We start from the raw sequence: 72,089 nt of genomic DNA on the forward strand, positions 1-72,089 counted from the left end.
ATTGAAAAAAGTTAACTTCTGTCAGTAAAGCTCATTGAGAGTAAGAAATTATAATTTAGGTTACATACAGATTAGGACACCAAGGCTCAGAGAGGTTAAATAATCTCCCTAAAGTTATAGAAAACAAACTACGAAATGATTATTTCAAGAGTGTGCTAAGACTTTTCACTCTCACATAATCTTCAAATTTTATAAATTATGATAATTCAAAAGTTGATGTTAACGGAATCAACTATTACTTATGGCAATGCAGTAACATTTATAGATACTGGTATTATATACTTGAGACCATTTTTTAGAAGGTTGAGGTAGTATTGAGAAATTAGGAAGTAGTCAGGTAAAGTCCAGAAATTACCTGAACTTATTTTGCAGTTTTGTTTGCACTGGTTGTCTTATATAATGACTTTGAGAAATCTATGGTTTTAATTGGTCCTGGTGATTAACTCAGTTTTAATGAAGTTTAACTCAGTTTAAAATGAAGATCATTTAAAGAAAAGATATGATCTTTGTAAATTAATCCGATTTACGGTTTTTATCCCAATCACCACTCACAAAGGTCATCTTATATAGAGAATAATTTATGCGCACAGAAGAGACAATTTATAAAAAGGAAAATGTCAACAGTTATTTTCTTATTTATTAATGTCTTATTTTCAATATTAAACTTGTCATCACTGTACTTTAGAATAATTTTGTATTGGTAAAGTCTTTTCTTCTTCTCATCTCATAAATAAATTGTTTCTCATGAATATGTATGAAAGAAATTAACCAGGGTTCCACCAGAGAAACGGAACCAGTAGGGTAGACAATCAAACCTTGTTATTTTTTACAGGTTCCGTAGTTGCACATTTGCCTACTCATTAAAAAGAATTTGTCACCCCAAAATAAATACTCCCAGTGCTTTCCTGGCCATGCATGGACTGTCCAAATAATACATGAAAATAAATATCAGGAATTTTACAACGTTTCAACTTACTTTAATATTGAAATTTTAAAATTAATTGGTCTAGAAAGGGTTTTATCCAGGAGTAATTTTTCCCATGCTTGGGCATCTTTGACAATGTCTGGAGACATTTTTGAATGGAGTTCACGTGCTAATAACATCTAGTAACGGCTATAAAGGATGGTACTTGAAAGAGTAAACTATTGATTATGAAAACAAAATAGTGAGCCTAAGAATTTGTCACGTATGTTGGCAAGATTTGTATATTGTGAAATGATTTTACAGATAAATAGTGGGAAGAGAACTAGTCAATAAATAGCACAAAAAGGCATGTGGTTACCCTTTACAAAATAATAAAATTTGCAATTTTGCTTCTTCATACGTACCAAAAATTTCTAGGTATATAAAATGGCTAAATATGAAAAACAAAATGATAAAACCTTACAAGAAAACATGAGAAAAATTAAATAGCAATAAGATAAGGCTTTTAAAATCATTTTAAAAGAAAGAAGGTAATTAATTCCACTAAATAAAACATTAAAAAATGTCTCTATGCCTAAATAACAACATGAGAAAATGGAAAGAAAAGCAAAAAATAGGGGAATTAGTTACTTGAAGAAACATATGACTGAAAAAGGATTAGACTTCAGAATATATAAAGAGCTTTAAGGAATCCATGAGGAAAAGAAAATCCAGTAGAACAATAGCTCTTGGAAGCCATACACAAAGCTGATTAACAAAGTAAAAGAGGTTTAAACATGATCAGAGGAATGCAACTTAAAATACCGAGAGGCCATTTCATACACTTACATTGACCAAAAACAAAACAAAAAACTGGCACCAAATATGTTTATAAATTAAGAAGCATAAATGGTCTCAGTGTGGTTGCTTAGTTTATTAATTTAACTTTTCCTACTTTTTTTTTCTAATATAAGTTTGAAATTTTGCCAGTGTGAAATAAGCAGGAAAGAAGTCAATGCAGACACTTGGATTTGAGGCCTTGATACTTGGGGCACTGGCATTAAGCTAAGCTTTGCCTCCTGAATACTACCTTTGTTGATACCTCAAGTTTTGATATTTTCCTATTGAAATTATAGCTTGCTTCTAATTAAAAAAAATCTACCTGAAATTTTATCATGAGATTGTTATAAATACATTATGATATTTAGAAATGTAACAAATGTAAATAACTATTTGTTATTTTGATTTCTCACATAAGCATCTTGTTTTCAGAATAGACATATCAATTATTTAAAACATCTTGAGGGCTGTTAGTGCCTTTTCTAAAACTCTTGGCTACATCAGTGTTTATATTCATCTTTTCTCATAAAGAAGCTATAAACAAGCATACCTCTATTTCTGATAAATGTTTCCTTTATTGCACTTTGCTGTTACTGCATTGAGGAGTCTACCAGTGCCATTTTTCTATTCTTTTTTTTTAACGTTTATTTATTCTGAGAGATGGAGACAGACAGAACATGAAAGGGGGAGGGGTACTGGAGACTGAAACTGCACAGGTCATCCCTGATGGCAAGGCCCAGGGAAAAACCTGTGGGAAAAGACCGCAAGGCAGTCAGAAGAACCCCCTGAAGAATTCTTCTTCTCTACTTAGTCTGTACCTTTTACTCTCACTTCTGCTGTTAGTCTATTCTAGGGTTAATATGAAACCAGAATCGCCCAAAGTTTCCCCCCCTTCCTCCAAAATGGAATATACCTAAATATCATGCCCGCCCCCTCAATCAGATGTTGTCCAATAAATATTGGAGCAATTAGCAAAATTGGAGACAGTCCGGTATGCATGGGGTCTATAAGAGACCGAGAATTCATTTTCCTTGTATGAGTCTAATTGCCAGTAAGAACATATATTATGCCATAAGCAGAGACAAAAACAAGACTTACTAGTTGTGGAAGACTTTCTCGGAAAAGTGTTAGAGAAATATTTGCCTGCTGACCTCAAGCCTGTGAGGCAACTTGTGGATTGTTCTGGCCAAAGAATGAGATTGGTAAATGCAGAGACCAAATTCTAGTTGATCCACGTAAAACATTTCCATACGTCATCTATGATAAATGTTGACATTGTTCTTTCTTAGTAAGGGGTTGTGAGAGTCTGTTACCTACAACGGCGGATACAAGTATATCCTGTTTTTGCATGCCCACTGAATTTAAACAAAGGGCGCTGTGATCTCATGTATCCTGGCAATATTCTTCACTTATCCTTAGATACCCTGCCATACGTAGTAAAGAATATGTAAAACTTTGTTATGACTACCTGGTTAAATTTTATTGGTTGAAGTGGAAATTATGTAGTGGAAATCACTGTTGCCAAGAAAACTTAGAAATGTTAAGTCCTATGACTGTACTCAAAAAATGTAAATTGTTTAAGCATGATTGTTTGAATTTGCTATATAAAAACCCTAAGCTGAAAAATATATTTGAGCAGTCCACCTGAAGAGGCTGGCTCTGTTTCTTCTTTCGCCGACGCCAACCATCACTCTCCGGGACAACCCTGGCCTGCAGAGGCTGGACCCCTGCAGAAGGGCAGAGAGAAAGACACAGAATCTGAAGCAGATTCCAGGCTTTGAGCTGTCAGCACAGAGCCTGATGCAGGGCTTGAACCCACGAACCATGAGGTCATGACCTGAGCCAAAATTGGACGCTTAACCCACTGAGCCACCCAGGTGCCACACTGTGCCATTTTTCTAGCAACATTTGCTAACTTTGTGTCTCTATGTTACCTTTTGGTATTTCTTATAATATTTCAAAATTTTTCATTAATATTATATTTGATTACATTTCATCTCATATTTGTTTTGTGATCAGGGATTTTTGAGGTTATTATTGTAATTGTTTTAGGGCATCACAAAGCAAGACATTATAAAATGAAAAACTTAATCAGTAAATATTATATTTTCTGACTTCTCTATTAAGTGACTATTCCTCTCTCTGTCTCCTCAGGTCTCCCTAATCCCTGAGACATAATAATATAGAAACTAGGCCTAATAAGAACTCTAAAATGGCCTCTGTGTTGAAGTGAAAGGAAGAGTCAAACATCTCTTGCTTTATTTTTTTTATTTTTTATTTTTTATTTTTTTTACAAATAGTTAATTGTCAAGTTGGTTTTCATATAACAAACATCTCTTGTTTTAAGTCAAAAGATAGAAATGATTAAGCTTAATGAGAAGGTATGTCAAAAGCTGAGACAGGCCAAAAGCTAGGCCACCTGCACCAAATAGTTAGCCAAGTTGTGACTGCCAGGGAAAAGTTCTGGAAGAAAATTGTTACTCCAGTGAACACACAAATGATAAGAAATCCAAACAGTCTTATTGCTGATGGGGAGAAAGTTTCAATGTTCTGAATAGACGATAAATCAGCCACAGCATTCCCATAAACCAAAGCCTATCCAAAGCAAGGCCAACTGTCTCCAATCCTATGAAGGCTGTGAGAGGTCAGGAAACTGTAAAAGAAAAGCTGGAAGCTCGCAAAGCTTTATTCATGAGGTTTAAGGAAAGAAACCATCTCCATAACAAGAAAATGCAAGGTAAAATGGCAAGTGCTGATGGAGAAGCTACAGCAATTTCTACAGAAGACTCAGCTCAGATCATCAATGGAGGTGGCTACATTAAACAGCAGGTTTTAAACGTAGATGAAATAGTTGTATATTGGAAGAAAATGCCATGTAGGAATTTGCCAGGTACAGAGGAAAGTCAGTGCCTGCCTTCAAAGGACAGGCTGACTCTCTTGTTAGGGGCTAATGCAGCTGATGACTTCAGGTTGAAGCCAGTGCTCATCCACCATTCTGAAAATCCCAGATCTCTTAAGAATTATGCTAAATATATCCTGCCTTTGTTCTATAAATGAAACAGCAAAGGCTGAATAATAACACATAAGTTGTCAACATGGTTTACTGAATATTTTAATCCCACTACTGGGATGTACTGCTGAGAATAAAAGACACTTAAAAATATGACTGTTCATTTACAATGCACTTAGTCACCCAAGAATTCTGATGGAGATGGATAATGAGATTAATGTTGTTTATACGTTAAAACAAAATCCATCCAGCATCCTATGAATCAAGGAGTAATTTTAACTTTCACATTTTATTATATAAGAAACACATTCTGTAGGGTTACAGCTGCCATAGGCAATGATTCCTCTGATAGATTTTGACAAAATAAATTGAAAACGTCTGGAAAGGATTCACCATTCTAGACAACATGAAGAAAATTAGTGATTCATGAGAAGAAATCAAAATATGAACATTAACAAGAGTTTGGAAGTAGTTGATTCTAACCTTTGTGGATGATTTTGAGGGGTTAAAGACTTGAAGTAACTGCAGATATGATGGAAATATCAAGAGATCTCGAATTAGAGGTGGAGCCTGAAGTTGCTTGAATTACTACAAGCTCATGATAAAACTTGAACAAATAAGGAGCTGCTTCTTATGGATGAGCAAAGGAAGTGTTTTCTTGAGGTGGAATTTACTCCTGCTGAAGATATGGTGAAGATTGTTGAAATGACAACACATATTTAGAATATTCCATAAACTTAGATTGATAAAAGCAGTGGCAGGGTGTGAGACGATTGACTCCAATTTTGGAAGATGTTTCACTGTCGGTAAAAAAACTATCAAACAACATTGTAAGCTGCAGATAAATCCTCCACGAAAGGAAGAATCAGTCACTAAGGCAAACTTGATTGTTATCTTCTTTTAAGAAATTGCCGCAGTCACCCCAATCTTCAGCAACCACCATCCTAATCAGCCAGGGAAAGGCCTTCCACCAGCAAAAACAATATGACTTGCTGAAAACTCTGGTGATGGTTAGCAAATTTTCGCAATAAAGTATTTTTTAAATTTTTAATATTTTTTAAATTTATTTTTGAGAGAGAGACAGAGCACAAGAGGTGGAGGGGCAGAGAGAGGAGACACAGAATCCAAAGCAGACTCCAGGCTCCGAGCTGTCAGCACAGAGCCAGACATAGGGCTCGAACTCATGGACCAGGATCATGACACTAGCTGAAGTCGGTCGCTCAACCGACTGAGCCACCCAGGTGCCCCACAATAAAGTATTTTTTAATCAAGGTATGCACATTGCTTTAAACATAATGGTGTGGCACACTTAATAGACTACAATGTAGTCAAACATAGCTTTATTTTGTACCAGAAAAACAAAATGTTCATTTGAGTTGCTTTATTGTGATTCATTATTAACTAAATAAACCCACAATACCTCCAATGTATGCCTGTATTGTATGTATATGCATTTCCCATCTCAAATCTGCTCCTGTATAGGCCTCCTCATTGCCCTCAAAGTTATCACTATTCACCCAAATAAAAAGGCCTGAAATTCAAGTGTCATTATTAAGTCCTCTTTTTGCATACTTAACATTGACAAAATCTGTTAGAACTACATTTAAAATAAATCCAAATTCAAACATATCTTACTGCCTGTCCATATATTCCTCACCATTATCGTCTCTTTTTCTAAACTGATAACAGAATCTCCTAGTTGCTTCCATTCTTACCCCACTTTCTGAAAGGTACTTGTTTTAGCTTGCTTGTAGAAAATCCTTCAGTAGACCATCACAGATTATGGGCTCTACAGAGATAGTCTTAGCTCTTTTCCATCAATATCACTTTCTAATTTTTCTCCCCACACATTCTGCTGTATCATACTGCCCTTGTCATTCCTTCAGCAAGTCCAGTTCATTTCACAACAGAACTTTGTACTTGCCATCAGGGTATAGTCTCCCTTTTCATATTTACATGGCTCTGTTCCTTATTTTCTTAGATCTTTAAACAAATGTCACTTCCTAAGTGAATCATTCTCTCACTGGGTCTCACTGACCCATGTCACTCTTAGCCATTATTTTGTCTTCATGCAGTGCTTTATTCCAACTGAAATTATATCTTTTTAAAAAAATTTATAATCTGTGTAGCGTCTGTTTTCCTCATTAAGATATAAGCCTCTCAAGGGGTAAGACTTGATCCTCCTTGTTCACAGGCACTAGAAAATTCCCTAGTGCCTGCTAAGCATTTGTTACATTTTTTGAAATAACAAATAAATAGTGCTCAATTTACATGACAGTAATGGAGTGGCAAACAATTTACTCATACAGTGTTTAGTAAAACATTAAAAACATTTAAACTATACTTTAAAGATTCCCCAGGGGAAATTTTTAAAAAATAATCCCATTTTGAGAAGTGCCCTTTTAACTTCAGTTTGCAAATTTCAAGCTGAGTTAAACTTGGATTGGTATTACTGCTATATGTGATGGGACTTTTGACCAATTTTGAGCACCACTGATTCAGAGTGTAGTTTAACTAAATCTGAGGAAGCAAAATACAGTTACTTTGTGCATGACCAATGTATTCCTTGGCAGTAATTCATCTACACTAGGCAAAGCCACCTACTGCTTCAAGAGCACAACCATTTCATTCTATTACTGCAATCACATTATTCCAGAGCTTGGCAGTGATGGATAAGTATATCAAAAGATTGAGAATTTTGTGCAATGGTGATATTGCAGACCGGTCTGTCAAATAGCCACCTGTCTTTTTCTGACAGGAACTTGTAATTTTGGTACTGGTCAGGGAACAAATAAAGAATAAAGAGATCCATTTTTCTTTGTTTATTGATGTGTTATTTTTAAATAAGAGTAATAGCTAATACATTTACTGCAGACTTACTAAAGGAATTAATTTATAGGTGGAGTTAAGACTGCAACTCAGAATCAAACATTCTAATTAATTGCTAATCATGATGTTATTAATTAATTTTACTGTGTATTCTCTTCCTTTACAAATCTTGTGCCATAATGTCATAGGAAAAAAGCGGACACAAGTGAGTAATGGAGCACAAGAGTAGGATCATTAACTGACTCCATGGACCATCTCCAAGGCAGTGAGATGCAGAACTTGTCCTAATTCCTGGCCATACCACCCTGGCCCTTTTCATGCCTCATCTAATCTGTACATTCTTAAACAGATGAAATCAGGAAAACTGGAACAGCATTAACAATATTGAAAGAGAAAACCTCAAAAAGTCCATATATATACATTAGTGGTTTATACAGCAGATAGGTTCATTTGTTTATCTTGGTGCAGGAGGGAGATATAATCATTTAATTTGATGCAAATATCTGAGCTTCATTCACTGGGTCTTTTTTTGTTTTGTCTTTATATTTCAATTTGAATGTTTTTTTTTTTTCTTTTGAGCATTTGCGGAGAGTACATTTTCTTCTCATTTTCTGTTTTCCTCTCTAAGCTATTCCCCTCTTGTCATCACTGAAAGGTAGGAGGGCACTTGAGATACAAAGTCTATTCATTCATTCATTCATTCATTCATTCATTCATATATACTTATTTCTTCATATAACTAACATTTGATGAGCTCTATGTAATGTCATGAACTGGTCTGACATCTCAAGTTATAGCTTGAAATAGAAAGGTAAGATTTTTGTCCTGAGGATATTCTTTGCACATTTAAGCAAGCTGTTTCTTACTGTGATAAGGTTTAGATAGGAAACAGAGTGATATGATTGAGAGCAAAGTAGTTTATGTGTTTTTAGGAGGTTGCTACTTTATATAGGATGCTTGGAATCTGAAGTGATTACCTTAATTTGTCTCATTTTACAGTAGGAGCTATAAATGAGAATACTCATGGATTCATGTTTATTTTCTTTCAAGTACCATTCAATAAATATTTATTGAGTGACTACGTTTTGTGAAGCATTATTCTAAGTGATGAGAATGCAGCTACAAATAAAAAGGCAAACTTTTTTTCTCATAAGGCATAGATTTGAAAGGAGGAAAAAATATATTTATACAAGGTAAATAAAATATATAGTTTTAAAAATTGTTTTACAGTCTAATGAGAAAATTATAGCAGAGCAAGGGAATAGCAAGTACAAGGTTGAGGTCCTATAATATAAGGTAGGTAAGATCTTACTGAGAAGATGACCCAAGTAAAGACCTGAGGGAAGTGAGATACCATGTCATGTTTTCAGAAGACCAGTCCAGTCAAAGAGAATAACACGTACAAATGTCCTGTGGTGGGGCCATCCCTGTTGTGCTCAAGGAGGAACAAGGAAGACAAAATGTTCTGCTAACTGATAATGGAGATCAGTAAGAGGTGAAGTCAGAGAGTTAATATTGGCTTGGTCCCTTTGTACACAATATCAAGGACTTCGGCTTTTATTCTGAGTATGATGGGAAGTCATGGGGAGGGATGTCATGATCTGATTCATGTTTTAGTGTTTTTATTTTGACATCTTTGTGGAAAATATGTATAAAAGTAAATATGGGTAGAAGCAAAGTGACCAACCAAGAGGCTTTCCCAACCGTATAGCAAACAGTGATGATGGCTTAGACCAATGATGTGGAAGTGGTAAGAAATTTTTCAACTCTGGATAAACATTCAAGGAAGGAGTGGACAGGATATTAGGGGGGGAACAGTTGATAAGATATTTTTGTAAGACGTTTCTAATTATAAGAGGATAATAGCTATTATTGTCATGCATTATAAATGTTAAAATTTATCCTGAATTTGTTTGACCATTTAAAATCTTCACATTCCATCCCCCCATCAATTTTTAAAATAGGTAGTAAAGACGCTAAGTCTATAATTTTATAAGGAAACTGAAGCACAAAGTAGTTTTTCTTTAAAAGAGAAATAGTAGACATTGCAAGGATCGCCCATAAGAACAGGGAATTGGTTCCCTCTCCAGACATCATTTTTACCTTGGTGAAATGATCTGTCCTTAGAAGATGCTTAATAACTGAAATAACTTACTGTAGATCATGAATTTCTATTTGTATAGTTTAAATTCTCATTTTTGATTTTTAACCTTATAAATTCAGTAAGTAACTGAAATAACTTACTGTAGATCATGAATTTCTATTTGTATAGTTTAAATTCTCATTTTTGATTTTTAACCTTATAAATTCCTTTAAATCTGGAATATTTAAATTTAAACATTCTGTGTTTACCTCAATCCATTGTTAAATACAGAATATTTAAATTCACCAGCACTTGAACCAAGCAAAAATTTAGCATTAAATAATTGCAATAAAAGCAAACTAAAGTGACCAAATCTACCTCTTCTTTGAAATAAAGGTAGCACTTATACATTCTTATTCTTCTTTTGGTTCTCTTCTCACATCTACACACCTTGCTTTCCTATTCTGCTTTCCTATTCTATCCTACTGAGTACTTATGGACTGTTATTTTTCATATACTGATTATCGTTAGTATCTTTGGCCTATTTTATCAACTATATTTCAGAGACTTCCAAAAATAGACTACCACCTCTCACCTTTGGAATCATTTGGCATGTTAGAAGGTCTCGATCTTCTCATATCAAAATGGCATCTACACTGCATATGATTCTGTGAGCCTCTCATTCATAAAAACACACCTCAGTGAATTCTTGGTAGAAAGGGTGGTCAACACTAGTATTCCAGGCAGATTTGGATTGTTTTGGAATATTTAAAAAAAAACTTTTCTTAGCGTTAATAGCTTCAGATATTTGAAATAAAAATTTGTACTTAGAACATTAAAAGATGAAAATGCCACAAGAGACGAGAAAGGCAAGAAGAAAGAGGCATGCCATAAAGAGTATCAGGGAAGCCAGCACATAGAAATATATCAATACCAGCTCTGTGGGTGTCATGCTCTATCTTCTGGTTAGATTCTGTACTGAACAAATTTTACTCTTGCTTTTATAATTTGTCTTCTTTTTTTTTTTGAGTTTACTTATTTTGAGAGAGAGAAACAGCAAGAGTGGGGGAGGGGAAGAGAGAGAAGGAGAGAGAAAGAATCCCAAGCATACTCCATACTGTCCCACAGAGCCTGATGTGGGGCTGGAACTCATAAACTCTGAGATCATGACCTGAGTTGAAATCAAGAGTCTGCAAAGCAGCAAAGCTACCCAGGCGCCCTATAGTTGGTCTTCTAATGTATATTCATCATAGCATCAACAACTATCATGACAACATATTAATACTGTTAAAAGGTTTCCTCTTTTGGAGTATATATTCACAAGCATTGTGGTAGGCAAAATAATGACACCCCCCCACCCCAAAGAGAGTCATTTCCTAATCCTAGGAACCTGTGGATATAGTACTTAGATTGGAAAAGAGATCCCGAAGATAAGGAAGTTGTCCTGAATTATCAGGGTGGGCTTAATCTAATTACTTGAGCCCTTAGAAGTGTGAACTCTTTTCCAGATGAAGTAAGACAGATGAGACTAAAGAAAAGGAAGGATAGATTCAAATCATGAGAGGAACTAGCACTTTTGCTAGCAAGGAGTACAGATTAGGAGGCCACAGACAAGAAATGCAGCAGCCTCCAGAAGCTGAAAATGGCTTTCTGTTTATTTATTTTGCTGTTTATTGTCAGCAAATAAATGATAGGTTGGTCCTACAAGAAACTGAATTCTGCCAACAATCTGAAAGAAGAGGAAACAATCCCTTTTCCGAAGCACCCAGAAAGAGCCGTAACCCTGCCAACACCTTGATTTTAGCTCACTGAGATCCATTCTGAACTTTGGTTCTATAAAACTGTAAGACAATAAATTTTTGTGTTGTTTTAGCCCACTAAGTCTATGGTAACATATCATAGCAACAACAGAAAGATAGTACAGGGAGCAACTACTTTTTTCTTGCCCACTCTATCCATACCACTGATTTAAAAAATGGTGTGAGAAAGAGTCTGGAGGTGAGAATCAACTGCAGATAAATTTAGAAAATGAGACAATACTTCCATGATTGGGAATTGTGTTTAGTAGTAAATTACTAGCTCCATTAGGTAAAGGTCTTTTCACAGAGTTTAGAGACTCTGTGAAATGGAGAAATGGAGATCAGATTCTAAAATACTTTGTTTTAGCTTTCAGAAATTTGCTGTTTGCTTCAAACAGCAATTTCAGAAAATCCAGGGGGAAAAAAAACAACTTCCTATGGATTCAACAAAAGTTTCTTCACTTCCTAGGGCATTACTCCAGGGTGGCTCAGTCGTTTGAGTGTCCAACTTTGGCTCAGGTCATGATCTCATGGTTCATGAGTTTCAGCCCATATGGGTTTCTGTGTTGATGGGTCAGAGCCTGGGGCCTGCTTCGGATTCTGTGTCTCCTTCTCTCTGTTCCTCCCCCACTCACACTCTGTCTCTCTCTTTCTCTCTCAAAAATAAATAAATATATTTTAAAAATTAAGTTTCTTCACTTCCTATAATGGAGATCAAAGGCATAAAAGATTTCTCAAATGAAGATTCAAAAGAAATGCATGTATTCCCTTGAAATGAAGTTAATCTCCAACCTGTTTCTAAATAGGCAGTTAAATATCAAGAGTAAATACTGACATGAGTTTATATAACACTTCCTTAGCCATTTGAATACCTTTGTGAAATTTGGTCATTTGTTTCTCTGATTCCTGCTTGTGTCAATCTACTTCATTTTATTAGTATACATGATTTGCTTTATCCCTCTGCAACTGAGCTGAACAATTGTTTTTAATTCTTGAGCATTCATCTAAGCACAGAATCTGTCTTCCAAACCTCTTAGGACTTGAATCCAAGGGTGAATTCTTACCCCTCTATCTCTTGTCCATCACCAGACACACTATTATTTGCAATTTTTTAACCATAATTATTTAGAAGTTATTAATGAGCCACTGCTTAGGCAGATATCCAGATGGAAATAGAAATGCCATTCATCTCTTACAGTAGAATTTTTATACATTATTCTCTTGGAAGGTAAAAGATTTTCTGCTTCTTACAATAGGGAGATGTGAGGGAAGAGAACATATTTGATTCAATTACCCTGATCCTTCAGAAACTCACCCTTTCTCTTCTCAGACTTCCCAGATTTAAATTGACTATTGTGAAGATGTGGGGTAGACCAGTTCTACAAACCTGTGCTTTTTTTTTTGTTTTGTTTTGTTTTGTTTTTTTTGTTTTGTTTTGTTTTGTTTCAAATAAGTTTTACAAGATGTGATACATGTTATTCATAAGGAGAAATTTTATTTTAATGTTGGATTATTTATTATCTTTTGTTGTTAATTGTGAGAATCAGACCATTTCCGGAACGAGAGCTAAATCTCACTTGCCTCTGATTTCTGCCTCCTATAACTCTAAAAGAGCACACTGTGAGAGTGTAAATCTGACAGAGATCTTACAAGTTTTATTGGAAAATTATAGGACTTAAATGTCTTCAAAGACAGATGTGGGAGTAGGGAGCTTACAGAAGACTGGATATAGAAGAGCACAGCGTGTTTTGCAGGAACAACGAAAACAAAAGCTGTGGTTTGATACACAAAGGATATAAGGGTGGGGGAGTAGAGAAGATAAAGACTGGAAAACAGGGTGAATTGTAAAGCACTTTTATTTCTTTTTTGAGCAAAGCAACATTTAAGAGAAATAACTGATTGGTATAAAAGTTTTCTATAAAAAGATATTGGCTTATAGATTGTTGTTAACTTAAATGTTAATTAATTACCTGATTACAGGTAAAGACTCATTTAATAAATTTTTATATCATGTAAACTATTACTTATTATGATCAATCTCCATTTGGTATGAAAGTACATTGATTCTACTGCTTTGCTCAATTGATTGTGCTTGGTTAGAAAGTTCATGAAGCATGGAGACCAAGTCACTTAAATGAATATGTTGGTTCTTGTGACTTGAGATTTTAATTCTTGAGATTGATGCCCTGAGCATTAGAGAACTTATTAGTGGTTTCTGCAATGCAGCTTTGTTTTTCACAATAATAAATTACCACTAATTTAGAGTTGTGACAAACTTAATCTGCTGCAAAAGCCAGGTCATAGATTTGATGTAAATGATTATTTGCCTCATTCTTTTGTTGCTGTGCTTGACATTTGTTTTCTTTCAGAATATTTGAGTCAATTCCTCTGTTATTGATTATTATAAGTAATATTATTTTAGACCTACATTTCTTTATTACTTGAATAATAGTATGTAGTTTATTCTATAATGAATTTTAAGTGCTAATCTCAATGAAATTAGCCACAGTCATATAGTATGATTATTTTAAATAAACATATTATTTAAAGGGAAGTTAAACAAATAATATGACCTGTGGCCAGAAGAATTGTTTCACAGCCCTTTTAATATATTAAATATTAAATAAAAATACAAGACAATGTTTATCATGTATGTGGGATCATAAATAGTATTTATTATCAGTTTGATGTTTTCTATAAACCAACTAAGTTTAAAAGTTGAGAGTAAAATTATTATACTGAAGGGATTTATTCCAACATAAGAAATGTGGATTTTTATTATCTTTGCGCTTCTAAGGTTGATGTTTTAAACACTTTTGTCTAATAACCTAGCACTACTGCAGAGTGGCTTTTATAGGTAAACAAGGATTAAGGATCCTTTAACACCAAAAAATATAAGAAAAAAATCTTGTGTTAATTACATAAATAAAAAGATGACTGAAATGGAAATAACTGTTCAGTTCTCTACTCTTCACTGCATGCATCAGAAAAGGATAACTTTTTATCAGAAGGAATGTATCCTTGGGTACCTCGATGGTAATGGCTTCTGGTGGAACATGGCTCAGCTTTGTGAAAGCCAGGGAAAACAGGAAAAGTTAGTATCTAGAATTCTTCTCTGGGGTGGGTACAGTACTACCTATAGTAACCCCATCTTATATAAATAGCATTTCTGGGAAGGTAGGTACCCTCATTATCCCTAATGAATGATAAATAGTGGATTGGTTATAAAAGGAGCAAGATTGCCTATATGTTAATATTTTGGGGGCTAAATAATAGGTACATGAGAATTCCTTATACTTGTATATATCTCTAAAAACTCTACATAATAAAGTGTTTGAAATATAAGAATTTTTTAAAAATATACTTCATATTCTACTGTGCTGATGTTTCAAAAGTTATTCAAGCAAGTCTGTTAATAATTCTATGTTGTACTCAGGTAAGGGGAAAAACTGTATAATATCTGTTTTTGAGAATCTTTTGAGACTTACCTGTTTTTAATAATTCAAAGCTGTTTAAGTGATATGCATAATTTTGTTGGATAAAAAGTTATCTGTTGAGTTTTAATATTTGTCTTTGTTAATTTTATTTTGTTTTTGTTTTTTTTACATTTAAAAAATTTTTTAATTTTTTTAAAATTTATTTCTGAGAGAGACAGAGAGAGACAGCGTGATCAGGGGAGGGCCAGAGAGAGAGGGAGATACAGAATCTGAAACAAGCTCCAGGCTCTGAGCTAGTTGTCAGCATTAAAGCCCGATGCGGAGCTCGAGCCCATGAACCATGAGATCATGACTTGAGCCGAAGTAGGACACTTAACTGACTGAGCCACCCAGGCACCCCGTTAATTTATTTTGAATGATTGAGGTAGGCTGGCTGAATCTGATGACTCAGAGGAGTTCCTCCACTACCAACCTAGAAGGTCCTTGGCCTTGGGCAGAATAGAAATCAAGCATGAGCCAAGAGGAAGTGAGACAGAGTTTATTGAAGATTTAGAGTGCAGATACAGACAGTGTCTAAGAGACTCAGAAAGGAAAAGAAAGTGAGTCTCATCTTTACTTCAGGTCCGGGGTTTTACTGAAGAGTGTGGTCTGGTGCATGTTTCTCTTAGGCATCCAGAAACTGGTCAAAACAAGAATGAGTGTTCAGGTGTTCTCCATAAGTCACTTATGCCCTGGATCCAAGGGCCTTGGTGTCAAAATATCTGGAGACTGGTCTTGGAAAACATGCATGATGACCTTACCTTACCTTACCACTTCTTAGTTGTTATCTAATGTGTTGGAAGGCTCCAAAGAAGCTGTTAACTCCTTGACCCTTACAAGGAGGACAGGACATACTTATCTGTTCTATAAGGCATGTATAAGTTGGTTGCAGTTCCTAGCAGGAATGGAATCAGAAAAAGAGGGAAAAAAAAAGAAATTCTTTGTGGAGTCTCTTCAGTTTCACTCTCTCATGATCACATGAGGTATTCTGGGTCAAAACCTGATTTATTCTGAAATACTTCACTGTAAATAGTTCATTGACCCTCTACTTGCTCTAGGCCTTATCCCTAGGGCAATGGGATAAGTGCCAGTTCAATTGTTTTATATGATACTTGGATGCCCCATAAGCAAAAGCTGAAGAAAAAATATTATTCTCTGCTTATAAAAAGGAAAGGGACAGCTGTCTTTCTCCCTTCCTGGAAAGGTGTCCTTGTAAATATAAGGGACTTTAGTCTTAGCAATAATCATCTAGTTAAATAAAATCTATCCAGCAGTCATATAATCTCTTTGTGTAATCTTTTCTTACTTAAAGATGTTTTCTGTTCTAGGCCTTTCTTTTTTCTATTTTTTCTTTTCTTTTCTTTTTTTTTGGGGGGGGTTATGTCAATATGTAGAAAAATAATGTTCCAGTCTCCCTGGCACTTTAGAGTTTACCTTAAGAACTGAATCTGGGCTGTAATAATTCAGCTCTCTCTGGGAGATAAGTTTCACTATCCTTTTCAATAAAATCAGTAAACTAGACAACCAGCCACCAATCTAATGCTAATAGCATATGATGAGTGAAGTATTTCTGGGAGAAATGAAAGCAAACATTCTCTGTCTTTATATCATATACATATCAGGAGGCCAACACTTCTTGCAGAAATACTGAGAAATTCAGAAAACTTTATCTTCCTCTGTCTCTCTAATCTGTTTTGTCATCCATTAGGTCAGGCTTATTTACGTTCCTAGAATTTAAGCTTGGTCAAAGTCGAGATTTTGTCTTTATTACTTTTGTTTTTGTTTTAATGTTTTATTTATTTTTGAGAGAGAGATAGAGACAGCATGAGCAGGGGAGGGTCATAGAGAGAGGGAGACACAGAATCCGAAGCGGACTCCAGGCCCTGAGCCAGCTGTCAGCACAGAGTCCGATGTGGGGCTCGAACCCACGAACCGAGAGATCATGACCTGAGCCGAAGTCGGCCACTCAACCGACTGAACCACCCAGGCGCCCCAACTTTTAAAGTGAAGTTTTAAATGTTGTCTTCAAACTCTATAATATTTCTTTTTTGTTGATTTCTTTGCCAGGTTTTGTAGATCAAAATAGTCAAATAGGGGTGATTTCATATGTTTCAATAAAGTATTTCATGGCAGAGATGTAGTTCAAATTCTGCACTTTCATTTTGTATGTGTAAATTTCTCATTTAATTTATGGTTTTTCTAGTAAAACAATTGATAAATATGAGATGAGATACAATAATGACTATTCATTTTTAACAATGGATTAAATCTTAGCTAATGTAAAATATAATTCTTGATTTTTTTCTACTACGAAATGTGTATACCTGAAGGTATTGAGGCCTAGAGTTTTATTCTTTCTTAGACCTAATTTTTGTTTTGCTGTAGTTTATTCAGATTATTTTAGAAACAGATTGTTGATTGTAAGCCCACTGTCTCCTTAGGTTTTTTGTAGTTGACATATATTAATCTTATCTGTATATCTTATTAAAAATTTTCTCTTTGTCTTCAGAGGCTTGAATTTCCTTCCACAAAGCTATATCAAATATTGGGGTTTAATATTTAATAAGAATTAAAATCAATAGTGTTAATACTATAATTTTATGAGCATGTAAATTAATATTCAGTGCTAATACTAGTATAAAATAATAATATAATTATTAAGATAACATCATCACTGTGATTTTCATTAATTAATTAATTAATTTTACATTTGGAGAACAATCTACATTTTACATTTTCTCTTTTGACTGATCATACTTACCCGTATGTCTGAATCATATACCATTAGGTTAGTGACACTTGAAGAGATGCTTTAGATAAAACCACCTCTCTGTGCTTCAGGCTAAACCATCAACTACTTAAGTGATCTCTCCATCTTAGTACTATACATACTTCTTAAATTATGAGTAAAATTGAGCTCTTCCCTTTGCCAAAACTATTCCACTTACAGGCTTCTTGTCTTAGCAAGTAGTATAATGGCTCATGTCAGAGGTGAGAAGCCTATCATCTTTGATTCCTTCTTTTCCTTAATTCCCCTTCATCTAATTGTGTCAGCAAATTTGCCCCTTCCACCTCAAGACTGCATCTCAAATCCATCCCTTCTTTCCATATAATCTGTATCACTACTATGTAGGCCAGTATCACCACTCACTTGGACTTGTATCAAACTTGTAACTTCCCTCCCTGCTGCCACTCTTGCATACATAGAGGTGGAAGATGTTACAAGGAAAATCTTATTTTTTTCCAAGTAGTCTGTTTGGGGCTTTGTTTTTCTTAATCCAGTTCCATACAACCTCCTCTTGTGCAGCATAGACATTGTCAAAGTGAAAGAGAAATCAATAATTGGATGAGCATAGATAAACAATTTGAAGGATAACATTTACTGTTAAACCAACACAATAATAAACCAGACCCAGCTCCAGGTTTCTTATGTGTAAAACCGAGATGTTGGACTAGGCCACTTAAAACTATGTATCATTTTATTTTTTATTTTTTAAAGGTTATTTATTTATTTATTTATTTTGAGAAAGACAGAGACAGTGTGAGTGGGAGGGGCAGAGAATCTCAAGAAGGCCCTGTGCTGCCAGTGTAGGGTTAGAACTCAGGAAACCATGAAATCATGACCTGAGCCAAATCCAAGAGTCAGATGCTTAACTGACTGAGCCACCCAGATGCCCCCAAAATATGCACCATTTAAAACATCTTCTGTTTCAATCTTCAACCTTTTAAATATCTTCTTGGCTTTTTTTTTTTATTCTCCATCACTACCATATTAATGCCAGTATTGTTATGATGGTGCTCATGTGAAATGGATTTTCATAGCTCTGTACTTGATTTCTTTTCTCGTATTTTGATGGTTTTCCAAACTCAGTGTCATTTCTTGAAATATATAAAATAGATACTATACACACAACACAAAATAAGAACAGAAAAAAATATTTTTTCTCTAAAAAATTTTTTTCCCTAAAAAAATATTTTTTTCCTCTAAAGTATCTCTTCCTTCTCAAAACAAATGTAATTCAAATCTTACAATAGCTGAATAAAAACATTTTTACTTTTAAACAAGGTAATTTAACTATGACACATTAAATTAGCAATTGTCAAAATTAATATTTTGTACTGCTGATATACTAGGCTAATACAACTTCGTGAAATATTATGATGAAAGTTATATTCAATTCTAATTACCTAATTGTACATGAGGGAAACTTTTTTTTATTTTTTATTTTTTCTTACAAATAGTTTATTACATGAGAGAAAAATTTTAAGGCCCTCAAAAAGATTGCTGTGTAGATTTCCATATTTCACTGGAAATTGGTGAAAAAATAAATTTTAGGTAAGTTTAAATACTAAACGTAAGAAAAAATTGAAGATGCACCTAGGTGACTCATTTGCTTAAAGTGTCTGCCTTCAGCTCAGGTCATGATCTGACCTGGCTCATAAATTTGAACCCTACATCTGGCTCTGTGCTGACAGCTCAGAGCTTGGAAACTGCCTTGGATTCTGTGTCTCCCTCTCTCTCTTCTTATCCCCCACTTGCACTCTGGTCTCTCCCTCTCTCAAAAATAAATGGATATTAAAAATAACATTAAAATTATATATATTTGTTTTTTAAGGTCTACATAACTGTAATGAAATACAATGGTAACTTGTAGTCACTCTAGGTTCACAAGTTAGAAATAAACAAGAGAACACTATTTTTTTCAGGTAAATTGTAAAATACATGTAAAATATAATATTTTATATATATTATTCTGGATATGTCATTAAAANGTATATACATATAAATTTGTATATATAAATAGAGAAAAATAAGAAATGATTGTTTTCTTGAAATTCAGTTTTACTTGAAAATCTTAACAATTGCCTTTTTTATTATAAAGAGAATGGTTTTAAAATTTGACAATTTTTTCTACACTTCTGTTTCATTGATGGATTATATACATGTAATAATCTCCATTTGTGTTGATTTCTCAAAATTTTGTACTTTACTCCAATGTGAATGGTTGTGCTGTGTAGTATGATATGGTAATGATTTAAATTCATATATAATTATGTTTTCCTGATTTATAATTTAAATGATTTAAGATTTTAGTAAAGTTACATACAAAAGATTCAATGTGCTGCTCAAAAATATGAGCTCTGTAGCAAACAAATTCCACTTCATAATAGCTATGTGACTTTTTGTCATTACATTTTTTGTGCCTCAGTTTCCTAACCTGCACAATAGAGATAATAGCACCATAAAGAGCACTTAGAAGAACCTCTAGCATTTAATAAGCACCTAATAATTGTAACCGTTTTCTATAAAATGAGAAAAATAAAGCAATCCACTCACATTTATATCTCTATTCTTTGATCTAGATTACACTATAGAATAAAGAAAGTAAAAATACTGAAAAAACACTGTTCAGGAATATACATTCTCTGATAATGTCTTCATTTGACAAGGGTATAATTTTGAATAAAACTATTTATTCAGTGTAGGTTATATGAAAACAACCTGGCTTATATTTAAGTTTAATAACATTAATAGTTAATGTTTATTAGTAGCTGATATTTGCTGAGTGTTTTCTACATACCAGTAACTTGTCTAAGGGATTTATATATATTATCTTATTTATATATAATTATAAATCATTTGGGGGTGTTTTTATCTTCATGTTTTCAGATTAGGCAGTGAATGAAGGAAAATTTAAGGATCTTCCCCAACGTCATTCTGATAGGAGATAAATATTCTACCAAATACTTAGCCAATATGATTCAAGAACTCAAAACTTCAGTTCTGTTACTCTGGTTCCTCCTAGTAACTAGTGACTAATATAGTTGTGTAGATATCATTCTCTTTACATTATAAATTTTTAAGGATGAGTGTTCCTATAGCAAAAGATTCATAACTAGGGGCCATATAAATGTTGAGAAGGCCTTCACAAAATTGTGAATTTGTAAGTCAAAAACTCTAAAATAATTAAGTTGCTTAGAGATTTTTAGAGCAATGAGTTAATAATATTTTATAATACACAATCTAAACACTTAAATGAATGTTGTGATTCTTCTTAAGTTTATTTATTTTGAGAGAGAGAGAGAAAAAGACCAAGTTGGGGAGGGTCAGAGAGAGAGGGAGAGAGAGAATCCCAAGCAAGCTCTGCACTTTCCCGATGTGGGGCTTGAACTCATTAACTGTGAGAGCATGACCTGAGCTGAAATTAAGAGTCAGATGCTTAACCTACTGAGCCACCCAGGTGCCTCTGAATATTGTGATTCTTAAAAAAATAATTACCAAATAATACATTTTTCAAGTAATGTTGTCATATCTCAAGCCATTTTGAAAAATTCTGTATTTGATATTGCATCATAGACATGTTCCCACTTTATTCTCTGTGTCAATACATCAGATTTAAATCTGAATAACATTTTCACATACACATGCACATAGACGAGCACACACACTTGCCTGCAAATTAGCTGGATTTGGCAAGTCGGATGAAAATGATTCTAGACAACATGAACTAGTCAGACTTTTCCTTATTTCCCTAGTTAGTGGAGCTAAAAATCCTAGAAGCTATATATACAAAATAAATATGAAGATTCTGAAATGTGGAGAGGAGGCAGGCTGTTAGAAACTGGGGTAATCAAGAATGACACAGCAGTGACTTTCCTGATTTTCCTTTTTTGCCTTATTTATCCCAGACTTGATGATGAAGTCAGTAACCTGGAAATGTCAATGCCCGTAAGCCAAAATGCCCATGAAAAACTTACTTTCTCCAGCTCAATGACCAGGAAAGTGATGGCCAAGGAAGATATAAAGCTTTCAGGCAGCGACCATACTATTCCAGAAAAATACCAAAGAAAAATACTATAGTGCTACTCCCACTCCCATCAGCAAAGACTGAGTGGGGAGACTAGACTTCCGTCCTTACCAGACTATTATAAGAAACTCCTAACCACCTACTCTCTGGTAGAGTGGTGTCAGAGAAGGCTAAATGCAGTGGGAATTCAGGATATTTATCCCTTCTTGGAAGTAATGTGCTCCTCCCTTCTGGTGCCAGTGGAGAATCTGTGAGGAACCTAGTCTTTACCGCCACCGAATAGCAACAGAACATCCCTTCTCCCCATTGGAGGTGTCAGAGAAGGCTCAGAGGAGATTCAGGACTTTTATCTATTCCTTGTCATGTCAGTGGAGGCCACATGGGGAACAATGACACATTCCTCTCCCTCCTAGTTTAGATGATGTCAGTGGATATTTATTGCAAAGCCTGAAATTCCAGCAGTAATGGGAAACCCTCTATCCCCCTGTGGTATCAAAGGAGGCTGAATGAAGACTCTGGACTCTCACCTCTGCTTGTCATTTCCCTCCATGGAACACTATCCTAGGAGAATTGCTCAAACAGATTTTAATAAGACCCAATTTTTCAACCATAATACCCCAAATATCCAGAACATAGAAGAATCATTCATCAAACTATAAATCAGAAAAGTCTCTATTTGAATGAGAAAGTATGGCCAATATATGCCAACTTGGAAACAACTCAGGTGTCAGAATTATCTGAAAAGCATTTTAAATCAGCTATCATATCAAACGCTTCAATGTGCAATTATAACCATTTTTGAAATAAATATAAAATGGAAAGTCTCAGGAAAGAAATTGAAGATAGAAAAAGCAATTTTAGAACTGAAAAATACTGTAATCAAATAAAAATCTCAAGGGATAGGTTCAATAGCAGAAGAAAGAAGGCAAAGAAAATAATCTGTAAACTTGAAGAAGAACGATAGAAATTAACCAAGTCAGTGCTCACTTTGGCAGTACATATACTAAAAGTAGAATGATACAGAGAAGAATAGCCTGGCCCCTGCACAGGGATGACACACAAATTCAGGAAGCATTCCATATTTTTATGTATAGACAAACATGGTTGGACTGAAGAACTAAAGGACCACAGCGGTGTGAGTTGACAGGGTGGAAACGCCTTTGGATGAGCCACCTGAGTGATGTTTTCAAAAAGTAAACAGGATGAAGATGTAGGAGATGAAAAGTATGAAGAACGAACCAACACAGATAAACTCACTGTTAACAGTGACCATGAACTGCAATCTGTCGGTATCTGTACAGGCCAGTCTGAGGAGCCAAGGAAGGTCACAGTAAAAGCTGTCCAATGCATTAGTACCACAGAAGGGTAAATTAACAATAAATGCTAGTTGGAACTGTGAGTGACTGACACCAACGGCCCAGGCAGCAGCCAGAAACAAAATACGCATTCGTGGGTTTTCACTGGTCAAGTAGTGGAGAGGCTTACAAATGGCACCATATCTGTCAAAGGCCATGGCAATGAGCAGCACCATCTCCACACCACCAATGACGTGGATGAAGAAGATCTGGACAATGCATCCTCTAAAGGAGATGACTTAGCACTTTCTGAAAAGGTCATAAATCATCATGGGTGAAGTGGCAGAGTAGGCTCCCAAGTCAATGAAAGAGAGACTGGCCAGTAGGAAGTACTTGAGGGAATGTAAGTGAAGATCAATGGTTACTGAAAACACAATGAGGATGTCTCTAGTCATGCTTGCCATACAGACCACAGAGGAGAACACCAGGAGGAAAAGCTGGATCTCCCATGAATGAGTGAGTCCCAGAAACACAAAGTCAAGCATGCTCAAACATAATCCAGTGATTCCCTCCATCCATTGATCCAGCTAACGGAGCTGCCACTGAAATGATAAGAACTAAGAACAGGAGGAGAAAATGTGATTATAGAGATGATAGTATGTCATAGAATTACCAAAGCTTCAATATTCTTATTATGAATAAAAAGTAGAGAGTTATCTACTTCCTCACACATATAAAAAAAGAAACAAATCAACACATTATCATCACATGTATGAGTTAAGACATAATTTGAGCCTATCACTAACACTCTGACTGCAACGTTCTATTCTCAAATTAATAAATTGGCCATGAACATGGACACATGAGTATCCATGACATCACTTCTGAGGGGCACCAGAGTGGCTCAGTCAGTTGAGCATCTGACTTTGCCTCCAGTCATGGTCTCACAGTTCATGAGTTTGAGTACCACATTGGGCTTTGTGCTGACAGCTCAGAACCTGGAGCCTGCTCCTGATTCTGTGTCTCCCTCTGTGCCCCCCTCCACTCAGACCCTGTCTCTCTCTGTTGGAAATACATTTTAAAAAATAAAAAGAAATTAAAAAAAGAAATTAACCAGCCCAAATAACACAGAAAATAGACTTTATAAAAGAATAAACAGGCTTCAGTGGCCCAGAAGACTATCTCAAAAGATCTAATATTTGTATTATGGATGTCCGAGAAGGAGAAGATGAGATTAGGCTGAAAATTTCCTAAATTTACCAGCAGACATAAACTTACAGATTTGAGAGCTTATGAAACTCACATAGGATAATTCCGATGAAATCCACATCAAGATTTATCACAATTAATCTGAAAACAAATGGCACATACAAAATTTGAGAAAGCGGTGAGGAAGAAATAGTACCTTTCTGAGAGGGGAAAATGCAATTCAAATGGCAGCATATAATTTCGTCAGAAACCATGTCAATCAGAAAAAAATGACATGGAGCTGTACAAATGCTGTAATAAAATAATTACCATTCCAGTATTCATTTTTAAACATTTTTTAACATTTTATTTTATTTTTTGAGAGACAGAAGCAGAGCACAAGCAGGGGAGGGGCAGAGAAAGAGAGACAGAATCAGAAGCAGGCTCCAGGCTCTGAGCTGTCAGCAAAGGGCCCAATGTTGGGCTTGAACCCACAAATGCAAGATCATGATATGAGCCAAAGTCAGATGCTCAACTGACTGAGCCATCCAGGTGCCTTTCATTCCAGAATTCTATCTCTAGTAAAGATATTCTTTAAGAATATCCTTTAAGGATATCCTTTAAAGATATCCTTTAAGAAGAGGAAAGCAAGACATTCTCAGATAAATGAAAAGTAAGAAAATCTGTTAGTATATATACCCTAAATAAATGGCTTGGCACAGAATGCACCCATTGAAAATACAAAACAGAATACAATAAAACAAATCTGGAAAACCAGGAAAGGAGAAAAATATAGGTAAATAAAATAGATTGATCTAAAAAGAAACACATGAGTTGGCCCAGTGGTATGGTATGGGTCATATTAACTATGACTATTAGTCAATATTAACTATTAACAATGGGATCTCCATTGGTTGGAGACCCTTGATTTGCAGCATTTGACAATTTATTTCTGAGGTATATATACTCCTACAAATGCGAATTTTAAGCTCCCAATATGGAGTATTCACAAACACAGAGTTGGAAAGTGGTGAATGCAAATAACTTGAGCTAGTGCCAGCCAGCTCCCATATACCACTGGGTAGACATTAAAGGTAATACTAAAAATAATGTTTTTAGCAACTGTAGTATAAGTGGAATGGCAACAAAGTTGTTTTATAATATAAATATTTTTGATGAAGTTTTTGTTAATTTGTATTATTTCATAGTTACTTCAAACAAAAGTCCACATAATAGTGGGTCCCTTTATTTAAACAAATATACACATCATCCATGTAAATTATGTTTGGCATTATGAGTTCTTAATATACCCTACAGAAAGATCATGACATTGGCAAATAAGAGAGAAGCATGTCTTAAGGTATTCATTAGGTCTTACTTTTTCCATGAGATAATACATTCAACCAAAGGCTTTTTCCCTAGGAAAAATGAGCCAAAGTTGGGGAGCTATCTATTCTATCAAAATTAGTTATAATTTTAGTCACTGTGAATAATCAGAATAAACCTTGGTATTAGTGTCTTTCTCAATATGGAAGAGAAAAATTAAATTGACTGAAGTATTTCCCATTAACACCAAGATTATCATATAAACTGAAATTTAATGACTGTGTATGGATCATAAGGTATAATAATCACAGTGCTAAGTGTTATTACTGACTACGAATTTAACTGGGCCAATTCTCAGCTTGTGAGAGCAGCTTGACATTATTTCCAGTTGAGAAAATACAGGTACCATTATAGAAATTTACAGAACTACCAGATTTAGAATCACAGTGTTAAAAAAAAAAAAAAAGTCAGTTTATCAAAGAGAATTACATAACTCCTCTTTCTCTTTCTCCCTCTTTCTCTACATACATGAACACACAAACAAAAATACACACTATCACTAAAGAATAGATGTAGACAGTAATCCATCTATCATAGAAATTGTTTATAATTTTTTTAAAAGATGATAGTTTCTGAATGCTTTGGTTGCATTCAGAAATGACTAGTTAGGCTTTTAGAAACAAATAAAGATTTCAGATTAAATAGTTTTCTATGCTCTCTTCTAAGATAATTTTTAGAGTAATTTCCTCTGTGAAAGCTAATAATCTGGAATTATGTCCTATTTATGTGATTTATAGCACAGCTCTTTTTCCCAAATATATTATGATTATTTTTCAAAATATGTGCCAGAAACGTGTCTTTCCAAATTCAACATTTATAGAATATTTATAAAATTATTCATTCTAATATATTGCTAACACACTTCCTCTTTCTTATCAAATTTTATGTTTAAATTTATTTATATTTTACTTCAAAAATAGCACATGTGATTTTTTTGTCTTTCATTGTTAGTTTTACATATTTGGTGTAACTTTGCTTTATGCAAAAATGTATTAAGCAATAGACTCATAATACGTTCAAATTTAATGACCACTTTAAAATCTGTAAACCTATTTTATTCAGGCTTAGTAACAAAAATATGTTTCCTTTATTTTTATAATATATTTATTACTTAATATAAATTCAGTTACATAAGCAGTATAAATTCTACAATCTTAAAAGTCTTGAAATTTTGTTATTCTACTTTATGCATTATTGAAGAATAGTGTTTCCTTATTTAGAGAGATACTCAGATTTTATTCATAGTAGTGATTTCACAGTTAATTGACTTTGTGTCTTTAAAGATGAGTTCAGTTTACTGTACTATTCTGGTTTTGGAGCATAATCCTCTCTTCTGGTGTTTTCCATTGCTCATGGCTCAGCCTCCTGTGTCCTTTCATCTAAAACGCAAATAACTTTAGTAAGCATGTGCATAATGCCACATTCCCTATCTGTAAAACCAAGGTGTTGGAAGAGAGCAGGAGTCAGCAAAATATGACAGAGATGAGCAGTCAAAATATGGACCATAGAGCTTACGAAGCTTTACATACTTACATTCTGGCCCTTTAGAGAAAAAAAAGTTACCAAATGATGTTAAGCCACTCAATGTTGGATGCTTTGTCACATAGCAAAAGCTAGGTCATACACATAACAAGAAGAAAATATGAGTACATTCTCCATTGAAAGTGAAGAAAAATTGCCCATGATTAAAATTTCAGAGAATGTAAGGGAAATAAATGGTAAGTGAAAACATTAAAAAAAAAAAAGTGATTTCTCATGTATAAACAGATGGTAAAATAAGAAAACATATATGCAAATAATATCACTAATAGAGTTAATATAAACAGATTCTAAAAGTATATAAAAAGATTCTAAAAGTAAGACAAGGAAGATATTAATAGGTTCTAAAAGAAAAGAGTGAGATATAAGTAATAAATACAAATTATCCTTAAACATAAAAATAATTATCAACCTTGCATATAATAAAAGAAATACAGGTTAAAACTACACTAAGATACCATTTCTCACCTATTAGACTTTTTGCTTGTCTCTATATTTTTCTGATGGCCTGGCCAACAGCCATGGGTAAGTTTTCAACCAATAGCTACTGTCTACTAACAGCTTTATGATGATTACAGTCCTCAACATCTTGCTTTCTAGCTTAGACCTCCAATACTGTGAGAAGAAGCAAGCCATCTCCACTGTTCATTGTCAAAATTTTTGGTCCATAGAATTAAAAAGCATAACAATGATTGTTTTATATAATAAAATTTGAGTAACTTGTCAAGGATCCATCATAATTGGACATTGTATTTCAGAAAATATATTGAAAAGAGTATCTTTATGTAAAATCTTCTCAAAAATAAATTTATGTAGGAATCTATAAGTGTTCTGAATTAGTTTAATAATAGCATTTTCACAATTAAGTATTTTCTACTGGACCATAAGTTATGCAACACTGTGAGACATCCCTAGAATATGATCCTATAAACTTAATACTTAAAATATTTGAAAATAAAGTTTGAAGAAATTTTAAGGATTATTATGCTTTGAGGTTTCTTATATAAAGTACAGTTGAATAAGGAATAGTTATAAACATGAAAACTTTTTTATTTATTTTTTAAACTTTATTTCTAAAGAAAATATTCATACTTTCTCATAGAAGTAATTTTTAAATGAAAGCAATATTATTCTCTATATTTCATATTAAGATTTCTTATGGGTCTAGTCACCTTGGTAACCAAACTCTGTAAAAAAATGAATATAAACAATATGAGATGTGGCTTTTACCTTTCTTCTTAAGGATAAGCCAAGACAAATACTTTAGAATTTGAAGATACTAAGGAGGCAGTTAAAACTTTTTGCTTTTGAGAATATTGACAAAAAATAACCAATAGAAAAAAAATAAGCTTTGAATGGGTTAGAAGTGAATTTCCCTGAGCCACAGGTTTCTCATCATTAGAAGGTGAGCCTGGGCTTTCTTATACAATGGCAGTCAGAGACTGTAACATCATCAAGTTGACAAGTCCCAATATGCATGTGAAGAAGCCTAAACTAACTATATAGAGACAGATGCCATGCGTAGTAGCAACAAGTTGCCAGATACTTGAGTAAAGCCTTCTTGGACCTTCCAGGCCAGTGCAACTGCAAGTTGAATGCAGTCAAGTGAATTATCCCAATCAACCTGATAGGGAAGAGAAAAGCACCTAGATAAATCAAGTCCTAATTCTTGACTAACAAAACCATGACTGCATAAGTTTGAATAATTGACTACATCAAACTAGGTAACCCAAACAAAAGCTGAATAGCATTTCCACCTGTTTTATTATAATAGAATATTGTAAGTGCAAAAGTTTCTTTTTCCTTCTTAAAGAATTTCAATCTATTGTAGACCAAGTATGTGGTATAATCATTAGTACAATTCCTTTAAAAATGATCACATTTCTGTGAATCTGATTCAAGTGCATTTCCTGTGCTCAAAGCCACTTCTGTATTCTTTAGAAGAAAGAAAGTTTTCTAGAAAAATATATCAATCTTCAGTGGAACACCACGGAAAATACTAAGTCATTTTGTCAGACTTGTCTGACAAAGGCTGTTAGATATTAACTCAAATTCAGTAGTGATCTTTAAAAATCTTATGGCCATATCCATGAATTTGATCTTTACCCTTAGACCTTGCTTAATATTTTATTTGGTGAGATTTTTACTGACTAGAGTGTGGAGATAAGAAAACAGATTCACTTATCATATTTGCTACTGCTCTAGTATCTCTAAATTCTCCTTGCAAACTGAATATTTCATTCTTCCGTTCTAGCTCTCTTTCTGTATCTTATCAAAGACAGTTAAAACAAATGAATTGACACTTCTAGATATTTTTCTTATAAATCATCTTTCCAGGATGATAGATTTTATTAGACATTTTTCCATCTTCCCAGTTTACTGTTGATAACAGTTTGTACAATTGTTCTGCAACTACAAACACAGGTCACCATGCTTACTACTTGCCACAACAATTTATTGGCTTTTCAGTCTCCATGAATGGTTAGCTTACCTTTTTTTTTTTTAACTTTATTAACAGTTTCTTTGCTACATTCTCTGCCTCATTCAACTTTCTCATCACAAAATCAATACCACCTATTTTGTGCTAAAGTCATTACTGAGTCTTCTTGAAATTCTACATATATGGACGAGTCAGAGTTTGCAGTCTAATAATGCAATAAGTCAATCATATTTAGTCACAAAGTGAGACCACTTATCTTTCTGGCTATTGCCTTCAATTTTCTTTTGGTCAACTCTAACAAATTCATGGTGAGGAGATTCTGAAAAAAAAAAAAGTCAAAACCTCAATAACATTTTAATGTTTTCTGATGAAATATCTGTTACCTTTTGAGTTGCATTTTCCCCTCTTAGAAATTCATTATTTACATACAACACCTAGTGCTCATCACAAGGGCCCTCCTTAAGACCCATCGGCCATCTAACCCATCTCCCACCAACCTCCTTCCTTCAACACTCAGTTTGTTCTCTACTATTAAGAGTCTCTTGTGGTTGCTTTCCTTCTCTTTTCCCCCCTTTCCATATGGTCATCTGTTTTGTTTCTTAAATTCTACACATGAGCAAAATCATATGGTATTTGTCTTTCTCTGATTGACTTATTTCACTTAGCATAATACATTCTAAGCCTCTTTGAATCCAGATTTTGAATCCAGGTTACTTGTCTTTCTCTTGTGACAGAGCTCTTAACTATCAGATACACTACTTCAATTTGACCATGAAAATCTAAGCTTGAGGTAAAGTGACAAAGTAAAATTTTGTCTCTCTGTCTCAATCTCTAACAGGGTGTTCATGAGCAAAATGGAAGAAAAGAAGTGGAAATAAGACTTAACATATGATTTAGTTTAATCTCTTTTGTCAGTCATATAGGAAGCAGGAAGCAGATGTGAAGAACCTATCTGACTCTGACATTCCCCAGTCAAATAATAACTATTAACTTAATCTAAAATCTTGAGTGGCCATTTAACTCCATTGAACATAGAAAATAAGTTTGAGGAATATATTGTTGGCATGTAATTAAAAGTAGATACTGCTTATGCAGTATCATTTAGTGAATATAAATTGGACTACTTCAATTTTTATGGTGGCTTTTAGAGCATATTAATATAGTAATTACGACTTTGAGCTATATATAGTCATATACTAGGTATGAAAACTGTATGTAATATATTACCACCTAGAGACATATTTTCCTCAATATTTCTTTCTTCTGAGCCCACTGAAACAATGCCTTAGTAAACTCCAGTATGCTCCCTCTTAAATGTCTATGTTGGGATTTTATTACTGCTAAAGGTGTGGATATCTAATGCCAAGAATTCAAAAATCAAAAACAAAAACAGAACAAAACAAAAGCAAAAACAAACAAAACCAAGTAAGAAAGAATACGGAAAACAAACCCCTTTAAAACCAAGACAAATTCCAAGGTTTTCCCAAATCTTCTGTAGCTTGTATTGTTGCTTCCTTTTCTAGTACACATGGACCTTATACTACCTAATAATTAAACCATATATATGTGTGAATAGCAAATTAGCTTCCTACGTCCTGATTTTTCTTCTGACTACTGTAGAATTTTCTCAGGATGAATTTGTACCATTTTAATTTCAGAACTGTTTTCAGAGTTTCTCCAATCATGTCATGACCTCCATGTCTTAAGATCAGGGTTTGTGGAAACACCATGAACCTTATCATTAAACCTAATATTAGCAAGACTTTTTTTCTTTTTTCATCTAAGGGTTGAAGAGATATTTTCTGGCTTTATTATTAAAACCATTTAAAGTATCTGAAACTTTCCTGGATGCCCATCGTTAATACTTCTATTTTTCCCATTTCAAAATAACTAATTTCCAGATTTTGTAGGATTGTCTCATTTCTTAGTTACCTTCCTCTCTGTCTTTATTCAATCCATCCTCTTGAATCTTTGTTTGGATCAATAAAATCCAATGTTAAGTGGAAAACAACCTTATGTTTATTTTCCAACCTAATATTTGTAAGGTGTGTCTAGGATATTTATACTCTAGAAAGGATTGAATTAATTTTCCAAGCTTGTAATTCACTATTTATGAGTAATTTAAGGACCATGCAAAAACAGTTAGAAATGGGTTATTTTAATTTCCTCCATTACCTCTCCCTCTTTTTTTCATTATCCATGTAATCTGAGTTGTTTCTCATAGAACTGACAAAATATGTTATAAAAATGACTGCCTAAAACTTAGACCCTCTCAAGAATCTACACTTGGCTCAAATGCGTGGAAAGAGTGTTCAGTCATGGCTTCAACAATAGTCTCCTCCCACCTTGCCCCGAATAGAGAATATCACACTGACCATTGATTTCATATTATGGATATTTCTCTTTGTGGAGTATGTTGACTTACTCTGACTGAATCCAGTGATGTTGCTCATGTGTAAAAATATGTTGTCAACTCAGAGCCACTGTATAAGCAAGATTATTTTTTTAAGGTAATTGTATTCATTGATAGACTTAACAGGACACAGAGCCATGCTAGCTAGAAAGAAGTGTAATATTAAACATTTCCAGCAATAAAAAAATCTGTGAAAGATAAGTTGGGCTTGACTCATGAAGACCATCTTCAGGTGACGGGTTTTGGTATCCTGAGTTTAACTTTGATCTCATGGAGTCTGACTGATACTTATGACTTGCGCCAATTTTGGAATTCTTGATTAAGGTAGCCCAACAAAATATGCCACAACAATTATGTTAACATTCAATGTGTTTTGATTATAACAGATGTAGAAAATCAAAATGTCTTCAGGCATATTTATAGAAAATTTCTACATGTGACTCAGAATCCATTTTTGTGCTTGTGTGTTGCATGTACTTAACAAGTTAAACAGCTCAAATTGTGGTGCAATCATTTGTTAGAATTTAAAGTATGAGCCAAAGAGCCAAATTTATTGCATTTGGGTGATAGACACGTTGGTAAATGAAAGTTAAGTCTAAACGAACATATTGCACATATGCACAGTCAGGTTTCTGAAAAGATAAAGGTTAAAATGATTGCAGTACTAAAATGGACATAGTTTAGGAGGGGTTAGTTCTAAGTAAACTAGATGTTTTAGTACTAAGTAAATATTAAAGCAACTGATGTAATTTTCTATTAACACATTTCTATCAAAGTAATAGCTATTTCTTTAGATCAGGTGAATGTGTATTACAAATTTGTCATACATTTAAATAAAAATTTTAACCTCAGACTGAATCTAAGATTTTTTCAAACAGTTCATTTTATAAGGTCATTTAAATTTCCACATCTAATTTTGAGTATATGGCATTTTTAGAGAGCAATGGTCATACAAATTCAAAAGGCTTAAAAGATAATTACATATCTAAAGATTGTAATTGCAATTACAAATCTAGAGTTACTCCTAACATGTCTTGTACTTCATTACTTTGCCCTCAGAGAATATTATTTAACCATAAGCAAAATAATTTTAAAGAAAATTAATATATGGCTTTCTTAAACAATTACCAGTACACCTGGCCTTTTATTTCATATTTAAATTACCCCACAGACGCTACTATTTATCTTGCCCTATTTTGTTTTAAAATTTTTTATTATGTTTCTTTATTTTTGAGAGGCAGAAAGAGACAGAGTGTGAGCAGGGGCGGGGGCAGAGAGAGAGGGAGACACAGAATTTGAACCAGGCTCCGGGCTCCAGGCTGTCAGCACAGAGCTCAATGCGGGGCTCGAACTCACGAACCATGAGATCATGACCTGAGCTGAAGTCAGATGCTGAACCGAACTGAGCCACCCAGGCACCCCACCTTACCCTATTTTGTACCCATATACTATTTTTATCTAATAGTTGTCAGATTAATCATATAATAATGTGAAATAGCATCATAATGATGCCGTGAATTGAGACCAGTTAGAGGTAATTGGCAATAAAAGCTTTTTTTTTTTTTAATGTTTTATTTATTTCTAGGAGAGAGAGAGAGAGAGACAGCATGAGCAGAGCAGGGTCAGAGAGAGAGGGAGTCACAGTCTCTGAAACAGGCTCCAGGCTCTGAGCTGGCAGTCAGCACAGAGCCCAAAGCGGGGCTCAAACCCACTAACCGCGAGATCATGACCTAAGCGAAAGTCGGACGCTTAACCGACTAAGCCACCCAGGCGCCCCGTTAATAAAATCTTTACAGGGTGAAGACTTTGTCTTCAGACATGTTAAATTTGCAAAATATGCATTTTTAAATTTTTTAATGTTTATTTTTGAGAGAGAGCGCGCGCAAGTGGGGGAGGGACAGAGTGAGAGGGAAACAGAATCTGAAGCAAGTTGGATGCTTAACTGACTGAGCCACCCAGGTGCCCCTAAATCTTTGATGTCAACCAATTTCCAATAAAAACATTGATGAGATAAACCCTGCTTCTTCTCATCACTCATCTCTTTGCTTAAAATAATCTTCTCAGTGAGTTGTTCTGTCATTTTCTATACTCTTACCTTTCTCTGTTTCCATCATAGAAATTAGCACTATCTGAAATTACATTATTTTTTTACTTCTCAAAATCTAGAACAATATTTGGTACACAGTAAGCATTCAATAAATATTTGTTACATGGATAAATAAATAAATAAATTCAGATTTTACTCAACTAACATCATAAATTTGCATGCAAACTGACATTTTCCTCAAATCTAGTTTGTTCACAAGTTACAGTCAACTCTTTAGGCAAGAATATGGCTATCGTCTCTAAAGTGGACTGTTGGTTGTTTGGCATGTGGTGTGTGTGTGTGTGTGTGTGTGTGTGTGTGTGTGTGTGTATGTTGCAGAGCAGAGAAAATGGGCCATTTGTTATACACAGTTTTAATTATTTTACTCCTTTTTTGGCAGGTTTAACCAAGATTCTATATTCTAACAGCAATATTACATAGTAAACAAGCACACTCAATGGAAGGAGATGTTTATCAAGGTAAATTGGTAAGCACTAATACATTCTATTTCTGCTAAATATATATATACATATATATATATTTCTGCTATATATATATACATTTTACCAAAGAGATGCTTGCAAATTTTATTTTTGCTTTCTTAACAAGAGATAACCAAAAAAATTTGCTCATTACTCCTTAATGAGACAGAACAAACCATTAATGGCATATTGAGTTATAGGGAAGTTTTAGTGAATTTCAGGCTTACAAATAAAAAAATTGTATTATTACTGTCATATCCTTCATAATCTATATACATGTAAACAAACACATTTCCCTTTTGTAAAAATTATCCAACTCAGAAGTTACCAAACTGTCTAATCTACACAAGAAAAGAAACCTATCATGATTTTAAGAACATGGGTAGTTAAGGGGTGCCTGGGTGACTCAGCTGGTTAAGCATCTGACTTCAGGTCCGGGCATGATCTCATGGTTCATGAGTTCGAGCTCTGCATGGGGCTCCGTGCTGACAGCTCAGAGCCTGGAGCCTGCATTGGATTCTGTGTCACCCTCTCTTTCTGCCCCTCCCTTGCTCATCCTCTGTCTCTGTCTGTCAAAAATAAATTTTTTTTAATGTTTTATTTATTTCTAGGAGAGAGAGAGAGAGAGAGACAGCGTGAGCAGGGGAGGGTCAGAGAGAGAGTGAGTCACAGACTGAAACAGGCTCCAGGCTCTGAGCTGGCAGTCAGCACAGAGCCCGACGCGGGGCTCGAACCCACGAACCGCGAAATCATGACCTAAGCGAAAGTCGGACGCTTAACCGACTAAGCCACCCAGGCGCCCCTGTCTGTCAAAAATAAATAAACGTTGAAAAACAAAACAAAACAAAAAAAACTTTGGGTAGTTAATATTAACATACTTATAGTTAAAAATTAGAAAAAACAGGATTTCTTCTAAACTAAGAATTTCTTTAGGGATTAGATATTTAACCAGAGAAATAAGTATTTTTATTTCTCCTGGATAAAAAAATTACAATAGATTTCTAGATTATATGATAAATAGGCATATCTATATTAGAATTTATAAGACTGATTTTGAAATAATATTAACTTTTGCATTTTTTCACCAACAATTCTTGAGAGTCACACTTACTCTGCATCTTTACCAGCATGTAATGGTATATTGCTGTGGTTATAATTATATTTTCCTGAGTGACTAATGATGTTAAGAAACTTTTTACATACTTATTTGCTATCTCTGTTTTTTCATAAAGTACTATTAAAATCTTTATTTACTTTTATTGCATTGTTTTTCCTCTTATTATTGACGTGTGTTATAATAAAGTATTGAATATCTCATGAACTTTATGAAATATAATGCTAAAAGTGAAATAACAGAATTGTTATATGGATAAAGAATGGTTTTATCAGTTGTTCACTCTCATAATCAATGGGAGCTGCTACTCACTGACACTGCCCAGTATCATGAGAGTATAATCTGCCTATCATTAGCCTTGGAAAATATCAAAATTCAAAATACGATGTCTACTAAATATGTGTTTCTGTCACACCATTGTAAAATCAAAACATTGTTAAGCCAGACCATGAGTTGATAGTCAGTTGAGGACTGTCTGTATCTGAGATTATCTGTCTATTTATTCTGTTGTTTAATGAGAAGAGAATATTGGCTTTTCAACTATATTTCTTCTTTAGTTCCATCATTAGATATTTTAAAGCTCTGTTATTAGGTGCATGCACATTGAAAATTGTCATGTCTTCTTAATGAATGCACCACTTTATCATTATATAATGTCTGTGCCTATCCCTGGCAATATTTCTTATTCTTAAGTCTACTTTATTAGACAATATATCCATGTCAGCTTTCTTTTTTATTAGTGTTTGCATAGTGCGGCCTATGCATATTTTTACTTTTAATGTCCCTATATCTTGATATCCAGAATACTTCATTCAGACAGCATAGAGTCAGATCCCAATTTTGAATTGAATCAGACAATATCTGTGTTTTAGACCATTTATACCTGGGGGTTTTCAGCCATTTATATATAATCTAATTATTGATATGGTTATACTTATATTTGTCATTATGCTAGTTGTTTCTATTTTATCTGTCCTTTTTTTAAAATAAAAATTTGTTCTTGTACTCTGTCTGCTTTTATTGCAATTGAGCCCATTCACTTCACTACTCCTCTCTTCCAGGTTTTTGATAAAATATCACACTATACATCTTTTATTTTGTGAATCCCTTGACTGATTTTTATCTATACACTTAATTGTACTGCTTTTGTGCTTCCTACTTTCTTTACTTTTGCTTATGTTCTGTCTGTTCCACTCAGAGTCCCTTTTAACATTTCTTGTAGTTCTGGTTTAGTGGTCATGAATTCCTGTAGCTTTTGATTTTCTGGGAAACTCTTCATCTCTCCTCCTATTCTAAATGATAGTCTTGCTAGATAGAATATTCTTGGTTGCAGATTTTTTTTTTCCTTTCAGCACTTTGAATGTATTATGCCACTCACTTCTGGCCTGCCAAGTTTCTGCTGAAAAATCTACAGATAGCCTTATGGGCTTTCCCTTGTGTGTAACTGTTTTCTTTTGCTGCTTTTAAAATTCTCTATTTTTCACTATTTCTTAATTAGTATATGTACTTGTGGACTTCATTAGTTGATTTTGTTGGGGAATCTCTGTGCTTGTTAAATCTGGATATTTATTTCCTTCTCCAGATTCATGAAGTTTTTACTTATTACTTCCCCAGTAAAATTTCTTCCCCCTTTTCTCTCTCCTTCTAGAATTCCTATCATGCAAGTATTATCATGCTTGATGGAGTCACCGAGTTTTCTGAATCTGTTCTCATTTTGGATGTATTTTTCTTTCAACTGCTCAGCTTGGTTATTTTCCATTACTCTGTGCTGCACATTGCTAATTCATTCATCTGCTTTCTCTAACCAGCTATTTATACCATTAAGTATATTTTTAATTTTACTCAGTGTGTTCTTCATCTCTGATTGGTTCTTTTTTATACTTTCTATCTCTTTGTTAAGGGTCTTACTGAGGTCCTCCACTCTTCTTATGTCCATTGAGTATTTTTCTGATCATTGCTTTAGTTCTCTATCATGCATATTACTTATACCATTTCACTTAGGTCTCTTTCTGTAGTTTTGTTCTGTTCTTTCATTTAAGCAGATTTCCCTGTCTCCTTATTTTGTCTGTTTTTATACATTAGGAAAGTCGGCTATGGGGAACCTGACTGGCTCAGTTGGTTGAGCATCTGACTCTTGATTTCAGCTCAGATCATGATCCCAGAGTTGTGGGATCAAGCCCTGCATTGGACTCTGTGTTGAGTGTGGAGCTTGATTAAGATTCTCTCCCTCTCTCTCTCTCTCCCCTCCTCCATGTCCTCTGCCCCCCTCCACACACACATTCTCTTTCTCACTCTCTTTAAAATTATCAAAAGAAAGAAAGAAGAAAGAAAGAAAGAAAGAAAGAAAGAAAGAAAGAAAGAAAGAAAGAAAGAAAGAAAGAAAGAAAGAAAGAAAGTCGGCTACATCTCTTGCTCTTGAAAGTAACGGGCTCATAAAGAAGATCCTGTAGCACCCTACAGTGTAGTATCCCCTGTTCACCTGAATCTCATCCTTCAGAGATATCTTCTATGTGTGTTGTGTGTGCCCTGCTATTGAGTCATGGCCACTTTCTCAACAGTCATCTGCAGAGGCTCCCTTTGCCATTTATGGGCAGTATTTTGTCCCCATCTAGGGTATGTGCACAGTCTGCTTACAAAATGTGACCTGACCCTGCCATTGCCAGAACCAGGGCTGCATGGATGTGGTGTGTAATTTATCATGGTGTACCTCAGTATTCTACAGGACTCACCACCACTGCTGCTGGGACCAACGTCCCACAAAATGCATAAGTTGGGAAGATTTATGCTGGTCTTCTGGGGGAGGGGACCTGAAGCACTTGGACTGAGGCAAATATAATCGGGAAGGGTGGATCTGCCAAAGTGCAATGGGATGGGCTGTATTTAATGTCTTATTAAATCTTCAATATCACTTGTAGTAGAGACTTAAGTAAATTGTATATACCTGAAAATAGGCATACTTCTTCTTTCATTTAGTCACTGTGGTGGTTTTATCAGTCTAGTCTGGAGCTTAGCTGAAAGACTTTACTCTATACCTATGCTTTACATTTTGCTAGCAATATTGGCTGTCATTGCCTTCAGTTTGTGATTGAGGCTGGGATGTTGAGGTATATTTATCAGTATTCATGTTTTATAGCCAGTTTTCATTTCTATCTACATGTCTTTACCATAAAATGAGTCTCTCCTATGCCGTTGCCCCTCTGGAAAAAAAAAAAAAACTAGACATTCATTTGTTTGCCATTTGAATGATTACTAAATTTGTCATGGTTCACAGATATGGTTGTTTTACTAATCTAGCCACAGTCTTAGGGGAGATTTGAATGTCTGGATCTTTGGGGATAAAGCTTATTCATTGTTTCTGCCCTACTTCCTATGCTAGATGAATATTGCCTTTTTTTCCTGACTTTTATATTTTTTATTGTGCAGGAGAAAGTTTCTCACATCTCCCACAATAGTGGCAGATTTTTAATGGTATTGGTTTAAGATACTGTGTCTGAGACAATGTCCTTTAGTCCTCTTCCCATCCCTTTGGCAAAGTCCTCTTTATTCCCCTATTCCCGTCTACACTCTGGCAGCCAGAATCAATCTTTTCCTTTGAAAGTGAGAGGGGTTGCTGTCAGTTCCCCAATACTTTGTTTTTGCCTTGTGTGAGAGATGAGTTCAGATGTGCCTTTCAACCAGGAGCTTCTAATCATCTTCTGTACACCAGCATCATAAAGGAAAGTTCTCTCTAGTCTCTTACACTGCCTATAGTCTTTCTTCTGAGCACCTTAAGGAGTTTTGTGGAAAATAGTCCATGGCTGCGGGTGAACTATTGTTCTGTTTGAAGTTCTATTGAGTTTTAAATTTTCATCTTTATTAAATTTTCCTGAATGTGAACACGTGATGTTCTGATCAGACACCTGTTTCTTATTATCTTATAATAATAAGTGAACCAGTCCTCCGTTCTGTAGATATTACTCTTGGTGTGATGAAACAAAAGTCAGATGGGAACCCCTCCTCATGGCTCTCCAACACTCCATATGTAAAAGGTGGAGAAGGACAGACTGTCTCTATTTACATGCAGCAAGAGACAGAAGTCCCTTTTTCTCCCCAAAAGGGAAATTAAAAAAAAGTTTTTGCTTTTTCAGAATGAAATGGAAAGAATCTTGGATTCTTACTCTCATCTTATGGAATGTAAATACATTTTGTTCTGAGCCAGATAAGCTTCAGATATCTCCAGTTTTCATAATTGTAAAGTATCTCTGAGGTTTATACTACATACTATTTGAAATGTAAATAGCTAGGGAGCAAGCACTTCAGTTCTTCCGGCTCTTTGGGGCTTAACCTAGTGACCCAGTCCAGGTTGTAAACATCTGTCTTCCTGTGAAATAAGAGATATTTTATTATCCTTTTGGATGAGGACAATAAAATAGAAAAATGGCTACTGGCTTAATTTTAACAGTATATGAAGAGTAAAATGCTCCCAGGAAAAATAAAAGCAATATTTTCCTATTTTTACATCATCTACATTTCCCTGTCTCACAATAGTAGGGCTATTTACAGAACCACTGAGAAAAGCCATGAAAGTTTTGTTTCTGAGTAGGTTCCCACAGGTTCCATACTGTCATACTAGCCCATTTGGCTCTTAACATATTTTTAAATGTTTAGCTAATTTTTTCTTACATACTTGTGGAGTAGCTGGTACCTATTATTCTGTGTTCTGCCACACATGTACCAGACTACACATTTCATTTCTCATTGGACATGTCTGTCTTTCTTTTGAACTTTGGTTACTTGGTTGCTCTGAACACCTAGATCTCTGATGGTTTCACTTAAAGTTCTAATTTTGTGCTAAGATTCTTCCCATTGTTAGGTTGAGTGCTGTACTCTCCTCCTCCCCTTCCTCCTCCTTCTTTTAGTTTCTATCCTCAGTAGAAGCAGAATATGTATCTAGTATTTATTCTTTGGTGTTTGGTTTCTTTGCTCAACTTTACGTTTGTGAAATTCATGCATGTTTCATGGAATACAAGTCCGCTTTATTGCTAGTAGTGTTCCGTATTAATATCTTTAATTTATTTATGTTTTCTACAGTTGATGGATGTTTGAATAATATCCAATTTGGGGCTATTATAAATAAGGCTGCTCTGAATATTTTTATGCAGATGTTTTGTGTGTGTGTGTGTGTGTGTGTAAATACAGTCACAAATTTTGGAATGGTTACTGCCTTGACATAAGTATATATATGCTTACCTTTAATGGGTAATGCAAATAGTTTCAAAAAGTGATCATAGAAATTTGCATACTTAATGCAAAGTGACAGTTTCAGTTCTTTTAAACCCTTGCCAACATTGATATTGTTGGCCTTTCAAGAGTTAAGTTTAATTATTAACTTAACTATTAGTAATAATTGTGAATAGTCTCAGTTTGAGTTTATGCATTGATTGTAGAGTCTAACACTGGAATATAATTTTGCTCCAGTTTATAAATCTAAAACAGTTATTTGCTTTTTTGGCACCTTGTACTACCCTTTGACATAGTCAATTGAGAGAGATGAAGTGAATCTGATTTCTTGTAATGCTTATACTTTTAAAGATGAGGAAGGTTTTAGAATAACAAGTGAACATAGAAAATAAAATTTGCAGACTGCTTCTGAATTTTAAACTGTTTCTTCATTTCTATGAATATAATATAGGGATTATATTTATAAGACAATTCCAGTTCAAGTCATTCAATAATACTTCCCAAATGGGAGCTGAATTTTTATTTAAAGGAAGTTATTCAGAATATGTATATGTGCTCTGCATATAGTTGAAATAAAGTCGTTTTAAAGTCAATATGTCAAGGTTGTACCATCATGTTTTAAGAAGCAGGTATAAATTGATTAGCTTTCCCCTTTTAGTGATTTGTCATGGAACTAAACTATTGGTTTGAGCTTACATGTGGCAGTTACCTTCTTATCAGTGCAAGAATAATATGCTAATATTTGAATTTAATCACATGCAATAATTTTTCTGATTTCATATCAGAAATGGAATGTAGATACTGGACTGGGTATCAGAAATACTTTTGAAATTAAATTGACAGGATTTTTACATATATGGGTGTCATGAAATATGATATGTTTGTGCACATTTTATAGACACAAATATAAAGACATAATTGAGAGCTTAAATTCTGTTGCTTTCAGTTATATCATTTATATCATCTCCCAAGCTCTGTAGACAGAGAAAACATGTGATACAACTTGCAGGGGATTTCTCTGCATTTCTCTAAGTGTTTAGATATTACCTTTACTTCATTGTCCAAGCAATTATCTTCATTATTACATTAGAAAAGTTTGTTCTTTGTGATCATAATAAAGAAGGTTGTGTTTAGCACATGAAGTAAAAAGGAAAACAGGAGATAGAGCATTCTTAAGATTCAATGCATGATCATATTCACAAAATTAGCCACATCATTAATTTTTTGCTGATATTCCAGCCATGCATGAATATTTTAATTTTCAAAAACCAACTAGGGGGACTTATGATCGTCTGAACAGTGGCCAATGTGGCAACTCATCATTTTCTCTTTGTCATCTTACTATCTACTTCTGCTTCCTTCCTGTCTCTTTTACTCTTCTTCATGATATTTCTTCTTCCTCTTTGTGTGTGTGAGTGCGTGTATATGTATAACTCTCCCTTTATGTCTCCTCTCTCAATTTCTGTCTTTCTCTTATTTCTCCTCCCCTCTCTGTACTCCTTAACATCATTAAGTTCATGATTTTGGTCATCTGATATTCTTTTATTTCTTCATTTCTCCATCCTGCTTCCTCCAACTTCCATCTTTCATGTACTCACCCTCTATCTAGGTCATCCATGTACATGTGTATGTGTAAATCCCCCCCCCTTTTAAATGACCAATATCTTTGGCTATATTAATAAATTAAAAAATGGACATCTGACTCAATCATTGGGCAATAATTAAGCACCCCGATGTATATAGTTCCTAAAGTTTGTGCATGCATACACTTACTTAGCCAAAGAATTCTTCCTGATCCTAACTTTTGTGTGAATGTTGATTTTTCATAGTGGTTTCTACAATATCACTTGCTAACTAAAAATAATTGGAAAGTTACATACCTGAGCTACATACCTGAAATAGTCACTTAGGCACTCCTAAAATGTGAAGTCTCATTCCACTTCCAGACCCACAATCCATCCATGTGCTTATATAAAACAACTATGTGATTTTTTTTTTTATCTGAATGTGGTATACCTGTCTCTATGACCCATTCTGATGTGCTGTGCCCTTTTTTTTCTATGAAGACTATGTTTTATGTTTGTTGAACCATGCTGAATTTGCCTGAGGACTTTCATAAAGGATGTTTATATTGGGAGATAATTGCCTTAAGTCTCTTAGTAGAAACAAGCAGGGCATCAGAGATTCTGACCTGGAAAAGTCCACTGAGAGGTTCTGGACAGGGAACAGGTCCACGCTGCCCTCTGGTGGGGAGACATGGTGCTAAGGAGACTGAAAAGAATTTTCAGAAAACAAAGATAAACTTGAAAATCAAATAAAATTCAAATTAGCATCATTTCCATAGGCCAAGGAGAAAATTCAGGAGTTCATCAGAGTAGTGACCTGGCCTATCTACCTAGTAAAGCAAAGACTCTAGGAAGCAAGACTAGAGAGGTGCTAGAGGTGGAATGCAAAATCTGAATGCTCATTTATTGTGTTCAGGATCCTCAGATCCCCTTACCCATAAGTAGAAGGGGATAGGTAGACAATGAGCTTGTTTGGATGGAAGCACCATTTGCAAGGGAATAGACAGATGATAAAAATTTCCTTTATGGAACCAACAATTATGACAAAGAATATCTCACATCACATCACTGTGAGTTGCAGAGGGGTCAGGAAAGATCCTCCTAACAGAACATGGAAAGTAGCTATCAAAGGTCAAGTGAAATTTTACTGCAGCTGAAATAGAACAAGTAAATAAAAGTAGTCATCAGTCACCAGTTCAAATTCCAGACAATTTGACTATCAAATATCCAGTATCAGTGAAGGTAACGAATACACTCTTACTCATGCGGCACAGACATTTAGTACCAAATATTTGAAATGTTTATTTTGGGGGGTGCCTGGTGGGTCAGCTGGTTAAGTGTCCAACTTTGGCTCAGGTTATGATCTCACAGTTTGTGAATTCAAGCCCTGCATCAGGTTCTGTTCTGGCAGCTCAGAGCCTGAAGCTCGCTTCAGATTCTGTCTCCCTCTCTCTCTGCCCTTCCCCCACTAGCACTCTGTCTCTCACTCTCAAAAATAAATAAATAAATACATAGATAATAAATAAATGAATAAACACATGATTGAAATCTTTATTTTGGAATTAGGAGAAAAATAAATTCCATCTGAGTATACCTCATAGCAATTGCCACCTGGAAACTTTTAAACTTCAGGAAATAGAAGATAATTTGTTTGGAAATAACTGACTGCTAACTGAAATACAAAGTGTAAGTAAAATGCAGTTATAAAAATCATTTACGTGATACATACCCAGATGTTGATGAAGAATCTGTCCTAGCTTAACCATTACTTAGGTTTTGTCAGCAATTCCTATGATTAAATGTTAAAGATAGAAATTTACCTAATTTTGTTTTACATTATTTTTCATGGCATATTTTTGTCATTCCTGCTGAAGAAATAAAGAACAATTAAGAACAGTATTAGGGATGCTTATTATTTGTAGAACCACCACAAGACCTGGACATATGCCAGTAATTCAAAGTACTTTCTACCTATGCTTTCACCACAGGGTCCATAATGCACTTTAGGAGGCAAAGAAATGGTGTGACCCCCTTCCCAATCAGTCACCCTTGAGCCCGACTGGTGTACAGATTTATGAGGGTGCAAACTGCACACTGGTGGTCAATGTCTGATATGTGGAGAACACATTTGAACCAGTAGTCATTTAGACACCTGAGTCCTGGAAGCAAAAGTTACCTAGTAAATGCTGTTGGAAAAGCCACTGCCTACATTTTAAGTAGAATTGATTCACATAAATACAAAACAGTCTCACTTCAAGTTACTGGTGTACAATTTGGAGTTTAAGTCCTAAATGGTTGAGGACAAAAATCCTCATTTTTGATTTCAGCAGCTTTAAGTGCATGGACCATATCTTTTGCTGACTGTAAATCCCTGTGGCGTGGAGGTTGGCATCCAGGGTATAGTTAGCACAAGGTAGTAGATGAAACTAGATCTTTCTCCAGCTAAGACCTGATAAAAAGTTCAGGCTTTTGATTTTTGGATTTAACGGGAGAGCTTTGCTAATAAAGAATTGTAACTCTGGGTAATTGTGAAAGTCTGGGATTGATGGTCATCAGGAAACAGTGTAAACTTTGTTGACACTTGGTTAATTTGATTTAAAGTTGTTGAATCAGTGTGCAGATGTTCTCAATAGGTCAAAATGTAGAGTGAGAAATAGTTGTTACAATGCTATTTTCCCCTAAATTATTTCTTACCTATCAATGAGATATTATAGCTAAAATATGGATTAATGCAAAAGAATAATCTATGGTCAGGTTTATATTAATAAGAATACAAACAAGAGAAAATTAATAGAAGAATCCTTACTTCTCTGTTCCTCAAACCTCAGATCCAAACACAGTTCCTTCATTCATCACAGATGATTGCATTTTAATTCACAGACGTAATAGAATCCAGAAGACCAGAACTTTCACAACTGCCTACAAACCTAAAATCCTTTTATAAATTCAAAATTGTAGTAACATACATGCAACATAAAATTTACCATCTAAGCCATTTTCAAATGTACAATTCAGTCACATTGGAATATTTGAATTATTGTGCCAATATCACCACCATCCATCTCTAAATTTCTTCTCATCTTGAAAAACTAAAACTCTACCCATTAAACAGTAACTCACCATTACCGTCTTCCCTAGTGTCTGACACTCACAATTCCATTTTCTGACTCTATGAATTTTTCTACCACAGGTATCTCATATAAGTGGAATCATAGAATGACTGGCTTATTTCATTTAGTGTAAGATCTTCAAGGTTCATCCATGGTATAGCATGTGCCAGGGCTTTCTTTCTTCCTTCCTTTCTTCCTTCCTTCCTTCCTTCCTTCCTTCCTTCCTTTCTTTCTTTCTTTCTTTCTTTCTTTCTTTCTTTCTTTCTTTCTTTCTTTCTTTCTTTCTTTCTCTTCCTTCCTTCCTTCCCTTCCTTCCTCCCTTCCTTCCTTCCTTCCTTCTTTCCTTCCTTCCTTTCTTTTTATAATTTTTTAATGATTATTTTTGAGAGAGAGAGAGAGAAAGAGAGAGAGTAAGGAGGAGGAGAGGCAGAGAGAGGGAGACACAGAATCCAAAGCAGGCCCCAGGCTCTGAGCTGTCAGCACAGAGCCTGACATGAGGCTCAAGCTCACAGACCATAAGATGATGACCTAAGCCAAAGTTGGATGCTTAACCGACTGAGTCACCCAGGCACCCCCAGATTTTTCTTTCTTTCTAAGGTGGAATTGTATGTATAAGCCCCATGTGGTTATTCATTATCTATTGTGGACACTTGGGTTGCTTCCACTTTTTGGCTATTTTGGCTAATGCTTCTATAAACATGGGCTTCCATAAACTATCTGTTCAAGACTCTGTTTTCAATTCTTTGGGAGTATATGCCCAGAAATGGAATTTCAAGATCATAAGGTAATTTTAATTTTTTAATTTTTTTGAGGGAACTGCCATACTGTTTTCCACTGCAAATGTATAATTTTATATTCTCAACAACAATGCATATGGTTTCCAATTTTTCCACACCATCCCTTACAATTTTGATATCCTGTTTAATAGTAACCATTATAATAGGTGTGAGATGGTATCTCATTGTGTTTTTTTACGTTTATTTTTTATGAGGTGGGGGAAGGACAGAGAGAGAGAGAGAGAGAGAAGGAATCCCAAGCAGGCTCTGTACTGCCACAGCACAAATCCCTCCATGGGGACCCCATCTCATGGACAGTGAGATCAGGATCTGAGTCAAGATCAAGAGTCAGATGCTTAAAGACTGAGCCATCCAGGCACCCTACATTGTGGTTTTGATTTGCACTCCTTAATGATGTTGAGCATTTTGTTTCATGTATTTTTGGACTTTAATAATCTTATAATTTTAATTGTATGCCCAACTATACTTTCAGTTATTAATATTGTTGTTTTATTTCACTTTTTAATATTATAATAATAACAATAAAATATTTTGGAGGTTTACTATGCAAGAGATGCATGAGTGCATTACGAGCACTTGGCCCACTTGATCCTTGCAAAAACCCCCTTAAAATGTGTTTTTAATGTTTACTTATCCCTAAAAGTGAGAGACCAAGAGTGAGTGGGGTAGCAGCAGAGAGAGTGAGGCAGAGGATCCAACGCAGGATCTGAAGTGTCAGCATATAGCCTCATTGGGGGTCACAAACTATGAGATTATAACCTGAGCCAAAGTTGGTCGGTAAACTGACTGAGCCACCCAGGTGCCCCGTGAAAATCCTTTGAGGTATATATCATTTTCCTCATTTTTCAAATGCAGAAAGTGAAACACAGATTAAATTGTTTAAACCGGGTTTCACAGCTAGTAAGACTTACAAGTTTGGACTCCAGGTTCTAAGTCACAGAGGTGTCCCTCCTACTGGCTTTGGTTAATTCATTTACTTGAGTTTAGAATCCCATTTTTTCACCCTTATGTAGGCCAGTAATTCATAAACTATCTCGTTTCTCCTTTATTTAACATTTTACTGGTACCTTGTATCACCTAGTATTGGTACCATCCATTTAAGTATAGGTAATTTTATCTCACTTTACCTTACTTTAACTTAATTCACCTTACCTTACTTAATGTTATCAAAATTCAAAACCTTCTCTGACCCTATATTTAATTGCAATCCATTCAAACTTGTCTTCATCATCAAATTCCTTTGCTTACTGTTATTCGCATTATTTCCCAGTGTCTCATCACCTCACTGCATCTGGTCTCTGCATCTACCAGTCCTCTGACATGGATTTCAATGAAAGCTCCTCTTTGCTAAATATAATAGGTAATTTTTTATCTTTCTTGAATTTTTGCAGCATTTGACTCTCTAATTGTTCCTTCCTGAAATTCTTTGTGGGTCCAATGAGACTACACTCCTTTGGTTGCTTCCCACTTCTCTGATGGACTTCTCAGTGTCCCTTTAATATTATTTTTCTTTCCCTTAAATGCTGAAGTTCTTCAGGGTTTACCTTGACCCTCCTTTCCAGTCAGCCCTGTCTTCCTGTATCATTAATTATATATCCTAGCAATTCCCAAATTTGAAGCCTTCTACCTAATTTCTCTCTGACCCATATCAGTCCATATATCTTACTGCTCATTAGTCTTCCTTTTGCTTGTCCTTCAATATTTATAATATTTTCTTCAAAAGCCATTTATCTACTCTTTGTTTGCTATCTAATTAATGTGAAGTCTACACAGGTGCTCAAGCCTGAACTTAACTCTAGGTCTTTCTCGATCCCTAACTTTAATCAGTCATCAGTTTCTGGTGATTTTCTGTACTAGGTAATTCTCTCTATCCATCTTTCTCCTGCAGAAAGGAGAAACATTGTGTAATGCTTTTATTCCATTCATCTTAGCCCATTTGCTGGTTCTTGAATATGCAAAACTAGTTTCATTCTTTAGGTGTTAGCAGCAGCTGCTTCTATCCAAAATATGTTTCTCTTCTATTTCATAGACTTGCCGCTTTTCAAAATTTCCTTTTAAAGATATTTGATTTTTATGTTTTACTTTAAATACAACTTTAAAAACTCTAAAATACTTATATAGTCATGTTTCTTTTGTTATTCTTTGGCTGAAATACAATCTACTGAACTATAAAAATCTCTTATTCTAAAGATGGTCTCAATAGAAAGCCAGTGTATTAGATAATAAGGATTTATTACATCATCTTTTTATTGTCAGATAAATAACTTACCACACCTTATATCTTCCTATATCAGTGCTATAACTGGCTACTCTGTCACAAACTTACACATTTTCTCCAAGCAATTTTTTGTTTTGGATTTTTAAAATAGGTAAGATCCAATTTTTGTTTTTATGAGTTTCATTTGCTAAGTATTCATTTCCTTTTAGTGTTGATCATAAAAATTATAAAACATATCATTTAACTTAGTAGAATTTTATTCTTTAGGGAACACAAAACGAATTGTGAGCTATTTTTCTACCTTTAAAACTTAAATTAAAAATTTAAAGTCCCACCCAAAATGATCTCTGCTGTTAAAATCTGTTTTTAATGCAATAAAGAGAAAGTATTAAGAAGTAATTTATTTTGACAATTATAGACTAATTTACGCACAAAATAAATGGAAGATGGAAGAAAATATACTAAAACTGAAGTCATACACATGTACTGTTGAAAATATTTACCTGCAACCTGGAAAATGGTTTTTGGGAATTCTATGGACTTTAAGTTTTACTTAATCTGGAACATTTACATGAATTGTATACATTTTCAGTGTATTCCTTTTATGAGCAGTGTTAGGCTCCCAGTAGAATGGGGTAGAAAGCACAAACATTTCGAAAATGCTCCCTGTCCCTTATATGCATAAACTCTTCATTTTCCATATCTACCCCCAGAAAATTTGTTATAATTGATGAACTTACATTGACAATTATCACTGAGATTCCATAGTTTACATTAATATTCACTGTTGGCATAGTACATTCTGTGGGTGTAACAAATCCATACTGACATGTATCCATCATTGTAGTAGCCTGCAGAGTAGATCTCTGCCCTAAAAATTCTCCACACTTTGCCTATTCATTTCTCCCTCCCCTTTAACTCCTGGCAGCCACTGATCCTTTTATTGTCTGTGTGGTTTTGGCTTTTGCAGAAAGTCATATATTTGGAAGCATACAGTAATTAGCTTTTTAAGACTCACTTCTTTTACTTAGAAATATATATTTAAGTTTCCTCTTTTCATGGCGTGATAGGTCATTTTCTTTTAATACCATTTATTTAGTCTTTTTTACATCCATTGTCTGGATATACCACAATTTATTTATCCATTCACTGACTGAAGGGCATCTTGGCTGCTTCCAAGTTTTGTCAATTATAAAACAAACAAACAAACAAACCTGGTATAAACATCTGTATGCAGATAAGGACATAAGCCTTCAACTCATTTGGATAAATACCAAGAATAGTTGCTGGATTGTAGGTAAGAGTATGTTTAGTTTTGTAAGAAACCACCAAAGTATCTGCAGCATTTTTACATTCCTGTGACCAATGACTGAAAATTCCTGTTGCTCCACATCCTCACCAGCATTTGGCTTTGTCAGTGTTTCAGATTTTGGCCATTCTAATAGGTGTGTAGTGATATTTCACTGTTTTTTCCTTAAACGTTTGTTTGTTTGTTTGTTTGTTTGTTTGTTTGTTTGTTTTGAGAGAGTGTGTATGCTTTGTGCTTGTGCCAGAGCAGGGGAAGGGACTGAGATGAAAGAGAATCCCAAGCAGGCTCTGGTGGAGCCCAGAGTGGGGAATCAATCTTAGAAACTGAGATCATGACCTGAGCCTTTATCAAGAGTCAGATGATTAACTGCTTAATTGACTGAGCCACACAAGTGCCCTCATTGTTGTTTTAATTGCATTTTCCTCGTTTTTTGTTTTTTTGCATTTTCTTGTTGACATATGATGTAGTGCATCTTTTCATGTGCTTATTTCATATGCATATTTCTTTTTGTAAGTTTCTGTTAAGGTCTTTGAGCCATTTTCAAATCAGGCTATTTATTATTGTTAAGTTTTAAGAGTTCTGTTTATATTTTGTATAATAGTCCTTTATCAGCTATGACAATTCATTCTTCAAATAGTATTTCTTAGCTAACGAGGATATAAATGAATGGAATATGAAATATTAAGTACCTTGTGATTTATTTTCAGGCAAGTCATAGGTCTTTGTAATCTTTAAAAATATTGAAAAATTAAATTAGGCTTCATTTTAGTAGGAGATATACTACTTATATTAACTGTGCCTAATCATTTGACACTTTGGTTGCATTAGTATTTCTGTAAATTCTAGGAAGATTTTTTTTCATGTTTGATCACAGGAGAAAATGGTGTTACTTATATTTACCATTTGAGAAAAAAGTAGGAAGTACCAAGTAGTAGTTGTGTAAGCCTGAATTTTAATACTTCTTTGTGGTGGCTAGTAGCACACAGAACTTCTCTGTGTGTAGTTGTTACAGCTTGCTTTTCTAGATTTCTTAAAATAAGTTAGGGCTCTTAGAAATTTGCCTCTTTGATTGCTCTGTGATATTTTGAGTGATGTTCTCATTAATTTGGATTTAAGCTTAGTGAGTTGAGAATCCATGAAAACAAAGTAGGAGGATTTGATTCTCTGTGGCTCCAGACAAAACCTGTGGGGTTCAGATAAAGCACAGAAGGGACACTTGGAATAGCAAATTTAATTCCTCAGCATAGAAAAAAGGGATTTTTCCTACCTAGAAATTGGGTATTTGCTATTATTGACCAATGGGGAAAGAGAACATTAACTTATGTATTATGCAGATGGCAGGCACTAAATGTGAGGGCAGTCAACATTCCAAGTACTTGCTTTTGTAAATTAGATTGAGCTTTTATTATTGAGAGCCTTAAGAGACAACTGAGTTTTTAAATGCTACAAACCTAAGTAGAATATATTTGAATTGATGAACGTTTTCCCCCCAAAATAATATATAACAATTTTTTGAAAGTTAATGTCTATCCTCATGACTCTATTGATGTTTGAAATGATTTTAATTGATAAAATGTGAACAAATCAGTTCACTGGATTTTGAGTGAAGTCTATTTTATACAGAATAGAATTATCTTTTCTCCAATTATGATCAAACTTATTTAAACAATAAATGAACAATGAAGACTCCTGATCAGGTGGTTCCTGATCAGGATGTTTGATTGTGATTGATGTTTTAGATCCTCGCTAATTCATTCTGAACATTAAACCAGGAATGTTTGTCCATATAACTGGCTTATGAAATAGATTTGATGAGTTAACCAATAGAGAATGAAATATTTCCAAATTGCTTAAATGTGAGTGTGTGTGTGTGTGTGTGTGTGTGTGTGTATTTAACATGAGAAAAATCCTAATATGTCTAACTATAGAAAATAGAGAGGAAGGATTCTTAGGCTCTTAGTCACAAAACAAAATTCAATCATCAGTATCAGTGGGTGCCTGCCATTCATGCTGAGCTGTGGCTCCTGTCTGAGTATATTTTCTCAGACTCATATATTTATTTGCTTGTCATGATTGTTTTGATATTCAGCTGACAAACTATACCAAATGACTGACATGAGCAAATACCAGGGGAATGTCAAGAGCAAAATAAGATGACATTTGAGTATATTACCATTTTAAATGGATTGTTTTACTCTGCTGAATGCTGTTGTTTTTTTGTTTTTGTTTTTTGTTTTGTTGTTGTTGTTTTCCTAACTGTCATGCTTGATTGACTGAATCCCACTTTAGGTGTGCAGTGGTTCAAGGTATACTCAGTGCTCTTTATTTAGCCAAACGCAGCTTCTGTGATGATGAAAACATTAAGATTCACTTGCCTTTCATTCTCTAGCTCCAGAATCAAAGAAGGCCAGTGGGATATGGGAGACAAAATCTACCTCTGACCAAATTTTAGGAATCAGTTTTTATAAAATGTTTATTAATTTGGACAATAGTAAGCACATATAAGGATGCTGATATTCTGGATTTTTTAAATGATATACAGGCAAATATTTAGTGTCATCAGAATTAAATGAAGATATTTTAGGATTAAATGTTCAGACATATGAAATATAATTATGATCTTATATTTTATCAAGATAATTTTTAATAAAAATTGATCCAAACATTTCTGCTCATTCACTATTAAACATGGAAAACTAAAATTAATTTTTAAAAATTCTTTTAAAAATATGTTTATTTTTGACAGAGAGAGAGAGTGTGGGGGAAGGGCAGAGAGACATGGGACACAGGATATGAAGAAGTCTCCATACTGACAGCAGAGAGAGTGATGTGGGACTCAGACCCAAAACCCTGAGATCATGACCTCAGTAGAGATTGGATGCTTAACTGACTGAACCACCTAGGCACGCTTTACAAAATTCTTGAAAGCTTAAAACTTTATATTCTTTTCCTTTGAGTTGTTAGCTTTTACTTCTTACATTTTGCTTTTGTCCCTGCTTCTAATTGTCTCCAAGGCTTTATAGTTTGTTCCCCTAAGCTTTTATAAAATTTCCAGAAAGCACAAAAAAAGAAATATGAATTTGATTGAATTAAGAACTTAGGATCTAAAAGCAAAACCTATAGGTGTGTGTGTGTGTGTGTGTGTGTGTGTACTCACCCACATGTGCAGAGGTACCGTAGGACTGCTTTTCTGTTTTTGAGATCTCACTTTTGTGAATTTTGAGCTTTTTGGTTGTTTGAGCTTTTGGTTGTTCTCAGCTGTAGAGTTTGCTGGAGGCAGAGTTCCCAATAAGTGGTATATTATGAAAAAGTTTGCTTTTTATTCCTCAAATAATTTTCTAGAATAAGAGACAAACCACAATAAAGACGCAGTAGTTCTCATCAGGGTTTAGATATCAGGCTTGCAAATCAAAATATTGCCTAGAGCCAAAGCAAAAAGATTCCCTTTCTTTGCATTTAAAATTCATGAAATGACAGAAAAATTAAATAGGGTCATAAATCAAATAATATATAAACAGAGTATAAGCTCACATTGTATCTGACTTTCTAAGTCTCTTAAAATTTAAGTGATTTTATAGAAGCTGATTTTCTACGAAGTTATTCTGTAGTGGCATTTCACATAAAACTTGAAAGAAAATTTAAAAATTCAATCCAAAGAGAGACTGCTTTATAGATCTATGCAGAGTCAAGTTATTTAGATATGTACTCGTTCTCAAATATCGTTGTACATGAGAATCACATGGACACTTCTTTAAAAAGCAGAGTCCAAAGTAACTCAGTAGGTCTTAAGCCCTAGAATCTAAATTTTCATGATGACCACAGGCAATTTTAATGCAACTTATTCTTACACTACACTTTGAACAATTTGGTCAAGAACCGGTGATAATGGTATAGTCCTCCTATTGATAGGACAAGTCACACTTGGGAGCTTGTTGGAAATGTAGAAATCTCAGGTGCCACCTAAGAATTTCTATTTTAACAAAATCCTCAGCTGACTCATAACCATGTTAGAGCACTAGAGTAGAGCCTATTACTTATGAAGTCAATTAACTTTGTAAGTTTTAAAATAACCTTAAGGGTTACTTTAATGGATGAAAGGGAGTGAGAGGTACAGGCTTCCAGTCATGGAATGTATAAGTCACAAGGATGAAAGGTACAGCATAAGGAATATAGTCAATGATATTAAAATATTGTTGTATGGAAACAGATGGTAGCTACTCTTGGGGAGAGCATAGCATAATGTATTGTTGAATCACTATGTTGTACACTTGAAACTAATGCAACATGTGTCTCAATTATAATTCTTTTTTTTAATTAAGTAAACTTGGAGTCTATATTAAGATCAAAAATACATATTTAGATCCAACCAGCTGCCTTAGGGAGCAACGAACAATGCATCAGTCACAAGGAAGATGCCGAATGCTGTTGAGTTCAGGTGTTCATGTCAATGCTAATGCTGGAATTTCTTCCAATGTGGAATGTGCAAGTCCTGCAAATCCTCTTATTTGCACGTGTACTGAAACTTTTGTTCATGAACTTCCAAGGGAAAGAATTGGACATGTGAATTCCAGGAAGAATATTTGCTCTTTGTCAGAAATATTTATGGTCCCAATAGTGTTTGTAACTTACTAGTTCCGTTTGAATGAAAGGATCATGGTTCTTATGGCTCTCATACGTGGAAAAAGACATTATGCAATTAAGACAATTTTTTAATAGTAGTTCCATTTCACCATCTTTAATTAATAAACTTTATTTTTTAAGAGTGATTTTAGTTTCACAGCAAAATGGGGTATAAAGTACCTAGATTTTCCATGTAACATCTGACCCCCATATCACTTTCCTGGGTAACATACCAAACACAACCTCTCCTACTATCGACATCCTGAACCACTGGTACATTTGTTACAACTGATAAATGTACACTGACACATCATTATCACCCAGACTCCATAGTTTATGTTAGGATTCATTCTTGGTGTGGCCCTTTCAATGGGCTTGAAGGACGCATAATGATAAGTATCAACCATTAAAGTATAACGCAAAATAGTTTCCTCTGTTCTCTGCCTATTCATGCTTCCATCCACCTTCCCCCTGGCAACCAACTGATCTTTTTACTGTCTCCATAGTTTTACCTTTTCCAGAATGTCATTTGGTTGGAATCATACAGTAGGTAGACTTTTCAGAATAGTTTCTTCTTGGTTTATCAGAAACACTAAATAAAACATTTATAATTGACTATATATATATACATATATATTTATTTATATGAGGCATATTTTGGTAATAGGTATAACTCTGTTTTTGAACATGCCTAGATACCTTCAACATTGAAACTTTTGTTTCCCCAAAACATCTACTACTATGTATTTCAATCTAATACCTCACTTATAACTTTAGAATCCTTGAAGCTAAAAACAAACAAAACAGCAGACCAAAAAATGGAAATTAAAAGATATGTTAAATACAGACAAAATTTCCAAAAGATATATTTTCTTAATAAAATTAAGGAATAGAGAAAGCAGAAGCAAACCTTTTTAGTTACTTGTAGGAACATCTTGATTTCTTCCAGACCTTGAACAAAAAATTAATTTTATGACTGAGTTTTTGATACTCATTTTATAATGCTGAGATGAGTATTTCCTTTGTACATCTTCTTGCCAAGTTCAAAAACATCCTAACTATTAAGATCTGTCATTACGGATCATAAAGACGAAGAAGAACAAATGTTCCACAAAATTAAAGACTCATATAGCTGTATTTCAACAGAGTGAGAAACATACTACATCAATTTTCCTACATTATAACCATGTTTTGGTAAAACTAAAGCCTCAAAAATTTACTGTTTTACTAATAATTAAGATTTGGAGTAGAAAGTATATATATTTTGTAAAACTATATTTTTTCTCCAGTTGTAAAAGCAATATACATTTATTACAGACACTTGGTAGCAAATTTTCAATACATAATGAAGCAAATATAAACCACCCATCATGGTGACTCTGCTATAACAGATGAGAAATTTTATCCTCCTGGACAACCAGGATTTCTTTCTGTTAATGTGGATGGAATGGTTTGTGAATATGCTTATGACTCATTGTATCTTCACTAGCAGAGCAGGAAGGAAGTCACCAGAAAGTCATATAAAAAACAATCCAGGAGAGAAAAGTAAAAGTACATATTCTTAGGATATTATTTTGCCATTAAGCAGAAATCACGGGTACAATTACTTATATGGTATATTTATTCAAAGGCAAATATTGGGCAATATGCCTTATGTATATTATCACATACAATTCCCACACTTTCACTTATTCAATGAGAAAATAGTTTCAAGAACTTAGTAATTATCTGATATCACAAACTTCTAAATGGCATTTACAAGATATAAATAGAGATTGCTATAATTCCAAAGCCCATGATTCAAAATGACATTAATTTCTATATGGTAGGACAACCATTAAAATATTCAGTTCTACATTTACAACTTTGTTCTTCTTCTTCCTCACACTATACTACCAAAGAAAGAAACTAGAAATAGAGCTCTTTTTAGGAAAAAAAAAAAAAGTTGATCATAATAATAGCATTAGGATGAACAAAACGACTTATAGTGAATGAATGGGAGGAAGGTACCTAAGAGGAAATTTAACTGTTTCTTAACAAATAGAGAAGTGGGGAGGCAGTTAAGGACAGCAATTTTTATTTTTAATTTGTTTGTTTCTTTATGCTTCTTGACCTGCTTCATCCATTTCTCCTACTCTACTATATTCTGGAAACCTTACTGATAACATAAACAATAGATCAACACATATTTTGTATGTTATATGTATTATATACTGTATTCTTCTAGCAAAGTAAAATAGGAAAAATAAAATGTTATTAAGAAAATCATAAAGAAGAAAAAATACATGTATAATACTGGATTGCATTGATCAAAACAATTCATAATTGGGCCTGCTCATTTCAAACACTTGTTCAAGGTCAACTATAAATACCATATTTCCTTTATCCAGTCATTGTCAGTGGACATTTAGGCTCTTTCTATGACTTGGTTCCTATAAAAAAGGATGCAATGAGGGGCGCCTCTGTGGCCTACTCAGTTAAGTGACCAACTTCGGCTCAGGTCATGATCTCATGGTTCGTGGGTTCGAGCCCCGCATTGGGCTCTGTGCTGACATGCCAGCTCAGAGCCTGGAACCTGTTTTGGATTCTGTCTTTCCCTCTCTTTCTGACCCTACCTTGTTCACTCTGTTTCTCTCTCTCTCTCTCAGAAATAAATAAAAACATTTAAAAATTTTTAAAAATGGTTGCAATTAACATAGGGGTGCAGGTATATTTTTAAGCTATGTTTTTGTTTTATTCTGATAAATACATAGAAGTGAAATTCCTGGATTATATAATTCTATTTTTAATATTTTGAAAAACTTTCATACTGCTTTACATAGTGGTTGTACCAATTTACATTTCCTCCTACAATGGAAAGGGATTCTTTTTTCTCCTCATCCTCACAAAACTGTTATTTCCTGTATTATTGAAAATAACCATTCTAACAGGTGTGAAGTGGTATCTCATCGTGGTTTTATTTTGCATTTTTCTGATTAGTAACGTTGAGCATCCTTTCATGGGTCTGTTGACCATCTGTATGTCTTCTTCAGAAAAAAAAAGTTTATTCATATATCCATTGCCCATTTTTAATTAGATTTTTATATAGAGTTGTATGAATTCTTTATATATTTTGGATATTAACTTCTTACCAGATATATGGTTTACAAATATTTTCTTCTATTCAGTACATTGCTTTTTATTTTGTTGATGGCTTTCTTTGCTTTACAGAAGTTTTTAGTTTAATGCAGCCCCAGTTGTTGATTTTCACTCTTGTTTCCTGTGCTTTTGGTGTCAAATATTTTTTAAAAATGCCAAAACTAATATCAAAAAGCTTACTACTTATGTTTTCTTGTAGAAGCTCTGTGGTGTTGGGAATTATATTCAACAATTTAATCACATTTGAGTTTATTTTTGTGTATAATAAATGATAATGGTCTAGTTTCATTCTGTTGTATGTGACTGTCCAATTTTCCCATTACCATTTATTGAACAGGCTATCTTTTCCCCATGTATGTTCTTGGCTCCTTTGTCATAAATTAGTTGACCACATGCTGGGTTTTCTATTTCTTTCCATTGATCTATGTGTCTGTTTATGTGCCAACACTATACTGTTTTGATTACTATAGCCTTAAAATGTAATTTGATATTAGGGAGCTCTGTTTTTATTTCTCGAGATGGCTTTGGCTTTTAGTCTTTTGAAATCCCATACAATTTTTAAGATGGTATGTTCTGTTTCTGTGAAAAATGCCATTGGAATTTTGATAGGGATAGCTTGGAATCTCTAGTACTTTGGGTAGTACAAACATCTACCAGTGTTGATTCTTTCAACTCATGAGCATGCCGTATCTTTCCATTTTTCATGTATTCTTCAATTTCTTTTATTAATATCTTATAGTTGTCAGTGTTTAGACCTCTTACCTCCTTAGTTAAATTTATACTTAGATATTTTCTTCCTTTTGAGGCCATTATAAATAGAGTTGTTTCCTTAATTTTTTCTGATTATTTATTGTTTATGTATATAAATGTGGCAAATTTTTACATATTGATCTATATTCTATAACTTTAATGAGTTTGTATACCTTAACAGATTTTTGGTGGAGTGTTTAGAGGTTTTTATATATAATATCATGTCATCTGCAAATAGTAGCAGCTTAACTTCTTCCTTTCTGATTTAGAAGAATTTTATTTCTTTTCCTGCCTAATTGCTGTGACTAGAACTTCCAATACTATGTTGAAAAGGTGATGAGAATGGACATCTTTGCCTTCACCTTAGAGAAAATGTTTTCAGCTTTTCTTTTTGAGATGATAGCTGCGGGCAATTATGTTGGCGAGGTACATTTACTCTACCAGATTTGTTGAATTATTATCATAAATAAATGTTGAATATTATTGAATACTTTCTCTGTATCCATTGAGATAATCATATTATTTTTATCCTTCATTTTGTTAATATGGTGCATCACATTGTTTTCTGGGTATTGAACCATGCTTGCATCTCTGGAATTAATTCCATTTGATGATAGTGTATGATTTTTGTTAATGTATTGTTGAATTGGGTTTGCTAATATTTTATCGAATTTTTACATCTATGTTCATCAGGTGTATTGGCTTATATTCTATATTTTTCTGGCATCCTTGTCTGGTTTTGGTATCACGGTAATGATGGCTTAGTAAAATTAGTTTGGAAGTGTCTACCAATTTTTTGTTTTTTGGAAGATTTGAGAAGAATTGGTAATAAATTTTTAAATGTTTTGTAGAGTTAACCAGGGAATCCAATGATCCTGGAATTTCTTTGTTGGAAAGTTTTTTTTAATTACGTATTCAATTTTACTAGTAATCATTTTGTTTATTCTGTTTCTTTATGATTTGGTCTTGGTAGGTTGTACATTTCTCAGAATTTGTTCTAGGTTTACAATTTGCTAGTGTGTAATTGTTTACAGTCTCATAATCTTTGGTATTTCTGTGGCATCAGTTTAAACATATCCTCTTTTATTTGATATTATTTGAACCCTGTATTTTTTTCCCTAAAGAATCTACCTAAAAGCTTGTAAGTTGCATTTATTTTTTTCCAAAAAGCCCTAAGTTTCATTGCTATTTTCTATTTTTAAGCCTCTATTTAATTTATTTTCACTTTGATCGTTTTATTTCTTTCTGTCTACTAACTTTGGACTTTGTTCTTTTTCTTATTTTTTGAGGTCAAAGTTTGGTTATCTATTTGAGATCTTTCTCATTTCTTGAAGTACACATTTATTACTATAAAATTCTATCTTAGAACTGCTTGTACTGCATCTCATAAGTTTTGATTCTATTTCCATTTTCATTTGTCTCAAGCTATTTTTAAATTTCTCTTTTAATTTCTTCATTGATTCATTGGTTGTTCAGAAGTGTGTTGCTGAATCTCCACATACGTATAAATTTTTCAGTTTCAATGTATCTAATCTCAAATTTTACATGATTGTGGTCAGACAAGTTGCTTTCTATTATTTTAAAACTCTTAAATTTATTAAGATTTCACTCATATGAGGACTTTAAGATACAAAGCAGATGAACATAAGAGAAAGGAAGCAAAAATAATATAAAAACAGGGAGAGGGACAAAACATAAGAGACTCTTAAATATGGAGAATAAATAGATGGTTTCTGGAGGGATTGTGGGAAGGGAAATGGGCTAAATGGGTAAGGGGCATTAAGGAATCTACTTCTGAAACCATTGTTGCACCATATGCTAACTAACTTGGATGTAAATTAAAAAGAAAATTAAAAATAAAAAGACTTGCTTGCAGCCTCCTATGTAATCTATTCTGAAGAATGTTCCATGTGCACTTGAGAAGAATGTGCATTATCTTGCTTTTAAATGGAATATTTTGTATATTTTTCTTAATTCCAGCTGGTCTAATGCATTGTTTAAGGCCAATGTTTCCTAATTGCTTTTCTGTTTGTAAGTTTATTCATGATTTAAATGAAGTATTGAAGTCCCCCTCTCCTTTTAGGTGTGTTAATGTGTGTGTTTTATGTATTTAAGTAATCCCCTGTTGAAATATTTACAAATATTATATCTTATTGTTGGATTGACCCCTTTATCTTTATGTAATGACCTTCTTTCTTTTTACAGTCTTTGTTTAAAAGTCTGTTTTGATAAATATAACTTCCCCACCTTTTTAGTATTTCCATATTTTTCCCCATGTGACGTTAAGAGATCTAGCTCTCATTATTCTGAATATATTTAACTATTTGATTAATTATCTTGTATGTAACTGCATAAGCAACTATTCCCATAAAATGTCCCTATAAATTTAACAGCTTTAAACATTATATATTTGTTATCTCTCACTTTCTATGGATCAGAAATGGATCAGATACAGGTTAGCTGGGTCTTCTGCGGGGTTGAGCATTGGAGAGATGATCTCATCTGAATTCATAAATGAGGAAAAATCAACTTCCATGCTAACTCAGGTTGCAAAAGAAATTAATTTTCTTATACTTGTCAGACTGAAAAACTCATTTTCTTCCTGGATATTGCCTACAAGCCACCCTTAAATCCTACTCTACAGTTCCTCATTATATGGGTTTTGCTTCCTTCCTCAAAGTTAGCAAGGGAGATAGAAGCTTCAGAAAGATGAGTACCACATACTTATAAAATAAAACATATAAATAATCATGCACCTCTCATAGCCATTGCTAGAAGCAAGTCATAAGTCTCTGTGACATTCAAGGTGAAGAAAGCACCCAAGAACATTAACACAAGGAGTCAGGGATCATACTGTTCTGCCATAGTAATGGTGTTCTCTTTGTACCATTACCCCTGTCTTGAGAATATGTTCTCCTCACCCCACTCCCGAATCTGACACCCTGAGCCACTCTGCTGCCTCACCCAAGTGGACTCTCAAATCACACAGACTCTTTCTGCAACCTGCCCATGCTCAAACAACCCACTCCATGCAGCTACTCTCCTGCCATTGTGTGGGCTGTGACATCTCATTTAATTCTACCTGCTGCACAGACGTTCTGTTCATTCTGTTTTTGTTTCCATACTTCACGCAAGACAAATTACTTCTGAGGACACCCTTCTTACACCACTCTAATTCTGACACGTTTGCTGGGTTGTATCTGTGATAAGACATCTTCCTCACTGCCTGGGCTCTAACAAACTGATCTGGAGCACTAAAGCTTCCTTCCTTCCATTGGGGTAAATGTATATCTTGTCTGATCAACAAATGTATATGTAACTGACTTTTTCTGGGAGAAGGGAAAAGAGTAGGAATCTGAGTTTCTGAATAACCTTCCTCCTCCCACACCATCACCAGGCTAGGTTGGAGTACAACATAAGCCAAAAATAAATGTTGTTAGTTGGTTTAAGCCACTGATATTTTTAAGCTGTGTATTTGTGTAATTAGCTTACTTAATACTGTTCTTTAGTAATCATCTGAAACATAACATGTTGTAAACAGAATTGTTCATTTCTATATGCCAACCTTACTTTCTCCAAATATTCTTCATTTTATTACAGGGGCTATCAATCACCTAGCTTTTCAAGTCTTGAATAAAAAAATGAGTCTTCTATTATTCATATGCCACATGGGATTTGTGAACAATTCCTTTCCAAAATAGTTTAATTCTGATTATTTCTCATTACTTCCATGGGTTTATCCTACTATTACTTTTTGCCTGCTTTATGATAAACTCTTCTCCTAACTTCTTATGCCCCCACAGTGTGTTCTGAACAAGACAGAAGAATGATTTCTAAATATATACGTGATCATGTCACTTCTTCATTCTAATGGTTGCCAAATGCTTTGGAATAAACTCCTAAATCCAAGAAGCACCTGCGTGTGTTCTTTGGTATCTGCCTGAACTTTTCCCCTATGATGTTTCTTCTTAACATTAGATACTCATGCTATAGAGACTTCCTTTCCTTCCTAAACACAACCAGCATTATTCATTCTGCCTGAACTAATCTCTCAGTTATCCATATGATGCTTTTCTCATGGAATTTAGGTCTCTGCTCCAATGGTACCTCATCAGAATAGAAATTACTTCTGTCTCCCCCTCTTTCCCTGTCTTATCTGTTCTTTACTTCTCATATCAGTGTCTGCTATTATATTGTGTTTTCATTTATTGTCAGGAATACGTGACAGTTTTCTATCTAGTAATCCAAATGCCCACAGGAGCACTTTTTACTCAAGTGCCAATTAAGTAAATATTTGTTGACTGAGGGAATGGGTGACAAATTAAATCAATTGCTCTCCTTAAGACAAAAATCCTTACTATCAAATTAATTCCACAACTTTTATTCAGGGCATCTGTACATGCAACACAAAGTCATGAATAATTAGAAAAATCCAAGACTTATTAGATTTTCTAACCACAAGAAATTCAAAATCTAATTGGATAATATGACAAATATTTGAATTCCAATACAAATTAAAAATGTATGTAGGTCAAAAAGGAAAAGTTATATCATGAGACAGTAGGTGATTAATAGTTTTAATTGTTACATTATACAGAACATAATTGCTATAATATTTTAGAGGGGGAACTAAGCACTTTAATTTGAACTGCTAAAGGAAGATTTAATAGAGAAATTGCAGTTGGAAGAAAACCTGAAAATATTAACACAAAACAAACCCCAGGCATTTTTTACCCCAATTACTTTACTGAAGAAGCTATATGAAAATTAACAAAATTCCAAGTAACTTGGTCACAATCGCAAAGCAAAATCAAATTAATGTTTCTATTTTTCCTTTTTGCTTTCTGGTATCTTTCTGTATTATACAATCTTTTAAAAGTATTTTCATACATAGAAACATATTTTCTGTTGATATATACCATATCTATTTTACTTATTTATTTCTCTTTTACAAAGTGTTTTCCTTTTCTCTTCACTGGAATTTTTACTCATAAAGTAGGATAAAAAGCTTGGCATATATCTTTCCACATCACTTTCCACGATTATACAAGCATATATGAAATAAAAGGGACTCGTTTTGCTTGTTTTTCTAAAAAGTGGGATCATGCTCCAAATATCTCCCTACATTTTTCCTTTGTTATTTCAAATGTATTGTAAAAAATCCTTCAGATTCATAGATCTTGATCTACATTATTTTAAGAGCAGTATAATACCTTGTGCCAAATTACTATTTAACCAACTGTGCCTCTTTTTAACAAATTCAGGTAATTTCTAGTTTGTGTTTATATTGTTTTGTTTTTCTCATACCCTTTATTTTATGCAATTACTGAGTTAAATGTGCATGTGACTAGATATTGAGATTTCCTTTTGTTTTGCTTTTTTAATGACGTAGACAATCACTATTATCTTAGCTTCAGCTGTTCAACACATTGATTCAATGTGTATATACATTATAAAATGATAATGACAATAAATCTTGTTACTATGTTCCCATACAGTTATCATATTAGTATTGACTATATTACTATGCTGTATTTCACAACCCTGTGACTTACTTATTTTATAAATGGAAGTTTGTGCCCCTTTGTCCTTTTACCTATTTTGCCCATCCTCCCACCTCTCTTCCTGTCTAGCAACCACCAGTTTATTTGCTGGATTTTTAAGTCTGTTCTCTTTTGATTTTTTATATTCCACATATAAGTGAAATGATAAGGTATTCTTTTTCTCTAACTTATTTCACTTAGCATAATACTTTCTGGGTCCATCCACTTTGTCACAAATGGCAAGATTTCATTCTTTTTTAATGGCTGAGTAATTTTCTATTGTATATGTGTGTGTATAATCACACACATACACACACTTATACCAAATTAATGTTTTAGGGCTTTCTTTGGATAAATAGCCAGAGTTGAAATTGCTGGATTATTTGGTATTTTTAGTTTTAGTTTTTAAAGAAATTCCATACTGTTTTCTATGGTGGCTACACTAATTTACATATCCACCAACAATACCCAAGGTTTCCTTTTTCTTCACATTTTCACCACTTGTTATTGTTTGTCCTTTTGATACTAGCCATTCTGACAGATATGAGGTGATTTGTATTTGCCTGACCATTACTGATTTTGAGCATCTTTTCATGTGTCTATCGTCCATCTTATCTGTATGTCTTTGGGGAAAAGATGTCTATTCAGATGCTCTGCCCATTTTACAGTGAGATGTGTGTGTGTGTGTGTGTGTGTGTGTGTGTGTGTGTGTGTGTGTTTGATATTAACCCTTTATCAGAGAGATTCAAAAATCTCTGTCCCATTCAAATACATCACCTTTTCATTTTGTTGATTTTTTTCCCACACTGTGAAACATCTTTTTAGTTTAGTGTAATCCCAATTCTATATATTTGTTTCTGTTGTCCTGGCTTGAGTGAACAGACCCCTAAAAATATTGCTAAGGCTGATGTCCAAGAGTTTGCTGCTGATATTTACTTCTAGAGGTTTTATGATTTCAGGTCTTATATTTAGGTCTCTAACCCATTAGGGGTTTTTTGTTTGTTTGTTTGTTTGTTTTGTTTGTTTGTTTTTGTATATGGTGTACGAAACTGGTCCAGTTTAATTATTCTGAATGTAGCTGTCTACTTTTCCTAGCACCATTTATTGAAGAGACTATCCTTTTATCATTCTATATTCTTGCCTTCTTTGTGATTAATCAACCATATAATGCCATAATGGACTATATAATGATTGATTAACCAATATGTGTGGGTTTATTTCTGAGCTATTTTGCTTCATTGAGTCATGTGTCTATTTTTGTGCCAATACCATACTGGTTTGATAACATAACTTTGTAATATAGTGTAATCTCTGGGAGTGTGATATCTCCAGCTTTGTTCCTTTTCAAGATTGCTTTGGCTATGCAAGTTCATATGTGGATTCATACATATTTTAGGAGTATTTGTTCTAGTTCTTTGAAAAATGCCATTGGTATTTTTATAAGAATTACACTGAATTTGTGGATTCTCCTGGGTAGCAGGTACATTATAACAATATTAATTCTTCAAACCATGAGTATGGTATATCTTTCCATTTATTTGTGTCGTCTTCATTTTCTTTCACGAATGTTTATAGTTTTCAGAGTATACGTCTTTCACATCCTTAATTACATTTGTGGTTGGATATTTTATTCTTTTTGATGCAGTTGTAAGTAGATTTTCTTCCTTAATTCCTTTCTTGTAGTTATTAGTGCATTGAAACACGAAAAAGTTACATATATTAATTTCATATGCTGCAACTTTACTGAATTTATTATTTATAATACTTCTTTGGTGAAATCTTTAGGATTTTCTGTATCTATTATGTCATTTGAAACTAGCGATAATTCTACTTATTTCTTACCAATTTGGATGACTTTTACTTCTTTCTATTATCTGATTGCTGTGGCTAGGAATTCCAGTAGTATGTTGAATAAGTGGTAGAATTGGGCATCCTTGTCTTGTTCCTGATCTTAAAGGAAAAACTTTCAACTTTTCACCATTGAGTATGAAGTTAGCTGTGAGTTTGTCATAGTTGGCCTTTATTATATTGAAATGTGTTTCCTCTATACCCACTTTGAGAGTTTCTCAAGTGCTTTTGCTGTAGCTATTGTGACAATTATATAATTATCATCCTTAACTCTGTTAATATGACATATCACATTGATTGATTTGTGGGTACTGAAACATCCTTGGATTCCTGGAATAGATCCCACCTGATTGTGGTAAACGATCCTTTCAATATATTGTTGAATTCAGTTTGCTGATATTTTGTTGATTATTTTTGCAACTATATTCATCAAAGATATTGGCCTTTAATTTTATTTTTATTCTTTGGCATTGTTTTAGTGCCTCTTTCTGATTTTTATATCAATGTAATGCAAACTTCCTAGTATGAACTTTGAAGCATTCCTTTTCATCAGTTTTTTTTAATCGTTTGAGAAGGATGAGTCTTTCTTCTTATTTAAATATTGATAATAATTCATCTGTAAAGACCTCTTGTACTGAACTTTGGTTTGTTAAGAATTTTTTTGATTACCAATTCAACTTTATTACTAGTAATTGGCCTGTTCAGAATTTCTTTTTCTTCCTGATTCAGTCTTGGAAGACTGCATTTTTCTAGGACTTTATTCCTACTGTCTTTAATTTTTATTGCTCATTGCTGATGTAGGGAAACACAGTAACTTCTATCTTGAAACTTTGCTGACTTTGTTAGCTCTAGGAGCTTTCCTGTGGATTTGGGAGGATTTTCTATATATAAGATCTTGTTATCTGCAGATAGATAGGGTTTGGCTTCTTCTTTTCCAATATGGATATCTTTTATTTCTTTTTTTAAAAAATGTTTTTATTTATTTTTGAGAGAGAGATAGAGACAGCATGGGTAGGGGAGGGTCAGAGAGCGAGGGAGATACAGAATCCAAATGCAGGCTTCAGACTCTGAGCTAGCTGTCAGCACAGAGCCTGCCGCTGGGTTCGAACCCACGAACTGGATATCATGACCTGAGCTGAAGTCAGCTCCTTAACCGACTGAGCCACCCAGGCACCCCGGATATCTTTTATTTCTTGGCTAATAACTGTGGCTAGCAATTACAATGAATGTTGAATAGCAGTCAGTGAAAGCAGGAATCATTTACTGGCTTCAGATATCACAGAGAAAACTTTTATTTTTTAGTTTGAGTATGACATTAACTGTAGATTTTTAAAAAAATCAATACCTTTTATCATCTTGAAGAAACTTTTTTCTAGTTCTAGTTTTATGAGAGCTTGGGTAACGAAAGAGTGTGGGTTTTGTCAAATGTTTTTTCTACTTCCATTGGCATGATCTTGTTTTTTTCCTTTTTATTCCTATTAATGTGATATATTACAATGATCAGATTTCTTATATTAAACCACCCTGTATTCCTGGGATAAATCCCACTTAGTCATGGGGAACAATCCCTTTAATATGCTCTTGGATTTGATAATATTTTGTTGAGGACTTTTCATCTATATAAGGAATATTGGTCTATACTTTTCTTGATATAGTTTTCTCTATTTTTGGTATCAGGATAATGCTAAACTCATAAAAAGTGTTAAAAAAGTGTTTCCTCTTCTTCAAATTTTTGAAAAAGTTTTAGAAGGACTGGTGTTAATTCTTCTCTAAATCTTTGGTATAACTCACCAATGAAACAACCTGGTCCAAGATATTTCCTTTTTGGAAAGTTTTTGATTACTGATTCAATCTTATTATTTCTTATAAGTCTGTTGAGATTTTCTATTTCACTTTGAGTCAGTTTAGGTAACTTATGTGTTTTAAGGAATTTTTCCACTTCTGGGTTATCTAATTTGACCTACAATAGCTTATATTATTATAATATCATTTATTTCTATAAAGTTGGTGGTAATGTCTCTATTTTCATTTCTGATTTCAGTTATTTAAATCTTCTCTATTTTACCACTGTCAAGCTTGCTAAAGTTAGTCAATTTTGTTATCTTTTCAAATGTCCAACTTTTGGTCTCATTGATTGTTTATATTTTCCTATTGTCCATTTTCTTTCTCTCCATTCCCATCTATTATTTTCTTCCTTCTGCTGGATATTTTTTTTAATGTTTATTTACTTTTGAGAGACAGACAGAGTAAGCAGGGGAAGGACCGAGATAGAGGGAGACACAGAATCCCAAGCAGACTCCAGGCTCTGATCTGTCAGCACACGGCTGACACAGGGCTCGAACTCATGAGCTGCAAGATAATGATCTAAGCAGTAATCAAGAGTTGGACACTTAACTGATTGAATCACCTAAGCACCCCTGTACTTTTAAGCTTCAGATTTTCTTTCTGGTTCTTTATAATTTTTACCTATTTTTTTATATTCTCAATTCCTTCACACATCTTTTCCTATGATGTCTTTCTTAGCTCTTGAGCATTTTCAAGACAGTTATTTTAAACACTTTTCCATTAAATCTGATGTCTGAGCTTCCTCAGGCATGTTGTCTGTCAACTTACTTTGTTCCTTTGAATAATCCATGCCTTCCTGTTTCCTTGTGTGCCTTGTATTGTTAAAAAAAAAAATTCATTTGAATCTTGTAATGTGGTAACTCTGAAACTCAGATTATTTCCCATCCACAAGGTTTTCTGTTTGTCACAGTGTTGTAAATTTTTTCTCCTGGTAACTAGCCTGAAGTGAAAGGTTATGGTATTCTCAGATCTTTTCTAAGTTGACTCTCTCCTTGAGAATATGCAGTGACTTTCTAAATATCCCTGTATACTCTATTTTTGAATATTTTTAAAAAACCCACAAATGTGGCTCCTTCAAATCTCCTAGAGACCTCTTCAGCAAGTAGGGTAATAATGGTGAGACTCTGCCTGTATCTTGTCAACAAGAGGCAACTATCAGCAATCAGAACTCATAAACCCAGTATTTGGAAGACAAAAGCTTAATTGTCCACACTGGCTTCAAAAAGCCTTCCAGAAGACAGGATGTCATATCCACAGCTGCCTGTTACAGAGATCAGGGATGTTGGATGAATAGCCACTATTATATTTAAGACTCAAATCCATCAATAGTCACTGTAACCAGTCAAGCTTTCGCCTGGAAATTATAAGTATTCAAAGATAACTCAGTGTTTTAGGACAGTCTCTTCAACCATTTTGTGCCATACATTTATTTTCTAGGCAGAGAAAGAGATTCCTTGCTCTTCCTTCTGAAGTCATCATTTTAAAAATAAACTCTAGCCCAATATGGAGCTACAGCTCGCCACTCCGAGATCAAGAGTTGCATGCCATACTGACTGAGCCAGCCAGGCACCCTCCACCAATTTTCTTTTCCACGTCACTCTGGTGACCTGATATTTTGTCACACAGTTATACAATAATATTTTAATCATTCAGTAAGTGATCAATATTAGGTTATTTCATGGTTTGTATAATGTTAAAAGTAATGTTATTTTTCCACTCAATTTCTTTTTGTTTATTTTGAGAGAGAGAGGGTATGCATGCACAAGCGTACACACACACACACACACACACACACACACACACGTGCGCGCGAGTGAGGGGCAGAGAGAGTGGAGGGAGAGAATCCCAAACAGACTAAGCTATCAGCACAGAACCTGAACCAAGGCTTGAACCCATGAACCATGAGATCATGACCTGAGTTGAAATCAAGGGTCAGATGCTTTACCTACTGAGCCACCCAGGTGCCCTACTTACTCCCAATTTTTAAAAATATCTATGACTATCACCTCAACATCTTAGCAGATGCTATAATATGTGTTTGTATCTTAAATTTTGGAGGGTGTTGATTTTTGTGAGACAGAGTGTGAGCAGGGGAGGGGCAGAGAGAGAGAGGGAGACACAGAATCTGAAGCAGGTTCCAGGCTCTGAGCTGTTATCACAGACCCTGGCCCGGGCTCGAACTCATGAACCGTGAGATCATGACCTGAGCTGCAGTTGGACGCTTAACCAACTGAGTAACTGAATGACATCATCAATAAATTATAGGGAAGAAAAAAAAACAAATTATGACTGCAAAAATATTTTCAACACAGGATAGATACACTCATTTGTTTCTTTGGATTCATTTATTTAATATCAGAACTTTTTTTACTTTATTTAGGATTTTGTAGAGATAATGTGTCATTGGTCATTTGAGTATAAAAAATAATATTTACAACCTAGAAGAAAACAACTAAATTTATAAAATATGCTAGAATACTATTGTTTCTTAATTTTACACATAATGTAACCAACTTGGGAGAATTTAATGATTTGCCTAGATTGCCAGAACAAATGAGTGGTAAAATATATTAAAGACATATTGCTAGAACACTCTGAATTTCATAGATAAAATAAACTGAGAACATAAAAGAACACACAGCACGAATCCAGGTGGTGCTTCTATCAAATCATCTTAAGAAGCACAAAGAATATTGGAAAATATAGTTATATTTATTTAGTTATTATAATTACATAATTTGTCATATTTTAAATTAAATCCCGTATCATGTAACATGCTAAGATAAAAAGGTGCTGCCAAATATAAATGTTTGCATATTTTTAAGGAAAGTTTATTTTCAGTAGATACTAAATATTTATAAACATTAAGCTAAATGTAATTTTAAACTGTGATATTTTGCTGTAACACATTTTTGCCTCCTGGGATTTTACAACATTAAGAGTGCATTTTTCTACAAGGATATTTTTGAAATCTCTAAAGAACCATATGTATGATGATACAGAGGTTGCTATGGAAATAAGGTATTCAAAATAACAAAAACAATAACAAGTTATTGATAATGTATTCACAAGCCTCACATAATTATAAACACATTTTATTTCTATGTTTTTAGTAATTTGGCCACCATTTCCTCCTATAATTAGTTCAACTTTGTATCCTAAGTTATTTTTGTTTTTAATGTACTAAAATTGGGTCTGTGGGTAATTGCTCTTTCTGATAATGTGTTTTTCTTCCCCCAGTTAATCTATATAAGAAAAATATTATATTCCAGGGATGGGGGTGTGGGAAGGACGGATGATAATTTCTATAGAATCTGAATGTAAGTAAAAGTAAAATAAAGCATTATTTGTAGTTGTGTTTTATTAATAATTTTTACATGTATATTTTTCCTGTGCATGAACTGAAATACTCATAAACCTCTTTTCTAATATCAGAAACTCCTAAACAGAGAAATGCTTCAGAAAACATGTTTTGGTACAGTAACAGACACTCATTTCTAGGTAAGACTATTAACAATAACAACATGCCTGGCTTTCAGTTCTAAAGATCTCTTAATCCAGTCCCTTAATATGTTAGAGCTATCTGAAAATAGTACATCATGTATACTTGTATTTATATATATTAATATTCATATATATTCAGATTACATAAAGTTTATTCTATAAATGGGTAGCAGAAAAAGTGGCCATGAGAATGATTTAAGGAATCTGGTGGCTAATCGATCATTGTAATGAAATTCATGAGCCAACTAGTAAAATGTTACACTGTTTGTTTAACTATAAATACTCCAGTTAGAGGACTTGAATCCTGCTATGAGTCACCAAAATGGAGATTAAAGAGCTCTCATTCATTTTTTCCAACACAGTCCTTTCACAGATCAGAGTTGATTTCAGGGTACTCTTAATTCAAGGGTAAGCCATGTCCCTCAGAGGAAAGAACCTACATTGCTTTACAAGTATATACATGAGGATAGCCTCCTTGCTCAAATTCATTTGTGGAAATGGTCTAGAGTGACAATCTTTTTGGGAAAAAATAACTCAAAATATAAATTATTAACAGACACTAGATTCTGAATTTGTCCAGCGTGAATTTGAGGGATACTACAAGATTTACAACATTAATTTTTTAAAGTCTTTAGATATAAATTAGCATGCCTTAGTTTAAACTATAGTTATCACCTAATATTCTAAGTATTCAAATAACATCATTATATCGGGGTGCCTGGGTGGTTCAGTTGGTTAAATGCCTGACTTCGGCTCAGGTCATGATCTTGCAGCTTATGGGTTCCAGCCCTGCATCGGGCTCTGTGCTGATAGCTGGAGCCTAGAGCCTGCTTTGGAATCTCTGTCTCCCTCTCTCTCTGCCCCTCCCCTACTCATGCTCTGTTTCTGTCTCAAAAATAAACATTAAAAACTTTTTCNTGCACTTACAG

At 34.1% G+C, this 72,089-nt stretch overlaps 1 non-coding gene and 1 pseudogene across 1 annotated transcript; one reads left to right on the forward strand and one right to left on the reverse strand.

The window, feature by feature from the left end:
- Positions 1-22,729: 22,729 nt before the first annotated feature.
- On the forward strand, positions 22,730-22,836 carry LOC144240228 (U6 spliceosomal RNA). Its single transcript, XR_013337656.1, has one exon. It is a non-coding gene; the product is annotated as a U6 spliceosomal RNA (small nuclear RNA).
- Positions 22,835-23,590, reverse strand: LOC144239865 (olfactory receptor 4F3/4F16/4F29-like; annotated as a pseudogene).
- Positions 23,591-72,089: the final 48,499 nt, after the last annotated feature.

The sequence above is a fragment of the Crocuta crocuta genome, unplaced genomic scaffold (genome assembly GCF_008692635.1).
Source record: "Crocuta crocuta isolate KB4526 unplaced genomic scaffold, BGI_CrCroc_1.0 scaffold429, whole genome shotgun sequence".
Classification (NCBI taxonomy): domain Eukaryota; kingdom Metazoa; phylum Chordata; class Mammalia; order Carnivora; family Hyaenidae; genus Crocuta; species Crocuta crocuta.